This window comes from Muscardinus avellanarius (assembly GCF_963383645.1).
Source record: "Muscardinus avellanarius genome assembly, chromosome: 5".
Lineage (NCBI taxonomy): Eukaryota > Metazoa > Chordata > Mammalia > Rodentia > Gliridae > Muscardinus > Muscardinus avellanarius.
Window position 1 is genome coordinate 76,421,623 of NC_137790.1, and position 68,586 is coordinate 76,490,208.

At 43.2% G+C, this 68,586-nt stretch overlaps 3 protein-coding genes across 3 annotated transcripts; all 3 read right to left on the reverse strand.

The window, feature by feature from the left end:
- Positions 1-7,147: 7,147 nt before the first annotated feature.
- On the reverse strand, positions 7,148-26,250 carry RNF168 (ring finger protein 168; the record flags this gene model as incomplete). Its single annotated transcript, XM_080695910.1, has 6 exons — positions 7,148-8,113; positions 12,577-12,655; positions 14,733-14,851; positions 22,274-22,453; positions 23,696-23,772; positions 25,950-26,250. 6 exons carry the CDS (start codon positions 26,248-26,250, stop codon positions 7,148-7,150), a joined length of 1,722 nt encoding a protein of 573 aa, XP_080552036.1.
- A 14,090-nt stretch (positions 26,251-40,340) lies between these two features.
- SMCO1 (single-pass membrane protein with coiled-coil domains 1) lies at positions 40,341-44,893 on the reverse strand (the record flags this gene model as incomplete). The annotated part of the gene is made up of 3 exons (XM_080696295.1): positions 44,835-44,893; positions 42,143-42,292; positions 40,341-40,785 (listed from the first exon to the last, which is right to left on the reverse strand). Exons 1-3 carry the CDS (start codon positions 44,882-44,884, stop codon positions 40,341-40,343), a joined length of 645 nt encoding a protein of 214 aa, XP_080552421.1. The 5' UTR covers positions 44,885-44,893.
- Positions 44,894-56,596: 11,703 nt separating this feature from the next.
- WDR53 (WD repeat domain 53) lies at positions 56,597-62,834 on the reverse strand. Its single transcript, XM_080695527.1, has 2 exons — positions 62,346-62,834; positions 56,597-57,257 (listed from the first exon to the last, which is right to left on the reverse strand). Exons 1-2 carry the CDS (start codon positions 62,823-62,825, stop codon positions 56,655-56,657), a joined length of 1,083 nt encoding a protein of 360 aa, XP_080551653.1. The 5' UTR covers positions 62,826-62,834; the 3' UTR covers positions 56,597-56,654.
- Positions 62,835-68,586: the final 5,752 nt, after the last annotated feature.

The following is a 68,586-nucleotide window of genomic DNA, read 5'->3' on the forward strand; positions in this document are numbered from 1 at the left end:
CAACTTAGTGAGACCCTGTTTCAAAATAAAGAATAAAAGTGATAGAGGTGTAGCTCAGAGGTAGAATACCCCTGGGTCCAATCTCCAGTACCACAAAGTCCACAAAATAAATAAGTAAATACAAAATGATTCAGAATTTTTAGTGGTTTTATATGTCTGTGTATAAATATCTCGCTTCACAGAATAGCTTTGCAAAAGTTGCAGCTGCAAGCCGGGCATGGTGGCACATGATTGTAATCCCAGCATTTGGAAGGCTGAGACAGAAGAATCGTGGTTCCCGGACAGCCTCAGCTACTATTAGTGAGGCTCTTTGAAACTCAGTGAGACCCTGTTTCAAAATAAAGAATAAGATGGGCGTGGTGGCGCATGCTTGTAATCCCAGCATTCGGGAGGCTGAGACCGGAGGATCGCGGTTCGCGGACCGCCTCAGCTACTTAGTGAGGCCCTCTGCAACTCAGTGAGATCCCGTTTCAAAATAAAGAATAAAAAATAGGGCAGGGGCCGGGCGTGGTGGCGCACGCTTGTAATCCCCATGCTTGGGAGGCAGAGACAGGAGGATCGCACAGGTTCGAAGCCAGCCGCGCTGGCGTAAGAGACCCTGTTTCCAAATATAAAAGTATAAAATAGGTCTGGGAGTGTAGCCCTAAGGTAGAAGGGCTTCCAGGAACCCCAGTACCACCAAAAAAAAAAAAAAAAAAAAAAAAAAAAAAAATAGGGCAGGGGGTGTAGCTCAGAGGTCAAATGCTCCTGGGTTTCATCCCCAGACCCGCAAAAAAAAGGAATTAAAAAATAGGGCTGGAGGTGTAGGTCAGAGGTAAAAATGCCCCTGGGTTCAATCCTGAGTACTGAAGAAGAATTTAAAAAAGGAATAAGGAGCCAGGTGTGGTGGCACATGCCCGTAATCCCAGTACTTGGGAACTGAGGTAGGAGAATCACAGGTTTGAGGACAGTCTTAGCAAGTAAAAGACTCTCATCGACCTAGAAACTCTAAAATAAAATAAGGCTGGGGTTGTAGCTTAGAGACAGACTGCCCCTGGATTCAATCTCCAGTACACACACACACAAAAAATAATAATAAAAATAAAATGCTGCTGGGTTATAGCTTAGAGGTATAATATACCCCTGAGTTCAGCCCCCAGTCTCTGTCTCTGTCTCTGTCTCTCTCACACACACACAGCCTCAGCTACTTAGTGAGGCCTTCTCCATCTCAGTGAGACCCTGTTTCAAAATAACGAATAAAAAATTGGGCAGGGGGTGTAGCTCGAGGTCAAATGGTTCTGGGTTCCATCTCCAGATCCACAAAAATAAAATAAAATAATGAATAAAAAATAGGTCTGGGGGTGTAGCTTGGAGGTAGAATGCCCCTGGGTTCCATCCCCAGCACCGTACACACACACACACACACACAAGTTGCAGCTGCATTGTGGTGGTGAAGGTAAGATATAAATATATCATGGGTCCCAGGAATGGTAAGTTTCAAGAAGGAAAGAGAGGGGTGAAAAAGGAAAGGGGAAGAGATGGGGGAAAAGAAAATCAGGACATTATAGTAGATGGATATATTAGCTAAAGAAGAGGGAAAAGTGAAAAGAAACCTCAAGACTTCAGGCCTGGGAGAGGAAAACAAAAGTGATTTCCATTAAAAAGTCATGAAGAAGGGTGAGTTTTCTGGTGTTGGGGTGTAACTCAGTGGGAGAGTGCTTGCCAGCATGTATGAGGACTGGGGGTCAATGTCCAGCGCCACAAAGAAAAAAATAGCGCTGTGTGTGGTGGAACATGCCTGTAACCCCAGCACTTGAGAGGCTGGGATAGGATAGCAGGTTTGAGACCAGTCTCAGCAACACAGGGAGAACCTGTTCCAAATTTTTAAAAAAGGAGCCAAATTTGGTGGCCACACCTGTAATCCCAGTTTTGGAAAGGTTGAGACAGGAGGACTACAGGTTCAAGACCAGTCTCAGCTAAATTTAGTGACACTTTCTTCAATCCAGTGAGACCCTATTTCAAAAAACAAACAAAAAGCCGGGCGTGGTGGTGCACGCTTTTAATCCCCGCGCTTGGGAGGCTGAGACAGGAGGATCGCACAGGTTTGAAGCCAGCCTCAGTTACTTAGTGAGGCTCTCAGCAACTTAGTGAGACCCTGTTTCCAAATAAAATATAAAATAGGTCTGGAAGTATAGCCTGGAGGTAGAAAGCCTCTGGGTTCCACCCCCAGTACCACACACACACACACACACACAAAGCCGGGTGTGGTGGTACACACCTATAATCCCATTACTTGGGAGGCTGAGACAAGAGGATCACAGGTTTGAGACCAACTTCAGTAATTTAGTGAGACTGTTTCCAAATTAAAATTAAAATAGGGAAGCTGGGCGTGGTGGCGCACACTTGTAATCCCCGTGCTTGGGAGGCGGGGACAGGAGGATCGCACAGGTTCGAAGCCAGCTGCGCTGGCTTAAGAGACCCTGTTTCCAAATAAAAATATAAAAAATAGGTCTGGGAGTGTAGCCCAGAGGTAGAAGGGCTTCCAGGAACCCCAGTACCACCAAAAAAAAAAAAAAAAAAAAAAATAGGGAGTGCCAGTACCACAAAAAGGCGGCGGGGAGGCTGACTGTATGGTACAAATTTAGAATGCCCTGGGTTCAATCCCTAGTACAAAAAAAAAAAAAAAAATAAGAAAGAAACTAGTATTTGTAACCAGTAGTTGAGCCTGTTCTGAGACAACTAGGCTGCTGCTGCTGCTGAAGAGCTGAGCGAGCTCTTGTCCATCCCGAGGAGTAAGCTGGAGATTTATCTAAGGATCATCAACCACTCGGCTGACTTCCCCACCGATACCAAGATGACTGTAGAACTGTGAAACTGCTCAGCAAAAGCTGAACACTAGACTGAAAACTCTGAAAAGCAGAATAATCACCAGGTTCATAGCTGAGATAAAAGGTTAGAATTAGGACCTGCCTTTGAAAGTAACCTGGCTGAACACACCATGATCACAAGTCAAAGTCTTAGAGCCAGGCATGGTGGTGCATACTTGTAACCCCAGTACTTGGGAGGCTGAGAGGAGGATAACGGGTTCTTGGCCAGCCTCAGCAACTTAGTGTGAACCTGTTTCAAACAAAAAAAACAGGAGCCAGGTGTGGTGGTGCACACTTGTAATTCCAATGGGAGGCTGAGACAGGAGGATCACATGTTTATGTCCAGCCTCTGCAACTTAGTGAAACCCTGTTTCAAATAAAAAATAAAAAATAGGGCTGGGAGAGCTGGGTGTGGTGGCGCACGCTTGTAATCCCAGCATTTGGGAGGCTGAGACACTGGAGGATCGTGGTTCGCGGACAGCCTCAGGTACTTAGTGAGGCCCTTTGCAACTCAGTGAGACCCGGTTTCAAAATAAAGAAAAAATTGGGCAGGGGGTGTAGCTCAGTCAAATGCCTCTGGGTTCCATGCCCAGACCTAAAAAAAAAAAAAAAAAAAAAAAAAAGAAAGAAAAGGCTGGGCATGTAGCTCAGAGGTAGAATGCCCCTGGGTTGAATTCCCAGTACCACAAATACACACACACACACACATGTATATACATATGTATGTACATATATACACACATATATATTTCTTAAAATTTAACAGGCAGCCAGGTATGGTAGCACATGCCTATAAATCCAGTACTCAGGATAAGAAAGGAGGATTGCATGCCAGGTGTGGTGGCGCACTTTTGTAATCCCAGTAGTTGGGAGGCTGAGACAGGAGGATCACAGGTTTCCAGCCAGCTTCAGTTACTTAGTGAGGATCTATTTCAAAATAAAGTCTAAAAAATAGGGCTGGAGGTGGAGCTCAGAGGTAGAATGCCCCTGGGTTCAATCATCAGTACCAAAAAAAAAAAAAAAAGATTGCAGGTTTAAGGATAGCCTCAGTAAGTAGTGAGATTCTCATCAACCTAGCAAGACTGTTTCAAAATAAAAATAAAAAATAGGGAGCCAGGCATGGTGGTGCTTGTAATCCCAGTACTTGGGAAGCTGAGACAGGATTACAAGTTATCACCCAGCCGCTGCTTAGTGAGACCCTGTTTCAAAATAAAGAATAAAAAATGGGGATGGGGGTGTAGCTTGGAGGTAGAATGCACCTGGGTTCAATCCCCAGGACTGCAAAAGAAAACAAAAACAAAAACACAAGAAAACAGAAAAAAAGGACCCTCCATTTTTACTAATTTGAAGCATGGAAATCCTTACAAGTGATAGTATGCATGTCACGTGTTTAATAACCACATTTCTTAACAATATTGTAAAACAAGCTTTTCTAATTTTCTCCCTTGAGTTGTTGGTCTTGCTGTTCTTTTCGCTTTTTGTGTTGCTGGGGATCAAACCCAGGGCCTTATGAGTGTGAGGTGGGCATCCCGCCAGTGAGCTACACCTCCAGCCAGGTCTTTTTCTCAGTGAGTTGGCAGATACTATGAACAGAATTAGCGCTTTGCGATGAATAGCAACTATTTCTTCCTCCAGATTGCCATGTCTTCCAACTTTCCTACGTGGTAGTTTTGTTATAAAGAATTTTATATGGACAACTTCTACTTAAAGTATAACATATATATAATAGCCAAAATTTTATTTTAATAATTCTTTTAATTTTCAGATTCTCAACATCTGCACAGCTTTAGTGCTTTTGCTGCTGGTTTCTAACAAAAAGGCATACATAATAGTAGTAATAGATTAATGGAGAAATTAAAAATTACCTTGAAACAACTTTAGTCAGGAAGACTTCATTAGAGTAAGTGGTTAAATATATGTAACCTTAATATTATTACATGAGCTCAAAGGGACTCATTAAGTAACAGCTGAGGCTGTCTGCAAACCTGGGTCCTCCTGTCTCAGCCTCCCAAATGCTGGGATTACAAGCATGTGGCACCATGACTGGCTGAACTAAACTTTAAAATAGCAGCAGAAGGCTGGCCATGGTGACACATGGTGACACATGATCCTAGTACATGGGAGGCTGAGACAGGAGGCTCAGAGGTTTGAAGCCATCCCTGGCAATTTAGTGAGGCCCTCTGCAACTTAGTGAGACCCTGTTTCAAAATAAGAAATAAAATCTGAATGGGGGTTTAATTTGGAGGTAGAATGTTTCTGAATTCCATATCCAGTACCAAAAAAGAAAAGAAAAGAAAAAAGATAAAAGCAGGTGCTGTGGCACATGCTTGTAATCCCAATACTCAGGAGATGCAGGTTTGAGGTCAGCCTCAGCAAGAAGACTCTTATCAACCTAATGAGACCCTGTTTCAAAATAAAAATAAAAAATAAAATAAGACTGGGGGTGTAGCTTGGAGGTAGGAGGCCCCTGGGCTCAATCCTCAGTAACACACATACTCACATAGAATTAAGATCAAGAATCTCTTAAGTTAAATTTCACAAAATGAAACCACTGCCTGATTTAACTTTCAGGATAAGACTAGGAAAAATCCACATATCATATATTTTATTACTGTCCATAAACACAAGTAAAAGTCAGTATCAATACAACTTGATAGTATAAGGAAATAAACACATGATTATTTCAGTTTCTAAGATATGTTATTATATTAACTGTCCTACAGTAAATTCCCATAATTTATAAAATAGAGTAATTATAAATGTCAATTTCCAGCTGGTTTGTCATCTCAGTACTTGGGAAGCTGAGACAGGAGGATAGCAGGCTCATGGCCAGCCTCAGCTACTCTGTGGGGCCCTCCACAACTTACTGAGATCCTGTTTCAAAACAAACAATATACAACAGGGCTGGGGGTGTAGTTTGGAGGTAGAATGCCCGAGTTCAATCCCCAGTTTCACCAAAAAAAAAAAAAAAGTAATTAAAAAAAATAATTCAGATAATTTTGATTTTGACACCAGATACTATGGTGTGAGATGCTGTAAACCCCAAATATTTTATGTATCATTTGGCAAAGACAGGACAAGAGAGAATATTCTGCCAAAAGATACCTGGCACTCTATTCTGGACTGTTTTGATAACTCATTCAGATCCAATGATCCCCAAATTGCCAATTCACCCCACTCAGCCCAATTCCGACTTTTCTATTTATGCATAAAGAATCTTCCAATCAACTCAATTTTAATTTTCTAGAAAATTGATTTAGTGTTCATCCTAATCCATTTTATTTACTTATTTATTTTTGGTACTAGGAATTAAACCCAGAGAAATTCTCCCTCTGGACTACACCCCCATCCCTATTTTTATTCTTTACAGGTTCTCACTAAGTTGTGGAGGGCCTCACTACGTAGCTGAGGCTGGCTGAGAACCCGCAATTCTGTCTCAGCCTCCCAAGGGATTACAAGGATTACTGAGATTACAACTAAGTGCCACCACACTTGGTCTAATACATTTCAAATTAGAAGAAAAGCCAGGCATGGTGGCCCACGCCTTTAATCTCAGTAGTTGGGAGGCTGAGATAGGATTGCAGGTTCTCAGCCAGCCTCAGCTACTTAGTGAGGTACTCTGCAACTTAATAAGACCTTGTTTCAAAATAAAGAATAAAAATAGGGCTGAGGGTATAGCTTGGAGGCAGAATGCCTCAGGATTTCATCCCCAGCACCAAAAATAAATAAATAAATAAAGGAGCTACTTAGCCACTCTGTCTGTTTCAAAATAAAAATAAAATAGGTCTGGGGGTATAACTTGGAACCAGAATGCCTCTAGGTTCAATCCCCAGTGAGACACACACACACACCAAAAGAATAGAAACTAGTGTTGTGGAAGACACATTTGGAGTGTTCTGTTAAATTAAGTAGCAAAAAAATTCTAGACTTCAAATCTTACATGGCTTCTTTAGCTACTTGTATAGTATTATCTTGCTTTAATTACTACTTATGACAAAAAGGCCATAAAGCATGCAATTTTTGGAAAGAAAATGGCACTTGCAGAATTCTTGAGTTTGGTAGGGCATTTTTATATTCATTCAAAAGGACTGCTAAACTTTAGCACACCAGTTATTAACAATGGAAAGGACAGGGACCATGATTATCAGTGAGTTTTACAGAAACGCATTTGTATATTCTTCCCTTGTAATCTCAGTCGTTGAAGACAATGATACCTAGAGAGCAGAGATGAATGACAAAATTATAGACTGAGAGAAAGAGACAGTACAATCCAGCAAGACACTCCCTTTACCCAACACGCATTACTCTGTATACCTCTTAAACATCTGAAAAATACTTCTCTGTGAATTACTAGGCTGTAGGGAATGAGCATTTTTGGATACATTACAATGATTTCTAGTAGAGTTTGACATCTTTCTTCCATTAACCACATGCTTTAGTGGGATTTTAGAAGGTTGCGTGTTTTCATTCCTTGAGCCTTTCAGAGGCTTTGAACGCCCTGTATCAGCTTGCCTTTTGAAGTTCCTGTCTTTGGAATTCTGCCTCTGTCCGTTCAGGAAGCTGCCTGTAGGTGAGGATGTAGCTCGTAACTGGTACTCATCTGGGGATCCTTTCTGCCGGTTTGGCTTTGTGTATTCTCTATCTACCTCTTTCTGAAGTTGTAATGCTAATAATCTGTCCTGTTCCTCTTGTTTATGTCTCTCAAAAAGTAGCTGCTCCAAATCTATCAGTTTTTGCGTAAAATTTCTTTCTGTTTCCTCTTGATTGGAGGAAGATTTGGAAAGCGTTTTCCTCCTTTTTGCAGAAAAGCACGAATCCTTGACTGCTTCAAACAAAGATTCCTGGCTTTTTCTTTTGGAGGTATCTTTCTTGATCACTAGGCTAGACGCTTCATTTTCAGAATCAGTCGTGTTGTCTCCAGTTATCGACGTCATTCCTGATGTAGCACACCCGCTGTCTGTTCTGCCACAAGGCTTAACGGTCGCTTCATTCGTGTAAGGACCTTTGGTTGCAGGTCCCTCATGATTTTTGACATGTAATTCTTCATCATGATCACTTGATTTTGTTCTGGCTTTTCCCTCAGGGCACTGTTCTGCATCGTGGGCACGTAACCGTGGCATAGGTGACTCTACTGAAAACTCCACACCTTGTTCCTGAATTTCAAGGCGCATCTGAGGAGAAAGCGTTGGCATATCCTCTTCAGTTTGTGTTGGCACACCTTCTTTATCTTGCCATGTTGGAATCTGCTTATCACGACTGTGAACTTCCTGTAGAAAACAGAAAAACATTGAATGTATGAAGGGAAATATAAGTTTAATGATATATACCATATACATTATTAAGTTTTACTAATAAAGGTATACTAGTTCTCTCTTGTTTTGTGGTACTGCGGATGTAAACCAGGACCTTATGCATGCTAGACAAATTGCTCTGCCTCTGAGTTACATCACAGGCCCAATTCTTTTTCTTTCTCAACATTATTATCCTATGAGCCAGTTTAGATTAGGGCTTTCTTTTCTCTCCTTTCTCTCTTCCCTCTCCCCCCTCCCAGGGCCTCACTAAGTTGTGGAGGCTGTCCTCAAACTTGAGATCCTCCTGTTTCAGCCTCCCAAGTACTGGGATCACAGGCATGTGGCACCCACTTGTAATCCCCGCACTTGGGAGGCCGAGACAGGAGGATCGCGCAGGTTCAAAGCCAGCCCCCGCTGGCTTAAGAGACCCTGTTTCCAAATAAAATAAAAAATAGTTCTGGAAGTAGAGCCCAGAGGTAGAAGGTTCCTGGGTTCCATCCCCAGCACCACTAAAAAAAAAAAAAAAAAAAAAAAAAAAAAGACATCGATTCATTTTCACGTCCACAAAAATCTATACATTAAAATCCACAAATTGCCGAGCGTGGTGGCGCACGCTTGTAATCCCCGCCCTTGGGAGGCAGAGATAGGAGGATCGCGCAGGTTCTAAGCCAGCCGCGCACGTTGGCTTAGGAAACGCTGTTTCCAAATAAAAATGTAAAACAGGGTCTGGGAGTGTAGCCCGGAGATAGAAGGGCTTCCAGGAACCCCAGTACCACCACCACACACACAAAAAACCCCCCACAAATTACAAATTACATTTTATATATGGCCAATTTCTGACCTCTTTCACCTTATAAACTTCTAGTTCAGATTTTTTTTGGGGTACTAGGGATTGAGCCCAAGGGGCTTTCTACCTATGACCTACAACCACAGTCCAAATTTATTTTGGAATAGGTTCTCACTAAGTAGCAGGGGACCTTGCTAAGTTGCTGAGGCTGGCCACAAACCTATGATCTTCCTGTCTTGGCCTCCCAAGTACTACAAGCATATGCCATCATGCCTGGCTAGTTCAGGAACTTGTGTGTGTGTGTGTGTGGGGTACTGGACATGGAATCCAGGGGCATTCTATCTCTGAGCTATACCCCCAACCTGCGCGATCCTCCTGTCTCAGCAGCTTGATGAGTCTCACTACTTGCTGAAACTATCCTTGAACTTGTGATCCTGTCTAAGCCTCCCAAGTACTGGGATTACAGGCATGCCCCCACCCTAGTCCAGAAACTTTTAACCTTTTTTGTGATGTGGAGCTACATTCTGGCATTTTTCTGAAGCTTCCAGATAGATCTCTTCCGAAATAACATTTTTTTTTTGAAGGTCTGGGGATGGAACCTGAGGCATTCGACCTCTGAGCTACACCCCCTGCCCTATTTTTTATTTTTTATCTGGAAACAGGTTCTCACTGAGTGCAAAGGGTCTCACTAAGTAGCTGAGACTGTCCGTGAACCGTGATCCTCCAGGTCTCAGCCTCCCAAATGCTGGGATTACAAACGTGTGCCACCACGCCCGGCTTATAAGTCAATTATTAAAATATTTGAAGCAAATGTGCAAGCAAGCCGGGAAACAGGGTCTATTAAACCAGCATGGCTGGCTTTGAACCTGCGCGATCCTCCTGTCTCTGCCTCCCAAGCTCGGGGATTTCAAGCGTGCGCCACCACGCCCGGCTCCTCGTGGCTTTTTTTTTTTTTGGTGGTAATGGGGTTCCTGGAAACCCTTCTACCTCCCGGCTATACTCCCAGACCTATTTTATATTTTTATTTGGAAACAGGGTCTCTTAAGCCAGCATGGCTGGCTTTGAACCTGCGCGATTCTCCTGTCTCCACCTCCCAAGCGTGGGGATTACAAGTGTGCTCCACCACCCCTGGCTCCCAGTAGCATTTTTTTTTTTTTTTTGGTGGTACTGGGGGTGGGGAGACCCAGAGGCGTTCTACCTCTGGGCTACACTCCCAGACCTATTTTATATTTTATTTGGAAACAGGGTCTCACTAAGTTGCTAAGAACCTCACTAAGTAGCTGAGGCTGGCTTCGAACCTGTGCGATCTTCCTGTCTCTGCCTCCCAAGCGCGGGGATTACAAGCGTGCGCCACCACGCCCGGCTCCCAGTAGCATTTTTAATGAAGCAATGTAGGTGTGTGTGTGTGTGTGTGTGTGTGTGTGTGTTACTAAAAATTGAATTCAGGGGTATTCTACCTCTGAGCTATACCCCCAGCCCTATTTTATTTTTTTTGTTTTGAAACAGGGTCTCACTAGGTTGCTGAGGCTGGCTAGGAACTTGTGATCATTCTGACTCAGCCTCCCAAGTACTGGGATTACAAGTGTGCACCACCATGCCCAGCTAGCAACGTGGTTTGGATTGGCCAAATTCTAGATCGATTACCTAGTTTTGCTGTGAATATGATATTGGGGGAAAATGTCCCAGCTCTACAACGCTTCCCGACTAACCATCTATTCTAGTATGAGCTGCAATACCTGTATGTGAATCCACCCCTCTATTCATTTACTTCAAAGACTTTAAGCAACTGTCTTAAATACTTTATGCTCAGTTTTCTTTTTCTCTCTTTTCTGTCTTTCTGTACTGCATACTGAACTCTAAGACTCGTGCACGGCAGGCATAAATTCTACCACTGAGCTACATAGGTTTGTATTGCCTCTTATAGTTTATCCTTTGTATTTATATTATCTTATCATGAATTTTCTGAACTTGCAATCCTCCTGTATTATCCCAGTAGCAGTGATGATAGGTGTGTGCCACCATGCCTAGCCTCAGTTTTCTTAAAATGTTAAATAAGCACAAAGATGACTCCTTAGCTGGTAGTTGTATGAAGATTAAAGATTATACATAAACTTGGCACAGAGTAAATGTCCATGAGATGCTAGCTGGTATGAAACCACCTAGCAGAATAAAATATGTTAGGAATCTGTCAAGAACATAAAACTTCTCTGTAGTTTTTTTTTTTTTTTTTTTTTTTTTTTTTTTTTTTTTACTTTGGCACATGTTAACCTCTCCTAGTCTTATTTTCCTGGAAACCTGATAAAGGTGAAATGTCATATGTTATCAGGCTACACAGCTTATGGTAAAAATTCACCTCTGAATGGTGAATGGCATCCATGCTAAAACTGAGTGTTCTATGATTCTGAGGCTTCTCTAAGTGACTTACAACTCTCTTGACTGGGTATGTTCCTGACCAGGACTCCTGAAAGCTACACCCATGGGCTGTTACCAGAAATAATTGACTCTTAAAGGGCATGAAGTTTCAGTGGTTACCACACTGACTTCTGTGGTTTTATTACTATGCCATCACTTAGGAGCTGTGAGGATTCCTCCTGAACACAGTTAATACTGTACTACTAGCATGGTTTGTTTGCCATCTTATGATTATTTTTTTTAAGGGTATGCATAAAGAGTTTATTGGGTGAGTTCACCAAGAAGGTCACAGAGCTGTCTGGGTGGGTGGGGGTGGGGGTGGGGGTGGGGTGTGTGTGTGTGTGTGTGTGTGTGTGTGTGTGTGTGTGTGAGAGAGAGAGAGAGACTGGGAACTGAAACCACTGGGTTTCTTCCTCTGGAACCCAGGAGCCTTCTACCTCCGGGCTATAATCTCAGACCTATTTTATATTTTATTTGGAGACAGGGTCTCTTAAACCAGCTGAGGCTGGCTTCGAACCTGCACAATCCTCCTGTCTCAGCCTCCCAAGCATGGGGATTACAAGCGTGCAACACCACTCCTGGCTTTCTAGCCCTATTTTATATTTTTTTATTTTTGGAAACATGGTCTCACTAAGTTGCTGAAGGCATCACTAAACTGCTGAGGATGGGCATGAACCTGCAATCTTCCTAGGAGTCTCAGCCACCCAAGTACTGGAATTACAGGTGTGCACCACCACATCTGGGTGGCTATGGACACTTTTGACACTACAATGGCATGGCTGAAGAGCTGCGAGACTTTTTTTGGTGGGTGGGGGGGTTGGTACTGAGGATTAAGCCCAAGAGCATTCAACCTCTGAGCTATACCCCAGCCCTATTTTTATCTTGAAACAGGGTCTTACAAGGTTGATGAGAATCTCACTATTCTCTGTCCTCAAACTGAGGCTCTGCTGAGGCTGTCCTCAAACCAGCAATTCTCCTGTCTCAGCCTCCCAAGTACTGGGATTACAAGTGTGTGCCACTACACCCGGCTCACAGAGACTGTTTTGATAACAAAGACTAAAATAGCTCCAGTTGGCCCTTGAGAGAAAAGGCTTACTGATCCTTAGTTCAGGTGAGCACAGATGACTAAGAAAGGCTGTTCCATTATCTATAATCCCTAAAAAAATTAGGAAACCACAGGTATTAGTAGTTTTATACCTTTAGGAAATATGCCTTAAGAATATCTTTAGCATCAACATACCTTAATTATGGAGTTTTCCTTGACTTTTACAAGTTCAGACTGAGATGCTGATCCAAATAGACATTTAGGTGACAAATACCTTAAAAAAAAAATGAATCAGTTTGAATGTCTTGAGAGTCGGTAGATACCCAATATACTGAATCACAGCTATTTATGTCTAAGGTTGTCTGATTTACCGATTAGCTGATTTTCTAAAATCCATTTCATCTCCGGGTCTCAAATATTTTGTGCTTACTATTATAAGTGTGAGGTCCTGGCTTTGATCCCCTAACACAGTTAAAAAAAATAGTTGAGTAATATTTTCAAAGGAAAACAACAAAAAATACAAAAAGAAATAAAACTTGCTGTGTGTGGTGGTGCATGTCCATAATCCCATTAACCAGGTGACTGAGGCCGTCTGAGGACCACAGATTCCAGGCCAGCTCAGCAACTCGGTGAGACCTAAGTTGCTAAGGATCTTGCTGAGTTGCTGAAACTGGACCAAATCTGCAATCCTCCTGTCTCAGCTTCCCGAGTACTGGGACTATGGGCATGCGCTACTATACCCAGCTTAAATCTTTTTTTTTTCCTTCCCCCTGTACACTGGGGATTGAGCCTAGGGGCATTCTACCTCCAAACTACACCCCCAGCCTGATTTTTTATTCTTTTTTTTTGGCAGTACTGGGAATGGAACCCAGGGACATTCTACCTCTGAGCTACACCCCCTGCCCCATTTTTCAGTCTTTTTACTTTTTGAAACAGGGTCTCACTGAGTTGCAAAGGGACTAAGTAGCTGAGGCTTTCCGTGAATCGTGATCCTCTAGTTTCCGCCTCCCAAATGCTGAGATTACAAGTGTGCGCCACCATGCCTGGCTCCGATTTTTTATTCTTTATTTTGAAACAGAGTCTCACTAAGTTGTGGAGGGCACTGTAAAGCAGCTGAGGCTGGCCATGAACCCGGATCCTCCTGTCTCAGCCCCCCAAGTACTGGGATTACAAGCATGCACCACCATGCCCGGCTTTCCATCTTAGATATTTCTTAATTCTTGAAAAACTTAAAAGGCGGATAGCATCAAACTATCATGCCAGAAACTTTGGCTGTTTCCTTATTTATTTATTTATTTTTTGGTTCTAGATATTGAACCCAGGGCTTTGCACATTCTAAGCAGGTGTTCTGCCATAATCACATGCTCTCAGCCTCTGCTTACTACATTTTTACTCTATTGAGAAAGGCTTCATGATTAGATGTCTACAATTATGGAATAGATACTTAATATTATATACTTTTTATACCAACTATCTGCCTACACACAAACAGATACGTTAACATATCAACTTAATTGTTTATCTCTAAATTTCTAAGCCTATTTAATAGGCTATTTGCCCCAAAATATGTGAAGTTTGTAATAAAATGGACAATGTAGTAAAAGTAGGAATAAGAAGGCAGATTACACAATGGTAGGTTTGTGTGTGTGTGTGTGTGTGTGTGTGTGTGTGTGTGTGATTCTGGGGATTTAATTCATGGGCACTCTAACTCTGAGGAGATTAGGCCCCCTTTATAAGTTTTTTGAGACAGGGTCTTGCTAGTTCGGTTAGAGTCTACTACTTGCTGAGGCTGTTTCTGAACCTACAATCCTCCTGTCTCAGTCTCAACAGATGGGTAGGTATATTTTTTAAATTGTAAAATATCAGCTGGGCATAGTGGTACACACCTGTAATCCCAGTACTTGGGAGGGTGAGGCAGGAGGACCAGAGGTTTGAGGACAGCCTCGGCTATGTAGTGAGGTGCTCTGCAACTTAGTGAAACTAAGGAGCTATACCACCAGCCTTATTATTATTATTATTATTATTTTGAAACAGGGTCTTACTGAGTTGCAAAGGGCCTCACTAAGTAGTAGCTGAAGCTGTCTGGGAACTGTGATCCTCCTGTCTCAATTTCCAAATGCTGGGATTACAAGCGGGTGCCACCACGCCCAGCTATTCCATTCCAGATTTCTTTATCCTTGTGCTAGTCAGGAATAAAATGAGAGTAGCTCATTTCTTTTCACTTTACAATCTCACTGTCTTTAGAGTTACCCAAGAGAGTTCATGGAGAAAATATAAACAGTGGTCTAATAAGAATAAAAACATTGACGGAGTAGATGGCCAACAGATATTAATAGTCATATTTAACTTACTTCTGAATGTCCTCAGTGTTTCTTTGTCTGTTCTTATTTTTCTTTTGTGACATAATTGCAACTGGATCAGATTTTCTGGGATTCGAGGAAGGAAACATACTTCCCTCATGGAAATTGTTCTTCACCAACAAAAAAAGAAAGACATTATTAAAGAAAACTTTTGATTAAATAAGATAGTAATTGAATTAATTTAGGATCTACCAAACTTTTCAGGAATTATATTTAAATAATTTTGAGGGGGGAATACTACAGATTAAGCCCAGGCGGACATTCGACTTCTGAACTATACACCCTCAGCCCTTTATTTTGAAACAGGGTCGCACTATGTTGCTTAGGCTCTTGGTAGTTGCTGAAGCTGTCCTTGAACCTGTAATTCTGTCCTGGCCTCCTAAACATTGATACTACAGGCATGCACCACTACTCCCATTTTTTTTTTGGGGTGGGGGGCAGTACTGGGGATTGACCCCAAGGGCATTCTACCTCCGAGTTATACCCTATTTTTAATTTTAAAAAAATTTTATGGTACTGGGGATGGAACCTAGGAGATTTCTATCTCTGGGTTACATTCCCAGATCTAATTTATATTTTATTTGGAAATAGGGTCTAAGTTGTGGAGGGCCTAAATAAGTAGCTGGGGCCAGCCTTGAACCTTCGATCCGCCTCTCTTAGCCTCCTAAAGGCTGGGATTACAAGGATGCACCACCATACCTGGCTCTCCTAGCATATTTACATCCTTTTTTTTGTGTGTGTGGTGGTACTAAGGTTCCTGGAAGCCCTTCAACCTCCGGGCTACACTCCCAGACCTATTTTATACTTTTTTATATTTGGAAGCAGGGTCTCTTAAGCCAGTGCAGTGGCTTCAAACCTGCACGATCCTCCTGTCTCCGCCTCCCAAGAGGGGGGATTACAAGCGTGCGCCACCACGCCCGGCTTACATTCTTTATATATATAAAAGTATATATACACGTGTGTGTGTGTGTGTGTGTGTGTGTGTGTGTGTGTGTGTATGTGTGTTACTAGAGACTAAACTCAGGGACATTCTATCTCCAAGCTATACTTCCAGTCCTATTTTTGAAAGTCTTGTTTTTAAAACAGATCTCACTAGGTTAATGAGAGTCTCATTAATTGTTGAGGCAGTCCTCAAACCTGTGGGATTACATGCATACATCACCACACTCAGCTTCTTTATATTCTTTAAAAGAGATCATGCAAAAATCAGTAGTCAAGCCAGGCGTGGTGGTACATGTTTGTAATCCCAGGATTCGGGAGCCTATTTAGTGAGGCCCTTTGCAACTCTGTTAATGCCCTGTTTCAAAAATTAAAAGACTTAAAAACAAACAAACAAACAAACATCAAACATGGCTGGGAGTGTAGCTCAGAGGTACAATGCTCCTGGGTTCCATCCCCAGGACTGGAGAAAAAAAAAAAAAAAAAAAAGCCAGGCATGGTGGCGCACGCTTATAATCCCAGCATTTGGGAGGCTGAGACTGGAGGATTATGGTTCGCAGACAGCCTCAGCTACTTAGTGTGGCCCTCTGCAACTCAGTGAGACCCAGTTTCAAAATAAAGAATAAAAACAGGTCAAATGCCTCTGGGTTCCATCCCCAGACCTGCAAAAGAAAGAAAAGGAAAAAAAAAATCAGTAGTCAGCCCTTAATACCCATGGGTTCTGTATTCTGGGAGTCAACGAACCATTAATTGAAAATATCTGGGGCTGGTCCAGGTGGTGCTAGCATGTAATCCTAGCATTTGGGAGGCTGAGACAGGAGATTCACAGTTCAAGGACAGTCTCAGCTACTTAGTGAGACCCTTTGAAACTCAGTGAGACCCTGTTTTAATATTAAGAATAAAAGCTGGGCATGGTGGCTCACACTTGCAATGCCAGTAATTTTTGAGGCTGAGACAGGAGGATCGCGGTTTGCGGATAGCTTCAGCTACTACTTAGTGAGGCCTTTTGCAACTCAGTAAGATCCTGTTTCAAAATACAGAATAAACATAGGGCTGGGGGTGTAGCTCAGAGGTAGAATGCCTCTGGGTTCCATCTCCAATACCACAAAAAAAAAAAAAAAAAAAGAAAAGAAAAAATATTTGGGAGGAAAAAATTATTTGTACTGATAATGTACAGATTATTATTCCCTGAAAAAATATAACTGCTTATGTAGCATTTACATTGCATTAGATATCATAAGTAATCTATAGATAACTTCAAGTATACAGAAGTATATAGATTATATGCACAACCATCCTATTTTATTATTTTTGTGTGTATATGGTATTGGAGGTTGAATCCAGAGGCATTCTAACTCCAAGATACACCCTAGCCCTATCTTTCTTTTTTTTCTTTTTTGTGGTATTGTAGGTGGAACCAGGGGCATTCTACCTCCGAGCTACACCCCCAGCCTTACTTTTTATTCTTTATTTTGAAACAGGGTCTAAGTTGTGAAGGGCCTCACTAAGTAGCTGAGGCTGGCTGAGAACCTATAATCCTCCTGTCTCAGCCTCCCAAATGCTGGGATTACAAGCATGCACCACCACCCCTGGTTTATTTTTACTTTTTGAAACGGTCTCACTAGGTTGATGAGAGTCTCACTACTTGCTGAGGCTGAGGCTAGTCGTGACCTTCGATCCTCCTATCTCAACCTAAATACTGAAATTACAAGAGTGCGCCACCATGTCCAGGTCACAGCGATGCTATTTTATTTTATTTAAAACAAGGTCTCAGCCGGGCGTGGTGGCGCACGCTTGCAATCCCTGTGCTTGGGAGGCTGAGACAGGAGGATCACACGGGTTCGAAGCCAGCCTTGACTACTTAGTGAGGCTCTCAGCAACTTAAGTGAGACCCTGTTTCCAAATAAAATATAAAATGGGTCTGGGAGTATAGCCCAGAGTTAGAAAGCCTCTGGCTTCCACCTCCAGTACCACACAAAAAAAAAAAAAAAAAAAAAAAAAGAGAGAGAGAGAGAGAGAGAAAAGAAAACAAGGTCTCACTAAGTTGCAGAGGGACTTCACTAAATAGCTGAGGCTGGCCACGAACCTGTGATCCTGTCTCAGCCTCACAAGTACTGGGATTACAAGTATGGGCCACCATGCCTGGCAGCTACACTATTTTATATAAGAGACTTGAGGATTCTTGGGTTTTTGTATCCATGGAAGGTTGAAGCCACCAGGAAAAGACTATATAAAAATTAAGTCAACCGGGCGTGGTGGCACATGCTTATAATCCCAGCATTCAGGAGGCTAAGACTGGAGGACTGCGGTTCACGGACAGTCTCAACTACTTAGGAGGCCCTCCACAACTTAGTGAGACCCTGTTTCAAAATAAAGAATAAAAAATAGGGCAGAGGGTGTAGCTTGGAGGTCGAATGCCCCTGGGTTACACACACACACACACACACACACTCCACCCAAGTTTTTTTTTTTTTTTTTTATGTGTGTGTGTGTGTGTGTGGTACTGGGGGTGGAACCCAGAGGCTTTCTACCTCCGGGCTATACTCCCAGACCTATTTTATATTTTATTTGGAAACAGGGTCTCACTAAGTTACTGAGAGCCTCACTAAGTAGCTGAAGCTGGCTTCAAAACTGTGTGATCCTCCTGTCTCAGCCTCCCAAGCGTGGGGATTACAAGCGTGCACCACCACGCCCGGCAACCCAAGTTGGTTTAAATTATTTTCTGTGTACATTATGAAGCAAAACCCAAAAAGGCCTAATGATACCAATCTCATGTAATACCAGTTTCATGTCATTGTAACTATCTTATCCATGAGGTAAATTTTAAAGAAATGAAGACATACCTGAAGTAAAAGTTTCATAGAAACAATTCTAGGTTTTAACAACATATCAGTAAGTATCACAAATTGGGCATGGTGGTGCAGATTTGTACTCACAATACTCAAAGGCTGAGACAGGAAGATGACAGGTTTTAGGCCAGTATCAACAACTCTGCAAGACTCTTTCAAAATAAAGAATAAGCCGGGTGTGGTGGCGCACGCGTGTAATCCCCGCGCTTGAGAGGCTGAGACAGGAGGATTGCGCTGGTTCAAAGCCAGCCTCAGCTACTTAGTGAGGCTCTCATTAGTGAGACCCTGTTTCCAAATAAAATAGAAAAATAGGTCTGAGAGTATAGCCTGGAGGTAGAAAGCCCCTGGATTCCATACCCCAGTGCCACCAAAAAATAAGAAAGAAAATAAAAACAAGTAAACAAAATAAAAAATAAGGCTGGGGGTATAGCTCAGCGAGTAGAATGCTCCTAGGCTCAATCTCCAAAACCAGAAACAAGGAAAAAATTCCCAATTCTAGGTTTGCCTCATTTGGTAAATATATTATTATTGTATTTTATTCTTTTGGTACTGGAGTTGAACCTGAGGGAATTCAACCTCCAAGTTATACCCTCAGCCCTTTATTTTTTTGCGGGTCTAGGGATGGATCCCATGGTATTTAACTTCTGCACTACACTTTCTGCCTTATTTTTTTTTCATTTTTTATTTTGAAAAAGGGTCTCACTGAGTTGTGAAGGGCCTAGCTAAGTAGCTGAGGATGTCCGCGAACTGCGATTCTCCTGTCTCCACCTCCAAAATGTTGGGATTACAAGCTTGTGCCACCATGCCAAGCACCTAAATGCATTTTTTTTTTTTTGCGGGTCTGGGGATGGAACCCAGGGGCATGCGACCTCTGAGCTACACCCTCTGCCCTATTTTTTATTCTTTATTTTGAAACAGGGTCTCACTAAGTTGCATCTCACGCAGATCTTGAGAAAGCTCGATCAGGGGATCCGCAACGGCGTAGATCCCTCATGAAGTATGTCTAGCATTCCTTTCTTCAAAAGACTATTTTAGGATTATTTGGATTAATATGTATAATTAGAATTTTATGTATAAACATTATAACTAAAATTGATGGGCAACGGCTTGTGAGAGACTCAGGCAGCAAAGATTTTTCCCAAGAATAAAGTTTGGGCCAAACATTAAGTTCAAACTGACCTTAGCTTGGGCCAATGTATAAGATTAAGTTGGAGTCAGCCTTGTGAAGTGAGACAAAGCACACTATGATTATTTAAATGTCTGGCACCCCACCCTGAAGTCTGTAAATAATAATGTTTTCTGTCCTTGGAGTTCCTGCTTGCATGGCTATGCCCTTTTCTGCCAAAAAAAGAAAGGATAAAAATAACAAATCTTGAATAAAATGGAGAAGCTTGAATCTGATCTCATGTGACAGTTCTCTCATCGACCTCAGCTTTCTCTCACCAACACATGAACCTCGACTCTTGCTAGGGCTGGACCCTGGCAGGGCCTCACTAAGTAGCTGAGGCTGCCAGTGAACTGCGATCCTCTGGTCTCAGCCTCCCGAATGCTGGGATTACAAGTGGATTACAAGTGTGTGCCACCATGCCTGGCTAGCCCTTTTTATTTTTGATACTGGTGATTGAAAACAGTTGCATTCTCCCTCCAAGTTACACTCTTTTACTATTCTATTTTTTTTTTTTTTTTTTTTTTTAGGTACTGGGGATAGAACCCAGGGGGCTTTTATGTTTTATTTTGAAACTCACTACATAGCTGTGGTTGTCCGCGAACCGTGATTTTCTTGCCTCAGCCTCCCAAATTCTGGGGTTACAAGTGGGTGCCACCACTCCTGCCTCCCTTTTACTTTTATTTTGAAATAGGATCTTGCTAAGTTCCTGACGCTGGCCTCAAAGCTGCAATCCTCCTGTCTCAACTCCCAAGTACTGGGATAATAGGCATGTGCCACCTGGTTATGCTCTGCTTCAAAATATATATATATATATATATATATATATATATATATTTTTTTTTTTTTTTTTTTGCAGTACTGGGGATTGAACCCACGGACATTCTACTTCTGAACTCTACCCCCAGGCCTATTTTTTTTATTATTATTTTTTGTCTTGTTTTTGTTGTGTTTTTTTTTTTTTTTGTGGTACTGGGGATAGAACCCTGGGGCATTTTATTTTGAACCAGGGTAAAACTAAATTGCAGAAAGCTGGCTAGGAACCTGTAATTCTCCCATTTCAGCCTCCTAAATACTGGGATTACTAACGTGCCACCACGCCCAGCTTGCTTTCATTTAAAAAAGTGATTAGCCAAGCACTGTAGAGCATACCTGTAATCCTAGTACTTGTGAGGCCGAGACAGGAGCACCACAGATTCAAAGCCAGCCTCAGCAACTTAGTGAGATGCTGATGCTGTTTCAAAATAAAAAAAAATAAAACAGGGTTGGGAATATATCTAAGGGGTAGAATGACCCTGGGTTAAATCTCTAGGAATAAAAAGGGAGGGGGACATGGGGGATGTAGTTCAGAGGAAAAATGCCCTTGGGTTCATTCTCTAGTATCAAAAAAAAAAAAAAAAAAAAAAAGACAGCAAAAAGTAACTGGCTACTGAGGCCCTTTCCAACTCAGTGAGACCCTGTTTCAAAATAAAATAAAAAATAGGTCTGGGGGTATAGCTTGGAGGTAGAATGTCCCTGAGTTCCATTCCCAGTACCGAAAAATAAATAAATAAATAAATAAATAAATAAAAATAAAATAGGGCAGGAAGTGTAGCTCGGAGGTTGAATGCCACTGGGTTCCATCCTCAGTACCACAAAAAAACGAAAACACAAACAAACAAACAACCACAATAGGACTGGGGGTATAGCTTGGAGGTAGAATGCCCCTGAATTTCTTCCCCAGTAGCACAAAAATAAAATAAAGGCATGATGGTGGTGCATACCTGTAATCCTAGTACTTTACTTGGGAATCTGTGACAGGAAGACTGCAAGTTTGAGGACAGCCTCAGCAAGTAGTGAGATTTCCATCAACCTAGAGATACCTTGTTTCAAAATAAAAATAAAGGCTGGGCATGGTGGCACAGGCTTGCCTAGGCTTGTAATCCCAGTACTTGGGAGGCTGAGACAGGAAGATCATGTGGGTTCGAAGCCAGCCTTAGCTATTTAGTGAGGCTCTCAGCACCTTAGTGAAACCGTTTCCAAATAAAAATATAAAATAGGTCTAAGAGTATAGCCCAGAGGTAGAAGGGCCCTGGGTTCCATCCCTAGTACCAAAAAAAAATAAAATAAATTATAAATAAATAAAAATAAAAGAGAGCTGGGGGAAATAGCTCGGAGGTAGAATGTTCCTGAGTTTAATCCTCTGTACCACACTTGGAAGGGAGGAAAGGAGAAACGAATGAAAAGGAAAAAGCAAGGTAAGACCGGGCGTGGTGCTGCATGCTTGTAATTCCAGCGTTCAGGAGGCTGAGACCGGAGGAATGCAGTTCACAGACAGCCTCAGCTACTTAGTGAGGCCCTCTGCAACTCAGTGAGACCCTGTTTCAAAATAAAGAATAAAAAAATAGGGCAGGGGGTGTAGCTCAGAGGTCAAATGCCCCTGGGTTCTATCCCCAAACCCGTAAAAAAAAAAAAAAAAAAAAAAAAAAAAAAAAAAATAGAAAAAAAAAAAAAAGGAAAAAGGTAAGGTAAGGCAGGTAGAATGACATAAGACAGGTGATCAGAATGTTAATACTTCAAAGTTCCCTCCTAAAACTTACAATATCATTGTTTAACTTTCTTGCCAGTTCTTCATCACTTTTCAGTTGTTCTTCCATCTCGAGTCGCCTTTTTTCTGCCTGTCTCTTTTCCTCTTCTTCCTCCTCTGCCAATAATCTCTGTATATATTCTTGACTGGCTCTGTTTTCTTCTTCCTCACTGGCTCGTCGCTCTGCCTCCACCTTAAAAATTAGTTTAGGATCATCTTCTGTACTTTTTAACTTACAATATTTTATAAGAAGAGTAAAGCAAAAGTCCCAAAAGAATAAATCGGCAAGATCTAAATATCTCAAATGAAGTACCATCTTGGGGAGGCACATACCTGCAGAATAGTTCAAGAAGGCTCTCCCAGAAAGCTTTCCCCAGTCAGCCCAAGGTTGGATCCCAGGGGCATTTTACCTCCAAGCTACACCCTTATCCCTATTTTTTTTTTTTTTTTTTTTAGTCTTTTTATTTTTAAAACAGGGTCTTACTGAGTTGCAAAGGGCCTCGCTAATAAATAGCGAGGCTGTCCATGAACTGCGATCCTCAAGTCTCCATCTCCAGAATGCTGGGATTACAGCGTGCGCCACCATGCCCAGCCCCAGTTCTATTTTTTATTCTTTATTTTGAAACAGGGTCTCACTGAGTTGCAAAGGGCCTCACTAAGTAGTTGAGGCTGCCTGCGAACTGTGATCATCTGTCTCAGCCTCCCAAATGCTGGATTACAAGCATGTGTCACCAAGCTAGGCTAGTCCACTGGAAATTTAATCAAAGTCCCACACCTGTCTCTTCAATCCTTATCAGTTTCTATTACACTGCCACACTTTTAGGGAAGTTCTTCTTGGCAATACTTTCCTCAGTTAATGGAATTCCATGTACTGAGACAGACCTAATATCCTAAACCAAAACCTAGCAAAAGGAGTGATATAGTAAAAACTGACTTGCACTAACACGGCCTATTTTAAAACTGAGTTCAATCCCAAACAATGGGCAGGTGTGGAACTGAGACCAAAGAAGGAACCATTACATCATCAATAGGGGCAGAAACACAAGTAACTTTCTGCTACTAGTTAGTAGAACATTGAAACCCCAACTGAGAGTCTAGACTGAGCACACTACTTACACTACAGCTGACTTGGTGGTGCATACCTGTACTCTCAGTACTTGGGAGGATGAGACAGAAGAACCACAGATTCAAGGACAGCCTCAGCAAGTAGTGAGACTCTCAGCAACCAAGCAAGACCCTGTTCCAAAATAAAAATAGGATTGGGGATGCAGCTCAGAGGTAGAATGCCTCAGGTTCAATCCCTAGTGCCATAAAAACAGAAGCATGTATAAAGCACATTAAAATTACATACATTTCAATACTAATTGTGAGCACATACAACTATAAATAAAACCTGAAACTGAATTTTCTTAAAAAAAAAAATAATAACACCTACCTTACTTATCTCCTCTTCATATTCTCTTCTCAATTCCCCAGGTTTGCTTAATAGATGAACTGGCTGATAGTCATCAACTATTTCACATAAAAAAGAAAAGAACATTATAAGCAACACAAACCATAATCTTTGGCCTTTAGTTAAAACTGTAACAACATAGTGGGACATAGTGGCACATGCCTGTAATCTCAATACTTAGAAGGCTGAGAAAAGAGGACCATGGTTCAAAGACATCCTTAGTAATTCAGTGAGGCCCTGTTTCAAAATTAAATATATATATATGGGGCTGGGGGTGTAGCTCAGAGGTAGAATGCTCCTGGGTTCAATCCCCAGTGACATCACACACACACACACACACACATGGCTGGGGGGTGTAGCACAGAGGTTGAATAGACCAGGGTTTAAGTTCTAGTAACCTGTCCCTTGTCCTAAGAAACAACCCAGGCCAGGTGTGGTGGCACACACTTGTAATCCCAGTACTTGGGAGGCTGAGAAAGGAGGATTGCAGGTTTGCAGGCAACCTCAGCTACTTAGTGAGGCCCTCTGCAACTTAGTGAGACTTGTTTCAAACTAAAGAATAAAAAATAGGGCTGGGGGTGTAGCTCAAAGGTAGAATGTTCCTGGGTTCCATCCCCAGTACTGCGTAAAAAAAAAAAAGGCTGGAGGTGTAGCTCAGAAGTAGAATGCCCTTGGGTGCCACCCACAGTACCCCCCACACACACCAAAAAAAAGAAATCCAGAACTGAGGAACATGTCTGTAATTCCAGCTATTCAGGAGACTGAGGCAGAAGGTGAGTAAGTTCCAGGCCATCCTTGACAATTTAGGGAGATATGTCTCAAAATAAAAAGGGCTAGAAAACATGGCATGGTGGTGCATGCCAGTAACCTCAAGTACCTGGAAGTCTGAGACAGGAGGATGGAAAGTTTGAGGTCAACTTCTGCAACTTACTAAGACCTTATTTCAAAAAACATAAAATAAAAAGGGCTGTGGTATGGCTGGGAGGTAGAATACCCCTGGGTTTGATCCCCACTATAAAAAAAAAATAGGACTGAAGGTATAGCTCAGAAGTAGAACTGCCCCTGGGTTTCATCTCTAGTACCACAGAAAAATAAAATAAAATAAGCCGGGGCGTGGTGGTGCACGCTTGTAATCCCTGTGCTTTAGAGGCGGAGACAGGAGGATCGCGCAAATTTGAAGCCAGCACAGCTGCCTTAGGAGACCCTGTTTCCAAATTTAAAAAATATAAAAAATAGGTGTCTGGGAGTCTAGCCTGGAGGTAGAAGGGTTTCCAGGAACCCCAGTACCACCCCTCCTCCCCCAAAATAATAATAAATAAATACAATAAAATGAATAAATACAAAAAGGCTGCAGATGTAGCTCAGTTGTAGTCTTGGGTTCAATCCCCAGAAACACACACACACACACACACAGTCAAGTGTTCAGTTTCAGGCTCAAGTCCACCTGCTGGAAGGCTTGGACTAAAGACTGAACTAAAGCCCAGCATGGTGGCCCACACTTGTAATCCCAGCATTTGGGAGGCTGAGACTGGAGGATCACCTCAGCTACTTAGTGAGGCCCTGTGCAACTTAGTGAGACCCTGTTTCCAAATAAAGAATAAAAAATAGGACAGGGGGTGTGGCTCGGAGGTAGAATGCCCCTGGGTTCCATCCCCATACCCACCAAAAAATAAATAAATAAATAAATAAATAAATAAATAAATAAATAAAATGAGATTCACGTCTTAAAAGATTTGGTTGTTTTTTTGTGTGTGTGTGTGTGGCACTGGGCTTCCAGGAAGCCCTTTCTACCTCCAGGCTACACTCCCAGACCTATTTTTATATTTTTATTTGGAAACAGGGTCTCTTAAGCCAGCGTGGCTGGCTTCGAACCTGCGTGACCCTCCTGTCTCCGCCTCCCAAGCGCAGGGATTATAAGCATGTGCCACCATGCCCCGGCTAGGATTTGGCCACGCCCGGCTAGGATTTGGGGTTTTTTTTTTTTTTTTTGGTGGTACTGGGGGTGGAACCCAGAGGCTTTCTACCTCCAGGATATACTCCCAGACCTTTTTTTTCTATTTTATTTGGAAAGAGGATCTCACTAAGTTGCTGAAAGCCTCACTAAGTAGCTGAGGCTGGCTTCGAACCTGTGCAATCCTGTTTCAGCCTCCCAAGCGCGGGGATTACAAGCGTGCACCACCACGCCTGGCTAGGAGTTGGGGTTTTTAATCCAATATACACCCTGAGTTTTACTCACCGATTTCCTTTGATTCTTGCCCAGAGACCCTAAGCTTGCATTCCTTTGGATAATGTTTTTGAATCATCTCCCACAGTTTGATATTGATAAGAGAATTTTTTCGAGTATGGTATCTAGTCCATGAAGAGAACCGGCGGCGACAGAAAGGACAGCATAAATTTGCCTTTTCGACAGTTGACTGGAAGCATGGGTTACAGAGTGTGTGTTTACAAGGGAGGGTTACAGGCTGGATAAGGATTTCCATACAAATGGGGCACTGGCATTCCAACAAGGAAGGGATGGCTTCTTTGGGTGCAGTCATTTTAATGTGCTAATAAGGCCTATTCAACTCCAACACCTAGAATAAAAAAAAATCATATTTTCAGCTAAGCACATAGGAAGCAAATCAACACAGTTTTGTGTTTATTATTCCCATAGCCAGGCGTGGTGGCACACACTTGTAATCCCAGCATGGGAGGCTGAGACAGGAGGACAGTGGTTTCTGGACAGTCTCAGCTACTACTTCGTGAGGGCCTTTGCAACTCAGTGAGACTGTTTCAAAATAATAAAAAATAGGGCTGGGGGTGTAGTTCGGAGGTAGAATGCCCCTGCGTTCTGTTCCCACTTCCACAAAATAAATGAATGAATAAATAAATAATAAATAAGTATTATCCCCAACAACATACCAGAATTAAGACATTAGGGCCAGGCATAGTTGTGCATGCCTTTAATCTCAGTGCTTGGGAGAGTCGTAGGTTCCAGGCCAGCCTTAGCAATTTTGCAAGACCCTGTTTCAAAATTAAAAAAAAAAAAAAGAAAAAGAAAAAAAAGAAACAAACAAAAAAACGGGCCTGGTGGCACAAGCTTGTAATCCCAGTCCTTGGGAGGCTGCCACAAGGGTTCAAGCTTCAGCTACTTGGTGAGGCCCTCTGCAACTTAGTGAGACCCTGTTTCAAAATAAAGAATGAAAAGTAGGGCTGAGGATGTAGCTCAAAGGTAGAATGCCCTTTGGTTCAGTCCCCAGTCCCTAAAAAAAAAAAAAGAAAGAAAGAAAAGAAAAAGGAAAAAGCACAACGGTAATCCCAATACTTGGGAGGATGAGGCAGGAGAATTGCAGGTCCCAGGACAGCCTATGCAATTTGGTGAGATTGTAAGCAACTTGGTGAAATACTGGTTCTCAATAAAAATAGAGCTGAGCATTGTAAACAATCTTATTTATATGTTTATAAAATAAACTGACTTAATTGTTCTGGAAAAAGAATAGGGCTGCTCAGGATGTAGCCCGGAGGCAGAAGTCCCCAGGGTTTTACTCCCAGTACCATAAAAAACAAAAATAAAAATAAAAGAGAAGCCGGGCGTGGTGGCGCACGTTTGTAATCCTAGCATTTGGAAGGCTGAAACCGGAGGATCGCGGTTCGCGGACAGCCTCAGCTACTTAGGCCCTTCCCAACTCAGTGAAAGCCTGTTTCAAAATAAATAAAATATTGGCTAGGGGGTGTAGCTCGGAGATCAAATGCCTCTGGGTTCCAGACCCGCAAAAAAAAAAAGTTATTAAAAAATAAAATAATAAAACAGAACTGGGGATGTAGCTCAGAAGTAGAATGCCTCTGGGTTCAATTCTCAGTACCACAAACTAACAATAATAATAAAAGAAAACAAACATTAGGAGCTACAAACAGGGCTTGAGGCAAAAAGGCGATGTCAGGGTCAAGGAAACATAAGTATGCTGCAAGGCGGCGTCTCGGTCCCTTTCTAAGCCAAAGGCCAGGCAAAAAAATAAAGCGACTTTTTTTTTCCCAGGAGAGCGAGGCGCTCCGAGGCCGGAACACCACCGCTCTGGAGGGAGACAGGCTCGGCCCGCACTGCGGCAATCGTCAGCCAGTTCCGCCGCTCGTCTTACCCGTGAGGGTGCTCCCCTCGCTCCGGGGCGCCGCGTCCCCGGCGCCGGGCTGAGGCCGGGGCAGGGCTCTCGTTTCACGGTCGCTGTGCGGGCATCCCGCGCGTCCCGGCGTCCCAGCGCCAGGGCGTCCCACGCAGTCTCCTCGGGCCCGACAGCCGGGTCCGTCCAGGTTTTCAGGTCAGCAAGAAACCCCGCCAGCTGTGGCGCGCCGGAGCCTGCAGACGACTAGTGACGTCAGAGCTGCCCGCCAAAATAGCACTTCCTCCCCTGACGCTCTCCGGAGCGCCCAGGCGTCTAAGCTTCCGCTGGGCGGGACTTCCGGGACTGCGCGCGCCCCGCCGGCCCCGCCCCGCCCCGCCCCGCCCCGCCTCGCTGTTCGGGCTCCTTCCGATTCTGTCTGCCCGCTCCTGGACCTTCTGCTGAGACTTCTGCCTTCAGAGACTGTAGAAGTCGGGGTGGTGGTGCGCGCTTGCAATCCCAGCATTCCTGAGGATCGCGGTTCGCGAACAGCCTCCTCTGCAACTTAGTGAGACCCTGTTTCAAAATAAAGAATAAGTCGGGCATGGTGGCGCACGCTTGTAATCCCAGCATACGGGAGGCTGAAACCTGGAGGATCGCGGTTCGCGGACAGCCTCAGCTACTCAGTGAGGCCCTCTGCAACTCAGTGAGACCCAGTTTCAAAATAAAGACTAAAAACTAGGGCAGGGGGTGTAGCTCGGAGGTCGAATGCCTCTGGGTTCCATCCCCAGACCCGCAAAAAAATAAAAAATAAAAATATAGGGCAGGCCGGGCGTGGGGGCGCATGCTTGTAATCCCCGCGCTTGGGAGGCTGAGACAGGAGGATTGCACGGGTTCGAAGCCGCCTCAGCTGCTTAGTGAGGCTCTCAGCAACTTAGTGAGACCCTGTCTCCAAATAAAATATAAAAAAGGTCTGGAAGTATAGCCCGGAGGTAGAAAGCCTCTGGGTTCCACCCCCAGTACCACAAAAATAAACATATATATATATATATATATATATATATATATATATATATATGATCTTTTCTTTTTTGCATGTCTAAGAATGGAACCCAAGGGCATTCGACCTCTGAGCTACACACACTGCCCTGTTTTGGTTTTTTTTGGTGGTAGTAGGGGTGGAACCCAGAGGCTTTCTACCTCCAGGCTACACTCCCAGACCTTTTTTATATTTTATTTGGAAACAGGGTCTCACTAAGTTGCTGAAAGCCTCACTAAGTAGCTGAGGCTGGCTTTGAACCCGTGCGATCCTCCTGTCTCAGCCTCCCAAGTGTGGGGATTACAAGAAGTGCGCCACCACGCCCGGCCTATTTTTTTTTTTTTTTCCCCTTTATTTTTAAACAGGGTCTCACTAAGTTGCAAAGGGCCTCACTAAGTAGCTGAGGCTGTCCGCGAACCACGATCCTCTTGTCTCAGTCTCCCAAATACTGGGATTAAAAGTGTGCACCAGCAACTTCAGCTGACACCCTATTTCAAAATAGAAAATAAGGGCTACTCTCAGGGACCCTTCCCCCACCCCAGGATGGAGGGGATCTGTTTTTGTCTTTTGTCTTTGCTTGACTTAAACTTTCACATAAAAAAAAATAGAAAATAAAGAGCAGGTGTGGTGGCACTGTAATCTTAGTACTTGGAAGGCTGAGACAGGAGGATTGCAGTTTGCAGCCAGTCTCAACTACTTAGTGAGGCCTTCCACAGCTCAGCGAGACCCTGTTTCAAAATAAAGACTAGCCGGGCGTGTTGGCCCACACTTTTAATCTCTGTGCTTGGGAGGCTGAGACAGGAGGATTGTGCAGGTTCGAACCCAGCCTCAGCTACTAAGTGAGGCTCTCAGCAACTTAGTGAGACCCTGTTTCCAAATAAAATGTAAAAAAAATAGGGTTAGGAGTATATCCCGGAGGTAGAAAGCCTCTGGGTTCCACCCCAAGTACCACCAAAAAAATTAAATAAAAATAAAGACCAAAAAATAGGGCTGGGGTTGTATCTCAAAGGTAGAATGCCCCTGGGTTCCATCCCCAGTACCGCTAAATAAATAAGTATAAAAATGGCTGAGCCAGGTGTGATGATGCATGCTTGTAATCCCAGTACTTGGGAGCCTGAGACAGGAGAATTGCAGGTTCAAAGCTAGCCTCCACAATGTAGTGAGGCTCAGGAACCTAGTGAGACCCTGTTTGCAAATAAAGAAATAAAATTGGGCTGACGGTGTAGCTTGGAGGTAGAATGCCTCTAGGTTCAATCCTCAGTAACAACAATAAAATGGCTGGGGTGTGACTCAGATGTAAAATGCTCCTTAGTTCAATCCTTGATACCAAAAAAAAAAAAAAAAAAAGGAACCAGTGTGACAGTGCACACTTATAATCCCAATACTTGGGAGGCTGAGACAGGAGGATTGGGCAAGTTTGAAAGCAGCCTCAGCTACTTAGTGAGGCTCTCAGCAACTTGGTGAGACCCTGGTTCCAAGTAAAATATAAAATAGGGAGTGTAGCCTGGAGGTAGAAAGCCCCTAGGTTCCATCCCCAGTACCACACACACACACAAAAAAAAAAAAAAAAAAAGAAAAGAAAAATGAAAGAAGGAAAATCAAAATTGCAAATTCAGTTTGGAGATTTTTTTTTTTTTTTTGCGTTACTGGGGGTAGAACCCAGGGTCTTTCTACCTCCAGGCTATACCCCCAGACCTATTTTATATTTTATTTAGAAACAGGGTCTCACTAAGTTGCTGAGAGCCTCACTAAGTAGCTGAGGCTGGCCTTGAACCTATGTAATCCTCCTGTCTCAGCCTCCTAAACGCTGGGATTACAAGCGTGCGCCACTACGCCTAACTTTTGAAGACATCTTAATTGGCCTTTTTTCTCCTCCTCCTTCTCCTCCTTCTTCTTCAACCTGGGAGCATTCATTCCACCTTGAGCTACACTCCCAGCACCCTTTTTTTTTTTTTTTCTTAAACAAGATCTCCCTAAGTTGTTGTTCGCTGGCTGGCCTGGAACCTGTGATCCTCCAGTCTTCGAATCTTAGCCTCAGATGTGCCCCACCATTTCTGCTTGCTTACTTTCTTCGTGTGTGTGTGTGTGTGTGTGTGTGTGTGTGTGTGTGTTGAAGAATGAACTCAGAGCCATTCTAACTCCAAGCTTCAACACCCGTCCTACTTTTTGTTTTTTATATTGAAACAGGATCTCAGAGCCAGGTGTGGTGGCACAGGCTTATAATTTCAGTACTTGGGAGGCTGAAACAGGAGGATTGCAGGTTTGTAGCCAGCCTCAGCTACTTAGTAATTCTCTTGTTTCAGCCTCTCAAATACTGGGATTACAGGTGTGTACCACTGTGCTGGGCTCAGATGCCTTTCTTTTCTCTTTCTCTCTCATCTCCCCCCCCCCCCCTTTTTGCGGTACCAGAGATGGAACCCAGGGCGTTCTACCTTTGGGCTACACCCCCCAGCCCTGTTTTTGATTCTTTATTTTGAAACGGGGTCTCACTGAGTTGCAGAGGGCATTACTAAGTAGCCGAGGCTGGCCGCAAACGGGAATCCACCTGTCTCAGCCTCCTAAATACTGGGATTACAAGCGTGTGCCACCACGCCCGGCTTAGTGGTGATTTTAGAATGGGCTCCAATGTGATCAGCAGAGATTGAATTTATAGACAGAAGAAGATTAAGGAAGAGAAATAAGAAAAAGCAGATTGGTGGTTGGTTTCCAAGTTTCTTTCCTTATGAAAGTTAAAGCAAGCCAGGCATAGTGGTGCACGCTTATAATCCCAGCACTTGGGAGGCTGAGACTGGAGGATTGCACAGGTTCAAAGCCAGCCTCAGCTACTTAGTGAGGCCCTCTGCAACTTAGTGAGACCCTGTTTCCAAATAAAATATAAAATAGGTCTGGGAGTATAGCCCGGAGGTAGAACGCCCCTGGGTTCCACTCACAGTACCTCCAAAATAAAAATAAAAATAAATAGGGCTGGGGGTGTAGCTCAGAGGTAGAATGCCCCTAGGTTCCATTCCCAGTACCACAAAAAAAGAGAAGAAAAAAAAAAAAAGAAAGTTAAAGGAGAGGAGAGTTTCTTATCATGCTGGCTAAAACTGCCCTCTTTGGGGATTCAGCTTTATATCAGATTTCCCCAAGACTGGTGATTGAGCTCATGGCCTTTTTTATGCCAGGCAAGTGCTCTAGCACTGAGCTACAGCCCCAATCCCTTTTCTCCTGATATTTTTTTTGGAAGATTAGTTTGGGCTGGGTGGCCTGAAGCTTTGGCATAAGTAATTCCATTTTGATTTAGTGTGTTAGTCATAGTACAAGAACTCAGTCCAAACCAATGGCCTATAGGTTTTATTTAACATTAGGAGATCATCTCTGAAAAGGTTGTTCACAAAGAAAATTGAAGGTGTGACCAGAGAAACCACAACTGGGACAACTGGACAGTCACTTATACTTCCTTCTACAGACCAAGCCCTTCAAGTCTGTAGCCTAGGTAGGGATAGACTGTTTTAGACTGCCTTCCATTCTCAAGGCTTGAGGCCTGTAGGTGTGGGCCACGGACTTCAAGGTTTCTCAGTTCTGGTGAGGCAGAAGCCCCTGCTGTCCTTGAAGAGAACTCCTGGGACAAAGAAGCCTAGGGACAAGGCCTTTTTTTTTTTTTTTTTTTTTTTTTTTTTTTTGGTGATGCTGGTGATTGAACCCAGGGATTGTACCTCCAAGCTACACTCCCAGCCCGATTTTTTTATTCTTTATTTGGAAATAGGGCCTCACTAAGTTGCGGAGGGTCTAAGTAGCTGAGGCTGATTATGAGCCCAGGTCCTCCTTTCTCAGCCTCCCAGATGCTAGGATTACAAGCATGTGCCACCATGCCTGGCTCAAATAAAGCCTTCTTTACAGGCCTCCTGGGAAGTGAGCAAAGCGGGGCCTCGCTGGGCAGCCTGTGAGGTCAGGCACAGAACTTCCAGAGAAAAGAGAAACAATGCAGACTGCTGTTCTGCTTCTGCAGCCTGCTTCTGCTAGGCAAAACAAACCTCACACTCACTCCTCCCTTCTGAGAATCAAGTTAGCAAATGTATAAAAGAACTGGCATGTTCAGAGCTTGGGCTCATCCTGAATAAAGCCAGCTGTTTTCTCCGCTCCAGTCTCCATGGCTTGTTCTCTGTGGAGCTAGCCTTCAGCAACAGAAGCACCTCTGCCACCAGCTCCTGCTGCACAGAAGACCTGTGAGGCCAGCAGGGGAGTCCAGCAGAGGAGGCTACGAGCAGATGGAGCAGTTGCACTCTGAAACTGGCCCTGCCCCATATTGTAGGAACACCCCTCCCCACCGTGGGGATAGGTGGGGGAGTGTGGGGTGGCTCCTGACCCCCAGGAATTGTTCTCTAAACATTTTTGTATCCTCGCCCCCATTCTGCATCTCCCAGCTGCTCTCTCCCTGCATCCTAACCACAATCCCTGACTGTCCTTATCCTGTGACCTTGCTCATTAAGACACTGGATTCTTTCTTTCTCTCTTTCTTTTTCTTTTCTTTCTTTCGTAATAGGAATGGAACCCAGGGGTATTCTACCTCCAAGTTACACCCCAGCCCTATTTTTTTTATTATTTATTTATGTACTTATTTATTTGCGGGTCTGGGGATGGAACCCAGGGGCATTTGACCTCTGAGCTACACCCCCTGCCCTATTTGTGTGTGTGTGTGTGTGTGTGTGTGTGTGTGTGTGTGTGTGTGATACTGGGGTTCCTGGAAACCCTTCTCCCTCCGGGTTACACTCCCAGGCCCATTTTATATTTTTTTATGGAAACAGGGTCTCTTAAGCCAGCAAGGCTGGCTTCAAACCAGCACAGGGATTACAAGCCTGCGCCACCAGCCCCGGCCCCTGCCTTACTTTTTATTCTTTATTTGGGAACCTGGTCTCACTGAGTTGCAGAGGGCTTCACTAAGGAGCTGAGGCTGTCCACGAACCGTGATTCTCTGTCTCAGCCTCACGAATGCTGGGATTACAAGCGTGTACCACCATGCCAGCTTCCCTGCCCTGTTTTATTTTTTTTAATTTTTTATTGGTGCATTACATTCATGCATCATATTGGGGTAAAAAACTTGTGTGTACATACATGTACACATCACTGATTTAACCCCTACCCAATTCCCACCCATTTCCCTCCCCATCTCTCCCTCCCTTGCTTGGCTTAGTAGTTGACTTTGATATGTTTAACTACTTTGTGTGTTTTAGAGATTTTCCTTCTTCCCCCCTCCTTTCTCCTCCTTTAGGTTGTCTTTGCTCCTCTATAAGATTTCCATTTTCATCTAGAGTACTGATAAGTAAAATAAAAAATTAATGCGAGTAAAATAAAAATAATGTGAGTACGGTGGAGTGTGAAAAACACGAGAGAGGTCCGGTACATGTAGCATGTAAAGTTTTAATGGCACGGCTCTCCCGGGGATCAGGGCGAGGCACCGTGGGGCCCGCGCGCCTGTCCGAAGCTTGAGGACGCGGGCTCTCCTTTTAAAGGCATGCATCTCGCGAGATGGGGGTTTACTCGCGGGAACGCCCAATTCTCGCGGGGGTTTCAGCCCCTCCCTTGCTCTGCAGAGGTCATGTGACACAAAGTCACATGAGTGCAGGACCCAACTTATCATCCCGGCCTTTTGATGGTAGGGATAACAGATGACGATTGGACCCTCTAGCTTCTTCCTGCTGTCAAGGGGCGTCGTCAGGGGCCCCAGGCCAGGAGGAGTCGGGAGTCCAGTCCCTCAGAAGGGGGTGCAGGTGGGTGCATAGCTGCAGTGCGAATTGGAGGTTACCCTGGACAGCTTAGTGATGTGCGCTTGAGGAGGCTTGAACAGGCAAGGGCTATTAAAGAAAAAAAAACAAATCATGAGATTGAGCAGGCGACCAAAAAGGAGATTGGCTTACTCAGTACCTGGAGAGCTACCCTAAGCTGGCAAAGAGGATGGAGGTTGAGGGATCCAGGAGCCGTCAGTCTTCAGCCAGGCTGAGTAGGGCCAGTGGCAGGGCCTGGTCTGGAAAGGTGCTCCCCCTGTGTTGAGGTACCTGGGGCTCATCCTTTTCCAAGGGCACTGTTCCAATGGCCCTCCTGGCCACACACTCCTGGCACAGTCTGATTGGTGGGCGTGGCTTCGCCCCACTTCAGGCAGGCTCCTGGAGGTAGTCGTCATTGCAGTCCTCCACACCTAGGTGGCGCTCCAGAGGGCTCAGCCGCCACCGTCAGCCGAAGGGCAGCTACCAGGGATCCGCTTTTTGGCAAAGTCGGAGTGTACGCTCCATCTCTGCCTGTTTCTCTCTGGAATTAAAACTTTAGATGCCATGTTAAGGTCCTGTCAGCTGCGACGGACCTACACTCACACACAAAGAGCGCATCCCAGGGCGGGCGTCCAGCAAGAATGGCAACGCGGACTCCCCAAGGGCAAACAGAGGGTGTTGCCCCAACCCTGGCCTGGCCCTGGCATTTCCTGCAGCACCTAGGTGCCAAGACTTTGCTGCCCACTCCATCTCGGCATCTACATGTGTGAGAATCCATGTAGTCATCGGCGATTAGCCCCGAGAGAGGGCATCATCATCTCTGGCCAAAAAACTCCTCCACTCTTAAATATTCTTTCATAACTATTATTCTTTTAGTAATGATTCTTTTAACTTTCCACATGAAATTGCTCCGGTGGAAAAAAGATCAGGACTGTGAGTGAAAATTGAATCCATGTCCTTCCAGTAAACTTTCAGCCTTGCTCAAATGGTAATTAGATGAGCCTTGTTCAAATGGTAATTAGAAGCAGCATTCCAGTCCACCTTCGACCTTCAATACAGCGACACCACCTGGTTAAAAATAGCTATGTCAAAACAAAGTACAGATAAAATAGATGTGTAAAGATGAAAGAAAGAAAATATGGTGAGAATAAGAAAGTATTTTGTATGAAGAAGAGCTTATCCTGAGATTGGCCCGAATGGGAAAGAGAGAATTAGGGTAATCAGAAAAGAAAAGAAAGTTGCAGAAGGTTAGTGATAGGAATATGGATTATTAAAAGAAGGAAAATGCTCAGCTGCTAGAGAAATATATCTGACAACTAAATCTAAAGACCTCATGTTATTTTTTGGTGTTTACCTGCTAAACTGTGTCATGAGTTTGTTTAAGTTTTCAGACAGCGGATAGTATTGCAGACAAAATCCAGCAGACATTCATCGAAATTCCTTAAATCATCATAAAGGAACACGGATTTTCCTTACGATAACTATATGAAAGCTGGAATCTCGGACTTCGTCCCCCATTATATATAAAGGAGGACATTGGACTAAGCCCTAGGAATGAGAGCTCTGAAAGGGTTAAAGAAAACTCTTAAAAACTGGATTCTTCGAGTGATCTTAAAAACTAAATTCTTCAAGTGATTTTGGGTGTGACTTTTAGCCAAATAGAAGCCTCTGCAGCTGCAAGGCCAAAGGGGGCTGGGCTCTGGAGCACAAGGCCCACCTGAGATAATAGGACTGATTTCAATCACAAAGACCTGGGATATCCCAGGTCTTACTTTTGTCTTGTTCAGGGTTGGTAATCTGCATGTGTATCTCTCTTTTGTACCTTGGGTGTTTTGCACTTCTTTTTACTAGAAATTCACTGGGAGAGGGGAATATATAAAAAATCTTGTGTCCAAAATAAAGTGTTTGATTGCACAAGAAGCATCGATCCATGTCAGGTTCTTTTTAAAGCGCCGATCATAGGATTATTTTCCTAGGAAAGAACCGCTACAGATAAGAATCTGTGGTAGAATCACTCTATCCTTCCCCACCTTTACTGAGACCATCGACCGCGAGCAAACTCGCGCCCCATTGGACTAGCTGGCCTGTGACACCTAGGGCATGCCCAAGCGGGCCGGAAAGGGAGCCAGAAGCCAAACGCATTTAGGACCGTGCGAAGCGGCCGGGCAGCCGCCCAACAAAATTGCAGTCTGGCGCGGGCCAAGATGGCGACTGTGACATCACCAGGCAGCAACTACGCGCCATCACAAAATGGCAGCTGGCGGGAAAATAAATGGAAGCTGATGGGGGAGAGCATTTGGAGGGATACCAGACCGCTTATAAAAGTTCCTAACTATTCCTGGGCCACCGCAACCCATTTCCCAACTCGTATCATGGCAGACAGGCTCTCAGGGCATCTGCTAGTATAAAGGTTCGACTCCCCATAATTGGTTCACGGGTGGAAACGAAGAACAGGAAATGGGTGTCCCTGATTTCCCTGCTCAATCGTTCGGAAACGGAGGTTAAGAGATAGGGAAGAACGTCTTCATTCCTTCTCAAAACCAGAGGATGACCTGGTCATCTGCAGGGTGGTCCCAGTGGACCAGGGGACAATGGGTCACCAAGCACTTGGATTTTGGGGTCCCAGTGGACCGGAAGACCCAAGTCCAGAACCCGCTAACCAAGGGAAGGAGGCAGTTTACCGGAGTATAGTGTTGTCGGCCAGCGCTGGCTGTGACAGAAGCGCTGAGAAGCTGCTGGGGGCGCGGGTGGGGCAAACTGGCCAGAGGTCCCGGCGGTGACCGGAGTGCCAAGCTGGAACGGTGTTTTAGGAGGTCCAAGCGGCAGGCAGAGGTCCTGGCCTGCGCAGGCGGTTGGCAGGCAGAGCAAGTGCCAAGCTGCCTGGCTCGGGCCGGAAAGATGGCCGCCGACTCCTAGGATTGGTAAGGAGTGGAAAGTGGGAGGGATTAAAGATTGCGAGGCCTCCAGTGAGGCCATGAGGTGGGAGGGGTTAAGGATGGCGAGGCCTCCAGTGAGGCCATGAGGTGGGAGGGGTTAAGGATGGCGAGGCCTCCAGTGAGGCCATGAGGTGGAAGGGGTTAAAGATGGTGGGGCCAAGATGACGGCCCCCCAGTGATTCCATGTGTCCAAGATGGCGGGCCAAAGCTGGCGCCCCCCCCCCCCAGTAATTCCATGTGGCTGCTTACCGGAATGGCCAGGCCCAGGCAGCAGGGGTGGGCAGGCACAGGGTGAAGGGCGCCAGGGCGCGAGTCCGAGTGGAGGAACCAGCTGGAGCGCGGGCTGGACTTGGCAGGCCGGGGGCTGTTTAGCAGAGTGGCGGCCGCCTAGATGGAGGAGGCAGGCGGCCCCGGCAGGCAGGTCTAAGCAACGCCAGGCGCGGAGAAGACATAGGCGCGCGGCGTGGCGCAGTCCGGGGGCAGCGCGGTCCCATCCCAGCGGCGGGCGGCGTAGGCAGGCGGGAACGGCGGTTTTAGGAGGTCCAAGCGGCAGGCAGAGGTCCTGGCCCGTGCAGGCAGTCGGCGTGGTGGTGCACGCTTGTAATCCCCGCGCTTGGGAGGGTGAGACAGGAGGATCACACAGGTTTGAAGCTAGCCTCAGCTACTTAGTGAGGCTCTCAGTAACTTAGTGAGACCCTGTTGCCAAATAACGTATAGAATAGGTCTGGGAGTGTAGCCCAGAGGTGATGCACACTGCAGTAAGGGCATGTATATGCGGGGGTAGATCATTTCCATGGAGCAATTGTGGACAATGGAAAACAATTTTGATTGAGTAAAACAAATTCCCTTTCCTTCTTCTTTCAAAGTCATATTTTTTCTTTTCTTTTTCTTTTTTTTTTTTTCGGGGGGGTACTGGGGATGGAACTCAGGAACATTCTACCTCTGAGCTACACCCCCAACCATATATTTTTTTTTTGCAGGTCTGGGGATGGGACCCAGGGGCATTCTACCTCCAGGCTACACCTCCTGCTCTATTTTTTATTCTTTATTTTGAAGCAGGGTCTCACTGAGTTGCAGAGGGCCTCGCTAAGTAGCTGAGGCTATCTGTGAACCGTGATCCTCCTGTCTCAGCCTCCCGAATGCTGGGATTACAAGCATGCACCACCACACCTGGCTTATTTTTTAAATTTGAAACAGGATCTCACAAAGTTGCAGAGGAGGAACCCGTGATACTCTGCGACGGACCAGCTCAGTCGGAGCACTTAGGGACTTTGCCAGGGTGTCGGGACCCTTTGGGACTGATTTCTCGAAAGGTGGGCAAAGGCTTTGGTTGTAGTTCTGCAGAGGCCTCTCTAAAGCGATTTCCCTCTCTGGCCAAGTAAAACTCCATGTCCTTGTTCGGCGCTAAATGTGGGGATTTTTCCCAGGACTTGGGAGAGAGAAATCTGACACGGACAATTGCCTCCTTCTTGTGCAACTGACGGAGTTTTATTTTTCATAACCAATATTTATATCCTTATCCCCAGTGGCAAAGTATAAACACCAAAGAACAATAGTGAGGCATAGAGTGAAGGACATGTAAATCACCAACCATAAACAAGACAAAAGTAAGGCCTGCAAGGGCACAGGTCTTTTGTGATTGAGATTAGCCCCCTGACCCTGCAGGTGGGTCCTAGGGGGCAGAGTCACACCCAAAAAATCTTTTTGGAGAATTCAGCCTTTTAGGATCCCCTTTAACCCTTTTGGAGCCTTTTGTTCCTAGGGCTTGGTCCAATGTCCTCCTCTATCTAGCAAGGTTCGAGCCGTGTGTGTTTATGATGATCCAAAGGGCTGCAGTGGAAATCTGTCCGGTCCTGTCTGCTCCGCCATCTCCTATGAGGCAATACTTATAGTACAGTTAGTAGACAGGGCCAAAAAACATTACGACACAGGCGATTTGATTTCTATAACTGTTTTTTAATAAATAACCTTGAAGCCAGTTTTTATTGCAGACTTTGGGATTTTACAATTTGTTAGAAGTACTTTTTTACTATCCTGCTGCTGAGTCACAAACAGTAGGCTTTTGTTAAGCCAAGGCTAGGAAAAGGCTTATTTGCATCTCTAAAAGAGAAGCAGATGGCCCAGATTCCAGGGAGACAATTTCACACCTCTTTGGGGGATGAAGCAAAAGGTAGGAGCCTGTGTATGGAGGCAGGACAATTTGCAGCCTCCCCTGCTGGCAGAGACAGTGCTGAGATAGGGAGCTAATCTGTAGATCAAAGGACCTGCCTGTGGAAAAGGCCGAAAGGAACTTTGCAGCCCCTCTCCAGCCCTGCAGAGAAAGGCTGAGGGCTCAGACATATTACTAGAAAATTTATCTTCCATGGACTCAGTTTCTCCCACAGTCCTAATCTTGGGACCCCGTTTTACATCATAGGAGCCATTAGTATAGAATAATTAACAAAAGAATAATAGCTTATATCTAAGAGCAAGGAGTACTTTGGCCCGAGACAACGCTCCCTCAGGGCTTCTCCTTGAGTTATGCCACGTCATGCATGGCGGCACGCAGACACCAAGGAAAGCGGGCCGTGGCAATACTCCTGTCTCAGCCTAGGATTACAAACGTATTGGGATTACAAGTGTGCACTGTGGTGATAACTTCATATCTTTATATAAAGAGCTTCTTCATTCTTTTATATGGTTACACAGAAAATATTCATTGTATTAATGTCATAATTTCTTTAATAATCCCCTCACTTTTGCTATAAAAATAAGCCTGTAGTAAATAAATTGCACAATTTTTTTCATTTAGCAAGATAAATTTCTGGAAGTGGAATCATTGGGTGACAGGGCAACAGGTTAGTTTTTAACTGAGGGAATCAACTCTTTCAGGTTTGGTTTCTGTTCTTTGGGGTTCTGCACTGCTTTCCCCTCCTCGACGACCTGAACAGCCCTGAGCAAGCCATCCCGCAGAGCCTGGTTCTTCACCATATTAGTGATCATGAACGTGATATCCCTGATGTACATGTGTCTCACTTTAGCAGAATAGTGATCTGCCTTGTCACCATGCGCAATAAAGAAGGTACAAAGTGCTGAGACGTCTCCTTCTTGCAGCCCGCACTCCTCCAGGACAGACTCCCACACAACTCTGATGCGCTTGTTCTTGACTTTTCGTCTAAGGACAGAGGTTAAGGTAGGAAGACCTCTCACCAGGTCTGGGAGCTTCTCAAGCACATGAGTGTGCAAGTAGATAAGTACTTCTATGACATAGCTGTATACAATATTCAGTTCCATCGGTGTGAACCTAAGAGAAGTGTGGGGAGCTTCTTAATACAAATATAAAATGTATTTGATTAAGATAATGCATTACAGCCGGGCGTGGTGGTGCATGCTTGTAATCCCCACGCTTGGGAGGCTGAGACAGGAGGATGGCACAGGTTCGAAGCCAGCCTCAGCTACTATGTAGTGAGGCTCTCAGCAACTTAGTGAGACCCTGTTTCCAAATAAAATATAAAATAGGTCCGGGAGTATAGCCTGGAGGTAGAAACTCTCTGGGTCCCACCCCCAGTACCACACACACACACAAAAGATAATACATTACAAACCCACTAGTAAAAATAGCCATTTTCTTTGCTTGATTTTGTTTTTTGTTTTTTGTGGTACTGGGTGTGGAACGCAGAGGCTTTCTACCTCTGGGCTATACTCCCAGCCCTATTTTATATTTTATTTGGAAACAGGGTCTCACTAAGTTGCTGAGAGCCTAAGTAGCTGAGGCTAGCTTTGAACCTGCACAACACAATCCTACTGTCTCAGGCTCCCAAGCACAGGGATTATAAGCATGTGCCACCATGCCCAGCTAGCCATGTGGTTTTTGTTTTTAGTTTTTGGTTTTTGTTCTTTTGATATAAGGGATTGAATCCAAGGCTATTCTACCCCCACAAGCCCCCTTATTTATCTTTTGTTTTAAAACAGGGTCTTGATAGGTTGCTGAGAGTGTCACTACATTGCTGAGGTGGTTCTTGAACCCACGGTCCTCCTATCCCTATCAAGTACTGGGATTACAGGAGTATACTACCATGCCCAATTTAGCTGTTCTGTTTTAGAAAATACTTACTTTAGGATTTAGAATTAGAGCCTGCACTAACCTGGATAGTTGAATTCTCAGGCCACCCATACTATAAGTTTCTCAACAGCAAGGGAGTCTTATTATTCAACCTTGAGTTAGCAAGACTTGGGCAAGTGAGACTCTGATAAGATGTGTACTGCAGCGCCTGGCATATAAAGAGATGCTCAAATTAACTTTTTAAAAAATAAATGGACACAAGAAAATATAATTTACTTACAGTCCACTGTTGGAACCATATAAAATTCAATTTTGCAATGACCACTAAAAGCTCTTAAAAAACCACAAAATTCTACTGATTTAAATCAATATGCTGGGCATGGTAGCGCAGGCTTGTAATCCCAGTACTTGGGAGACTGAGACAGGAGGATTACAGGTTTGCAGTCAGCCTCAGCTACTTAGTGAGGCCCTCAGTAACTTAGTGAGACCCTGTTTTAAAATAACGAATAAAAAAAAGGGCTGAGGGTATAGCTTGTAGGTAAAATGCTCCTGGGTTCAATCCCCAGTACCATAAATGAATAAATAAATAAATACTCACTTGAGTGACAACACAGCTCTCCACATCTCATCTTGGGCTGCTTGACTTGCCAAAGTCTTGTTGTGATGTTCAAAATTCTGTGTTAAGTTATCTTTGGTAAGTTCCAGGTCTTTGAACTGTGCTTCTAAAGCTTGGAGTTTATGGTCTACCCTAAAGGATAAAAGAATAAAGTTTTTTTGTTTTTTTGTTTTTTTTAGCTCAGAGGAGAAAAGTAAGGTTTTATCTTAACTGAAAGCTCTAATGCCTTATTTACAACTACAATAAAATTTGTGTGTGTGGGCGCACGCGTGTGTGTTGCTGAGTGTCAAACACAGAGCCTTGTGCATTCTAGATAATTGCTGAACCACTGAGCTATACCCCCTTCCAGGGGAAATAATTAAATTTAAAATTATGAGCAGAGCCAGGCATGGTGGTACATACCTGTAATCTCAGTACTTGGGAGGCTGAGACAGGAGGATTGCAGCTTCAAGAACAGCCTCAGCAAGAAGTGAGACTCTCATCAATGTAGCAAGGCCTTGTTTCAAAATAAAAATAAAATAGGGCTGGGAGTATAGCTCAGAGGTAGAATGCCCCTGAGTTCAATCCTCAGCACTACACACAAAAATATTGTAAGCAAATATTTCCATTAGCCATTCCCTCTGTCTGTCCTTTTTTTTTTTTTTTTTAATTTTAGTACTGGGGATTGAACCTGGGGGCATTCTACCATTTTACCTCCCAGCTACATCTGCAGACCTTTTTATTTTGAAACAAGTTCTTGCTAAGTTATTGAGGATCTTGCTCAGTTGCTAAGTCAGTCCTCGAACCTGTGATCCTTCTGTCTCAGCCTACCAAGTCTTGGGATTACAAGTGTGCACCTGGTTTTCACCTTGGTTCTTTCATTCCTTATATTGTCAGACTTTTGAATGACCTAACTACTTAAATCATCTGTCATGTCTTGTCTTTGTATTATATTTTATAACTTAAAATATTTTATTTTATTTTATTTTGGTGGTACTGGGGGTGGAACCCAGAGGCTATACTCCCAGACCTTTTTTTTTTTTTAATATATTTTATTTGGAAACAGTCTCACTAAGTTGCTGAAAGCCTCACTAAGTAGCTGAGGCTGGCTTCGAACCTGTGCGATACTCCTGTCTCAGCCTCCCAAGTGTGGGGATTATAAGCATGCGCCACCACACCCGGCTTACCTTAAAATATTTTAAAATCCAGGTATGGTGGTGCACACTTGTAATCCCAGTACATGGGAGGCTGAGACAGGAGGATCCAGGTTCATGGCCAGCCTCAGCTACTTAGTGAGACTCTGTTTTAAAATAAAGAATAAAAAATAGGACTAGAGGTGTAGCTTGGAGATAAAATACCCCTGGGTTTAATCTCCAGTACCAAAAAAAAAGTATTTTAAGCCAGTCTTAAAATCATTATCAGATTATCTGCCATTTCTTATCTTTGTATTGTATTTTGTACCTTAAAAGTATTACACTTGTAATCCCAGTACTTGAAATGATGAGACAGGAGGATCATGGGTTCAAACACAGTCTCAGTAACATAGTGAGAGATTCTCACCCTCCCAAGTACTGGGATTACAGATATACCACCATGCCTGGCTTTATTTTTTATTCTAAACCAAGCTGGGCATGGTGGCACAAACTTGTAATCCCAGTTCTGGGAGGCTGAAACAAGACGAGCACAGGTTCCAATCAGACTCAGCAATTTAGCAAGGCTCTCAGCAACCTAGTGAGACCCTGTTTACAAATAAGAAATAAAATCAGGCTGGATGTATAACTTGGAGGTAGAATGCCTCTGGGTTCAATCCCTAATACCCCAAAATATAATAATAATAATAATAATAATAATAATTATTATTATTATTATTATTATTATTATTATTATTATTATTTTGGTAGTGGGGATTGAACCCAGGGACATTTTACCTCCAAGCCACACCCCAGCCCTATATTTTCTTTATTTTGAAATAGGGCCTACGTTGTGGAGGGCCTCACTAAGTATCTGAGGCTGGCTGTGAACCTGCTATCCTTTCATCTCAGCCTCCTAAGTACTGGGATTACAAGCGTGCCTCACCATGCCTGGCTAAATTAAATTTAAAAATATAAAATAAACAGGGTTCAGCTGGGTTTGTAATCCCAGTACTTGAAAGGCTGAGACAGGAGGATCATCAAGTTTAAGGACAACCTCAGCAAGTAGTGAGATTCTCATCAACCTACAAAACTATTTCAAAATAAAAATAAAATAGGGCTGAGGGTGTAGCTTTGACCCTTGGGTTTAATCTCCAGTACCAAACAAACAAACAAACAGGGTCTCACCAGGTTCCTGAGGGGTTCGCTAAATTGCTGAGGGCCTCACTAAGTTGTCCTCAAACCTGCAATCCTCTTGTCTCAGCCTCTCAAGTACTGAATTATAGGCACCATGCCCAGCTTCCTCAGCCATTTTATTTTATTTTTTTTTAAGACAGAATCTTGCTAAATTGCCGAAGCTAGTCTTGAGCTTTCAATACTCCAGTCTCAGCCTCCAAAGTTATACAATTATAGGCATGCACCGTCATGCTTGGCACCTTAAACCACTTTAACAGAGAGTTGTAATTAGAATGTCTGTAGTCTTATTTCTATTCTTCATTCTTGTCTTCCCCATCTTCCAAGAAAAGCGGTCCCATGCTTATTCCCTCCCGGTAGCCCTTAGCCACCTTTTCATTGCCTCCTTCAAGGATATTAAGGTTGTGGCTTCAATGTTCATCTTCTTAAAGCAAAATAAAAGAAGACAAGGTATAAAGCAGAACCCAACAGGTGGTCAAATGCAGGGTTTTCTGTTCTCAGCTCAGCAACAGGCAGCAGCAGTGCGAGCATTCAATCTTGAGTTCTGCCTAAAGGTCACTTGGTACAAAAAGCTTTTAATAGCTTGTACATCCAAATATAGTTTCAAAGAACTGATCTTGTGAACACAGGTGTCCTGGAATACACTATAATTATTGCCTTTGAAAACTGATACATGGTACATCAACATAGAGCAACAATTCATACACAGTTATAACTGTGTTTTCTAGTAAGTATATCTACATATATAAATAAATGCATAGTCTAGTATAAATTATTGTTTTTGTTGTATTGAGGGTTGAATTGAGGGGCAGTATACCTCTGAACTATACCCCTAGCCCTACTTTATTATTTATTTATTTATTTATTTATTTATTTATTTATTTATTTATTTGTGGTACTGGGGTTCCTGGAAGCCCTTCTACCTCTGAGCTACACTCCCAGACCTATTTTTTATATATATATTTTTATTTGGAAACAAAGATCTCTTAAGCCAGCATGGCTGGCTTCAAACCTGCACGATCCTCCTGTCTCTGCCTCCCAAGTGTGGGGATTACAAGCGTGTGCCACCACGCCCGGCTTTTATTATTTATTTTGAAACAGGGTCTTGCTAAATTGCTGAAGCTGGCTAGAAACCTGCAATCCTCCTATCTCACCCATGCACTGGGATTACAGATGTGCACCACCATACCGGCTCTAGTATTAAATTTGATAAAAATTGATATATACTGCGACAGACTGGCTCAATTGGAAATAATAAATCCAGCACTGAATATGGCCACTGAGCCCATTCGGGACCGATTTATCTCAGAAAGGTGGACAAAGGTTTGGTTGTAGTTCTGTAGCCACTTATCTGCAGCGATTTTTTCCCTTTTATGAAATAAATTCCTTTAAGTTCCTGTTCACGGTGCTTAATGTAGAGATTCCTCTCTGGGGAAAAAAAAATCTGAATTGATTGACACGGACAAAAGCCTCTTGTGAAATTGACCACTTTATTCTAGACACAAGATTTTTTTATATTTCCCTATTTCCCCGTGATTCCCTAGTAGAAAAGTGCAAACACCCAAAATACAATAGTGAGATATACATGTAAATCACCAACCCTGAACAAGACAAAAGGCCTGTGACATCACAGGTCTTTGTGATTGAAATCAGTTCCATGACCCTGCAGGTGGGTCTTGTGCTTTAAGTCAGCCCCTTTGCCCTTGCCTTGACCTTGCAGCTGCAGAGGCTTTTAGTGGGCAAATTCCAGAGGAACAAAAGTCACACCCAAAATCACTTGAAGAATTCAGTTTTTAAGAGTTTTCTTTAACCCTTTTGGAACTTTTATTCCTAGGGCTTAGTCCAATGTCCTTCTCTATCTAGCAACCTCCTTTGAGTTGAATAGGGACGAAGTCGGAGGTTCCAGCTTTCATACATGTAGTTGGCGTAGGGAAATCTGTGTACATTTGTGATGATTTAGAGGATTTTGATGAATGTCTGCTGGATTTTGTCTGCAATACCATCTGCTGTCTGAATGCTTCACCTTATTAAACACTTAAAATATATTTTAGTAGACAGGGCCCAAAAAACAACATGAAGCTTTTATTATATGTCTTTTGTTCTGTCATAACTATTTTAACCAGGTGGTGTTGCCCTGTCTCCAGGCAGTGCTATCACTAGGTGTAAAGGTCAAGATTCCTCCTAGCCCTTGGCTCTATTGTAATGATTAGAATGAAGGTCAAAAATAGGAAGGAATTCTGCATTTGTAATTGCTGTAGCAGGACTGCCTCCACAGTATCTGAATTCTGACTAGATTTACATCTTTGAGCAAAGCCGAGGGCGTTTAGAGGCTTAGACAAATTACTAGAATATTTATTTTCCACGGACTCAGTTTCTCCCACAGTCCTGATCTTACATCACCGGAGCAATTCGTGTGGAAAGTTAAAAGAATCATTACCAAAAGAATAATAGTTATGAAAGAATATCTAAGAGTGGGGGAGTACTTTGGCCAGAGGCAACGCTCCCTCGGGGCTTCTCCTTGAGATGCCGAGGCAGTCATGCGTCATGCGTGGGGGCACACGCAGACATTAAGGAAAGCGGGTGGTGGCAATATACATATATATGTTTATAGTGTGTGTGTGTGTGTATGCATGTGTGTGAGAGTACAGTACTGGGGATTAAATCCAGGGGCATTCTACCTCTAAATATACCTCCATCCCTATTTTTATTATTTATTTATTTTTGCAATACTAGGGATGGAACCTAAGGGCATTCTGCCTCCAAGTTACACCCCCAGCCCCATTTTTTATTCTTTACTTTGAATCAGGATCTCACTCAGTTGCAAAGGGCCTAAGTAGTTGAGGCTGTCCACGAACCACAATTCTCCTGTCTTAGCCTCCCAAATGCTGGGATTACAAGCATGTACCACCACGCCCAAGTATGTATGTATGTATGTATGTATGTATGTATGTATGTATTTATTTTTGTGGTACTGGGGATGGACCCCAGGGACCTTCTATCTCCAGGCTACACCCCTAGTCCTTTTTTTTTTTTTTTTTGGTGGTACTGGGGATGGAACCCAGGGGCATTCTACCTCTGAGCAACACCCCCAGCCCTATTTTTTATTCTTTATTTTGAAACAGGGTCTCACTAAGTTGCTGAGAGCCTAAGTAGCGGAGGTTGGCCATGAATCTGCGATCATCCTGTCTCAGTCTCCTAAATACTGGAATTACAAGAGTGTACCACCATGCCTGGCTTACTCTCACATTTTAATAGTTTCATTATTCACTTACAACCTAAGTAAAATTTAAAGAGTATCCTAGATCTTTTATGATGGTGATTTTTTTTGTTGTTGTTCTTTTGGATATTGAACCCAAGGGCACTCTACCGCTGAGCTACACCCCAAGCCCTATTTTACTTTTTATTTTGGAACAGGGTCTCACTAAGTTGAGAAGGGCCTTACTAAATTATTGAGGCTGGCTTCAAACCTGTGATCCTCCTCCCTCAGCCTTCCAAGTACTGGGATTACAAACATGTGCCACCATGCCCAGCTAACTGTGGGGAGCCATTAAGATTTTCCCCTAAAAGAATATTTCTGACTCAGCTGACTGTCCTTCACCCAGAGTCAACAAGGTTTGGGGTCATAGAAGGTTCAAAGTAAAAGGTCTGAGAGAAGATCAGGTGGTGATGGCACAAGGGTATTGATTGACCTACCTGTAATGTATGTGCTTTGGATTGGTCTTTTATTGTATTCTGGTGGTGATAGCACGAGGATATTGATTGACCTGTAACTGTATAAATACCTCAAGAGAAATAAACCCATTGTCGGCCAGGAGGAAATATTGACCCAGGAGCAGGGGTCGGCCAGTAGAAATATTGACCAAGGAGCAGGGGTCGGCCAGTAGAGATATCGACTCAGGAGTAGGCTGGTGCGCCCACCCCCCCATATTAGAATTAAAAAATTCTTGGAATCAATTTCTTAAGAGTTAAATTCTTTCATCCTCACTCCTCTCTTCGGAACCCGTACTTTTGCCGGCTGGCTCCGGAGGCTAACAAAGATTTTTTTTTTTTTTTTTTTTTTGCGGTACTGGGGATTGAACCCTTGAACCCAGGGGCACTCTACCTCCAAGATACACCCCCAGCCCTATTTTATTCTTCATTATGAAACAGGGTCTCACTAAGTTGCCGAGAGCCTCACAAATTGCTGAGGCTTGCCATGAACCTGCAATCCTCCTGTCTCAAGTACTAGGATTATAAGCATGCTCCACCATGCCCTAAGCAAGGATTTTTAATGGGAAAATTATGCACATTCATACTGGAGAGACTTGTCATCACATATAGAGGTGGGCAGATGGGCGTGGTGGCGCAGGCTTGTAATCCCAGTACTTGGGAGGCTGACACAGGATGATTGTGGGTTCCTAGATAGCCTCAGCTACTTAGTGAGGCCCTCTGCAACTTAATGAGGCCCTGTTTCAAAATAAAGAATAATTTTCTTAAAAAAGGGTTGGGAGTATAGTAGCTAGAAGGTAGAATGCCCCTGGGTTCAATCCCCAGTACCGCAAAAGAAAAAGAAAAAAGACACCAAAAGCCAGGTATGGTGGCACATACTTGATTCCAGTACTTCAGTACTTGGAAGGCTGGGACAGGAAGATCACAGATTCATGGCTAGCCTCAGCAACCTAGTGAGGTTCTTTCCAACTTAATGAGACTCTGTTTCAAAATAAAAGAATAAAATAGGGCTGGGGGTATAGCCTGGAGATAGAGGGCCCCTGGGTTCCATCCCCAGTACCATACACACAACAACAACAACAACAAGCAAGCAAGCAAAAAATATTGCTGGGGGTATAGCTCAGAGTTAGAAAGCCACTAGTTGTGCTTTTTTTTTTTTTTTTTTTTTTTTTTTGGTACTGGAATGGAACCCTTCTACCTCCAGGCTACACTCCCAGACCTATTTTACATTTTTTATTTGGAAAAAGGGTCTCTTAAGGCAGTGAGACTGGCTTCAAATCTGCGCAATCCTCCTGTCTCTACCTCTCAAGCACGGGGATTTCAAGCATGCGCCACCATGCCAGGCCTCTAGGATGGATGGATAGATAGACAGACAGACAGATAGATAGTAGGTATGGGAGTGTTTTTTGGAGACAGAATACCCCTGGGTTCAATTCTCAGCATCCAAAAAGGAGAAAAAAAAAAAAACACAAAATTGGATGTGGTGGCACATGCCTATAATCCCAGCAACTGGGGAAGCTGTGGCAGAAGGATTGGAAGTTTGAGGCAAGCCTGGGAAACTTGTGAAACCCTGTCTCATAGAATAAAAAGGGCTGTATGTGTAACTCAGTGGTAGAGCACCCCTGGTTTTAATCCTCAGTACTGAAAAGATAACGATTTTTTTTTTTCAGTACTGGGGATGGAACCCAGAGGCATTGCACCTCCAAGCTACACCCCCAGCCTGATTTTTTATTCTTTATGTTTGAAACAGGATCTCACTGAGTTGTGAAGGGCCCTGCTAATTAGCTGAGGCTGCCCGCGAGGTCTCTGCCTCCCAAATGCTGGGATTACAAGCATGAGCCACCACGCCCGGCAGATTTTTCTTATGTTTTGCTGTAAAGAAAAGGATACTAAGTTTATCATGGTATTCTAAAAGTCCCTATCAGAACCAGACTTTTCAGTTCGTACATAGTATATTCTCAGAGTACTGAGTCCTTACCAGGATTGGACTGTTATTCTGTCTCATACTGCCATCTACCAGTAGTCAGACAGCACTGCGACCAGGAAGCAGCGGATTTGGAATGAACAACACTGGCTCATTCTTTCTGCAAATTAGCCATTGCTTGAGCACCCTAGCCTCCGATAACCAGATGTATTTCTGTTTCTAGACATTCATGGAAACCAAATTATATTTTCAGGGTCCTCAAGAACAAGCCAGGTGTGGTGGCACATGCCTGTAATCCCAGCAATTTGGGAGGCTGAGGAAGGAAATTGATTGTAAACTTAAGCCTGCCTAGGTAATTTATCATGACCCTGTCTCAAATTAAAAGGGGGGGTGGAGATTGGGGATATAGCTCAGTGGTATAGCATCCCTTGGTTCAATCCTAAGTACAGGAGAGAAAAAAAGGCTATTAGTATTGGAAAACTCTTGTTTTCAAACTAATTCTTGGGGATGGGGGAAATACTGGGGATTGAACCCAGGGCGTTTTACCTCTGAGCTATACTCCCAGTCCTTTTTATTTCTGGAAAGAGCATCATTAAATTGTTGAGTTGGGCCTCGAACTTGCAATCTTCTTGTCTCAGCCTCCTAAGTACTGAGATTACAGAAGTGTGCCACTACAGCTGACTCTGACAAAACTAATTCTAAATAATTCTAAATAAGAGATAGAAGGGGTAAGAATTATAACTTAGTGGAGAGGGTGTGCTTAGCATCCCCCAGGTTCAGTCCTTAGTACTGCTACAAATAAAAACAGGGAGAAGCCAGGCGAGGTGGTGTTCACCTGTAATCCCAGTATTTGGGAGGCTGAGACAGGAGGATCACAGGTTCATGGATAGAAGCAGTAATTTAGTGATACGCTCAGCAAGCTAGGAAGACCCTATTTCAAAACAAAAAAATAAGAAAAGTCTGGGGGTGTAAATTGGATGATGCCTCTGGTTCAATCCTCAAAACCCACCTCCCAACACACTTCAGAAAGAGCAGTGACATCAATTAGAAAATTAGAGAACTCTTTTTAAAAAGGAGTAAGTCACAGTGGGCATGGTGGTGCACGCTTGTAATCCCCGCGCTTGGGAGGCGGAGACAGGAGGATTGCGCAGGTTCGAAGCCAGCCTCTCTGGCTTAAGGGACCCTAATTCCAGATAAAAAATATAAAAATAGGTCTGGGAGTGTAGCTCGGAGGTAGGAGGGTTTCCAGGAACCCCAGTAACACACACACACACACACACACACACACACACACACACACACACAAAAGAGTAAGGTTCAAGGCTAGCCTCAACAACTTTTAGTGAGATCCTATTTCAAGATAAAAATAAGTCAAGTGCAGTGGTACACACTTGTAATCCCAGTACTTTGGGAGGCTGAGACAGGAGGATTGTAGGTTTGAAGACAGCCTCAGCAAGTAGCAAGACTCTCAGCAATCTAGCAAGACTGTGTGTGTATGTGTGTGTGTGTGTGTGTGTGTGTGTGTGTGTGCGCATGCGCGCACGCATGTGTGTTTTGCTATACTGGGAATGGATCACAGGGGCATTCTATCTCTGAGCTATACTCCCCCCCTATTTTTTTATCCTTTTTAAATTTTTATTCTTCTTATTATTTTTGCGGGTCTAGGGATGGAATCTAAGGCATTTGATCTCCGAGCTACATCCCTTGCCCTGTTTTTTTTTTTTTTTTTTTTTTGTGGTACTGGGGATGGAACCCTTCTACCTCCAGGCTATACTCCCAGACCTATTTTTTATATTTGATTTGGAAACAGGGTCTCTTAAAACCAGTGAGGCTGGCTTCGAACCTGTGCGATCCTCCTGTCTCCACCTCCCAAGCTCAGGGATTTCAAGAGTGCACCACCACGCCCGGCTCCCCTGCCCTGTTTTTTATTCTTTATTTTGAAACAGGGTCTCACTAAGTTGCAGAGGGCCTAAGTAGCTGAGGCTGTCTGCGAACCATAATCCTCTGGTCTCAGCCTCCCAAATGCTGGGATTACAAGCGTGCACTACCACGCACAACTCTTTATCCTTTATTTTGAAACAGGGTCTCACTGAATTGTGGAGGGCCTCAGTAAGTAGTAGCTGAGGCTGACCGCAAACTGCGATCTTCTTGTCTCAGCCTTCAGAATGCTGGGACTACAAGTGTATGCCACCACGTCCAGCTTGTTTTTTTTTTTAATGGGGTTAGGAATGTAGTTCAGAGAATACCCCTGGGTTCAATCTGCAGTACAGGGATGGGGGTGGGGAGGAATAAGTTTCAGAGTAAGCGATTTAAGGGAGACATGGAGAAAAAAAACTTAAGCGTTGCCAGGCATGGTGGCGCACGCTTGTAATCCCCGCTCTTGGGAGGCTGAGACAGGAGGATCGCACGGGTTCGAAGCCAGCCTCAGCTACTTAGTGAGGCTCTCAGCAACTTAGTGAGACCCTGTTTCCAAATAAAATAGAAAAAGGTCTGGGAGTATAGCCCGGAGATAGGAAGCCCCTGGGTTCCACCCCCACTGCCACCAAAAAAAACCAAAAAACAAAAAACAAAAAAAAACCTTAAGTGTCTGCCCAGTCTCCCTAATGTTCTACTGGCAATAAACTCCAGGCCACCCCTGCAATCCAGAAACTATGTGCCACTTTGGAGAGGTGGTAATGATACCAGAATGGCTAGTTGGGGCCAGTCAGGGCAGATTAGGTGGGTCTAAGTAGTCAAACCTGCTCACCCTCCGAGTCCCTACCTGGATTTATGGTACCTGGCTCCACCCAGTCACTGAGGCCAGAAAACTGGGCTTTATTCTAAACTCCAATATCTCCTACTGATAGAATGTGAATAGTGTTCCTGGCTACTTTAGAATTTACACTAGAAGTCCTCTAAGCAAGCCAGTTTGAGTATTGACAGTGAGGTTCTAATTCTAGTACTGTGTGGGCAAGTCTCTTGGCTATTTTTAGCCTTGGTTTGCTTACTTGAAAGCTTAGGGGCTTCATCTTGTCCTTTGGTGGGGTTTCTCTGCAATTCTATCCCTCTATCTGTAAGCAGGATGTAGTAGGCCGTGCTCCGACCATACCAGGAGCTGAAGGCACACTAAGAGCTGTAGGAATAAGCACATGTGCTGGAACTGAATCATAAAACAGAGTTGATGGCAAATTTCTTCCTTCTTGAAAGTATCATGATTCCTTTTATAGGTCTTCTTTGGAAAGAGGAATTACACTGGGTGTGGGGGCATACTTTTGTAATCCCAGTACTTGGGGGGCTAAGACAGGAGAATGCAGGTTTGAAGCCAGCCTCAGCTACTTAGTGAGGCTCTCAGCAATTTAGCAAGACCCTGTTTACAAATAAAAAGTAAAATAGGTCTGGGGGTATAATCTGAAAGTAGAAGGCCCCTGGGTTCCATCCCCAGTCCAAATTTTTTTTTTTTTTTTTTTTTTTTGCGGGTCTGGGGATGGAACCTAGAGGCATTCTACTTCTGAGCTACAGCCCCTGCCCTATTTTTTATTCTTTATTTTGAAACCAGGTCTCACTGAGTTGCAGAGGGCCTCACTAAGTAGTAGCTGAGGCTATCCGCGAACTGCGATCCTCCAGTCTCAGCCTCCTGAATGCTGGGATTACAAGCGTGCGCCACCACGCCTGGCTCAAAAAAAATTTTTTTAACAAATATTTTTTTTGGTTCTGGGGTCCAAACCAAGGGAGTTATACCTCTGAGCTACACTCCCTTTTACTGTTTTTGGAAACAGCATCTCTCTAGGATTAGAACTTTGTTGTCAATATTCACTTAATTGGTAAGGACTCGTTTAGTTGCAAGGTAAAAATACAGCTCAAGCCGGGGGCGCACACTTGTAATCCCAGCATTTGGGAGGCTGAGGCCAGAGGATCGCGGTTCGCGGACAGCCTCAGCTACTTAGTAAAGCCCTCTGCAACTCAGTGAGACCCTGTTTCAAAATAAAGAATAAAAAATTGAGCCGGGTGTGGTGGCACACGCTTGTAATCCCCGCGCTTGGGAGGCAGAGACAGGAGGATCGCGCTGGTTCGGAGCCAGCCTTGCTGGCTTAAGAGACCCTGTTTCCACATAAAGTTAAAAAATGGGTCTGGGAGTGTAGCCCGGAGGTAGAAGGGCTTCCTGGAACCCCAGTACCATCCAAAAAAAAAAAAAAGAATCAAAAATTGGCCAAGGGTGTAGCTCGGAGGTCAAATGCCTTTGGGTTCCACCCCAAAACCCCCTCCCCCAAAAAATCCAGCTCAAACTAGTTTATCAAAAAGACCAAAAGGCTCCAGGAAATGAAAGTCTGGAAATGGCTGCTTTCCATCTCAAAATTGCTGAGGCTTTTCTTGCCGCCTCCAGGAAAGACTGCACAAGGCAGGGCACTTGCAAACTCACATCCTATCAGCTTAGGTATCCCAGCAGTGCAAACCTCACTGTTCTCGGGATCTTGATTATGGGTTTTAATAAACTGCTTTTAAAAAATTCCCTTAAAGACAACTTTATTTACTTATTTACTTAATTTATGGTGCTGGGATGGAACCCAGAGCCGCATGCATGTTAGGAAAGCACTCTACCACTGAACTAGACCCCTCAGCTTCATGAAGACAATTTTAACTTGGTTTCTAACACATGTAATAAGAATCCTAAAATTGAGCTTATTAAAAAAAGGTTTCCACAAATAAATAGAATGGTGACAGTTATTCTCTTTAAAACTTTTAAGTGTAGGCAGGCAGTAGGAGCAAAAGCTAAATCTAAAAAGATAGTAATCCAGGTCATGATAAAAAGGAAGTTATTTTTGACCTACTATGTTGGCTTCTCTTTTTTACCTTACATCTTGTGCTTAGTCAAAAATTCTTATTTATAGCTTCAATTTATTCTTTCCTTTGGTTCTGGGAATTGAACCCAGGGGCAGCCTACCTCTGAGCTACATCACAGTTCTATTTTCATTTAGAAACAAGGTCTTGCTATGTTGCTGACAGCCTCATTAAGTTGCTTAGGCTGGCCTTGAACCTGTGATCCTTCTGTCTCAGTCTTCCAAATACTGGGATTATAGAAGTGTACCACCATGCCTGGCTCAATTTATTCTTGTTCCCACCAGCATCCTGGCCCAAACTGCTGCACAATATTCTAGAGTGAGTTGACCCTGTTACTCTTTTCTTAGAAACATAGCAACAGGTTGGTAGAGCCTCTAGGCCTTACCAAGAAAAAGGGAGAACAGATTTCCTCTTAAAACTTGGTGAGGAGCCTGGAGTGGTGGTACACACCTGTAATCTCAGTACTTGGGAGGCTTAGACAGGAGGACCACAGGTTTGAGATCAGCCTTAGCAACATATAGCAAAGCCCTCAGCAACTTATAAGACCCTGTTTCAAAAATAAAAAAGAAAGTCAGGTGTGGTGGCACACACCTATAACCTCAGTATTTGGGAGGCTGAGCTAGGAGGATCACAGGTTCAAGGACAGCCTCAGCAAGTAGTAAGACTCTCATCAACCTAGCAAGACTCTGTTTCCAAATAAGAAATAATAAAATTGGGCTGGGAGTGTAGTTTGAAGGTAGAATGCCTCAGGGTTCAATTCCCGGGACCACAAACAAATAAATAAATAAATTAATTAATTAATAAATAAATTAATTTTAAAAATAGGGCTGTGATATAGTTAGGAGGTTGAATGTCTGTAGGTTCAATCCCCAGTACCAAAAAGAGAGAGAGCTGGGCATGGTGGTACACACTTGTAATCTCAGCATTTGGGAGGCGGAGACAGAAGGATCACAGTTTGTGGACAGCCTCAGCTACTTAGTGAGGCCCTTTGCAACTCAGTGAGACCATTTCAAAATAGAGAATAAAGAATGCCTTTGGGCTCCATCCCCAGTACTGAAGAAAAAAAAAAACACACAAAAAACAAACAAAAAAAAAACACCTGGGCATGGTGGCGCATGTTTGTAATCCCAGTATTTGGGAGGCTGAAACAGGAGGATCCAGGGTCGTGGCCAGCCTCATCTATCTAGTGAGGCACTCTGCAACTTAGTGAGACCCTGTTTCAAAATAAAGATTAAAAAAAAAAAAAAGGGATATAGTTTGGAAGGTAGAATGCCCCTGGGTTCAATCTCCAGTACCACAAACACACAATAAATCTGATAACTAATGTGGTAACCACATTTGGATCAGGATATGGACTTCTCTAAGGCAGAAGGCTTGACAAGTCAACCAAGGTTCTTTCCAGGTAACTGATTATGCCTGAAAATCTCCTGGGTTTTCAAGTTACTTAACATCTCCGAGTCTTGATTCCTATACCAATACAATGGGGGGAAGGGGAATCACCTACTTCACTGATCTGGAATATGAAATATATGTAGAATGGCCAGTACATAGTTAATATTCAATATTAGTTCTCTTTCTCCAAATTTTAGTATATCATTAATCATATAAAGTTTTATTCAACCATCTTTTTCTGTTCACATGTCTTAAAATTTATACAGTGAAATGGTATGATTCTTTATATGATAGTTTAAATGCAGCAGAATTTTTTTTAATCTGAAGTCTTGCTACAGTTCTTCAAATGTTTTTATTGGATTTGAAATTCATTTAAGGGGTATACAGATATACAACTAGTTTGGTCAGCTACCAATATATTTTGGTGTCCCTTTATTTTTGTACTCAAAAGCCAGTTCACTTTTTCTCCATGTTCAATATTTAGCTTGGGTGAAATTTTTCCATTTTCTTCCTCCTCTGTTCCTGAGGCATTAGTGTTGCTCCTCTGCTTGTAAGTTGCTCTGTTAGCCTTCTTTCTGTGGGTATGTTTTGTGGGACTCTTCTGTTTCTTCTCAATTTCACTGTTCACATCCCACACCATTATCTTCCCATCATTCCCTCCAGTAAGCAGGAAATAAGATTCTGGCAGAAAGGAGACATGGGATACCCCCAAACTGTGGCCCTTAAATCCTAGTTCTTGCTCACACTTGACTCCTGTCACCCTAAAAACTCGAACCTTCCCATCTTCTGCACCACAACTAAAAATATTGCCACACGATGCCACAGAAACAGAGTGGGCTAGAGCAGGGTTTAAGAGCTGACCAGGAGAGTGTGGGCCTTCCATTTCTTCTATGTCATCCTCCTGTAAATTTGTAATCCAAAGTGGCCGGGCCTTCTGAAGATTCCACAGCATCACCTTTAAGTAGGATGAAATTACAGTCATACAGAGTTCTAGCCATTTTGCTCAACAGTGCTTATTCAGTTTCTAAGAAAATTATCAAAGTAGTCTGAGAACGATCAGTTGGATACATTCTCAGCAGTATTTTAAAAACAAAGCTGTGTGCGATGGCAAACACTTGTAATCCCAGTGCTTGTGAGGCTGAGACAGGAGGATCGCAGGTTCGAAGTCAGCCTCAGCAACTTAGTGAGGCTCTCAGCAACTTAGAGAGATCCTGTTTCCAAATAAAAAATAAAATAGGGCTGGGGGTATAGCCTGGAGGTAGACTGCCCCTGGGCTGAAGCCTCAGTACTGCAAAAACAAAAAACAAAAACAAAAAAACAGACCCCACTACAATCTACTAGTGGAGTGCTACCTAAAACTGGATTAAAACTAGAACACAAATGGGAAGGTAGAGTTTATAAAACAAGATCCTAAATAAATGATGATGAAAAGATCCCATTAAAGTATAATTTTTTTTTTTTTGGGTGGTACTGGGGTTCCTGGAAGCCCTTCTACCTCCGGGCTACACTCCCAGACCTATTTTATATAGTTTTTTATTTGCGCGATCCTCCTGTCTCCACCTCCCAAGCGCGGAGATTACAAGTGTGCACCACCACACCCGGCCCTGTTTTTTTTACATTTATTCTTATTAATTAATTAGTTAATAAATAAATAAATAAATAAATTTATTTATTTATTTATGGTGGTACTGGGGTTCCTGGAAACCCTTCTACCTCCAGGCTACACTCCCAGACCTATTTTATACTTTTTTATTTGGAAACAGGGTCTCTAAAACCAGCACAGCTGGATTCAAACCTGCGCGATCCTCCTGTCTCCCCCTCTCAAGCACGGGGATTACAAGTGTGTGCCACCACGCCCGGCTAATTTATTCTTTATTTTGAAACAGGGTCTCACTAAGTTGCAGAGGGCTTTACTAAATAGCTGAGGCTATCTGCGAACTGTGATCCTCTGGTCTCAGCCTCCCAAATGCTGGGATTACAAGAGTGCGCCACCATGCCTGGCATAAAGTATAATTGTTAAGCAAGCAGCTTCCAGTCACGCAGAACATGGTGATAGGGATCTGTAGTCCCAGTTCCTCAGGAAGCTGAGGCAGGAGGATCACCAGAACATAGGAGTTGAAGGCCAGCCTGGGAAACATAGTGAGACCCTGTTTCAAAACAAACAAAACATCAAACAACAACAAAACCCCAACTAAAAATATAAAATCTATTAATTTTAATCTACATAGGTTACAAGTAGAAAGGCCTACCAACTAAGTAAACTAAATCTGGAATATCATAGAAATAATTTCTGACTGGAATGGCTCTTTTTTTCCTTTCACATTGCCCAAATTACTCACCCTTATGGCTTAAGCTCAAGTCCTTGTCCCTTCAAGGTGGCCTTCCTAACTATCCCAGCCTACTTCTCTACATCATACACAGTTCCTAATCTTTGTTTTTATGGTACTGGAGATTGAATCTAGGGCCTTGCACATGTTAGGCAAGCTCTCTAACACTAAGCTATACCACTGAGCTCTTTTTATTTTGAGACATGGTCTAAGTTGCCCAGGCTGGCCTCAAACTTGTGATCTTCATGTCTCCCAAGTAGCTAGAATTACTATTAGTAATTACTATTAGTATTACTAATTACTATTAGTAATGGTATAGAATTACTATTACTATACCATGCATGGCATTCCTAATCTATCAATTGACATATACTGCTGGCTGGGCAGATAAACCTGAGATTTAATTCATCTTTGCTAATGTCTAGCCTGGAAAAGAGCAGAAATCCCTAAAGTATTTTCTGATTAATCTAACATCTTGATGTTAAATTTGGCTTAATATTATTATTCCCTATCATGATTTTGGATCTACTAGTTGATTTAAATGAAATAGTAATTAAAACTTGCTTAAAACAAAATAAGCTTTATTAATGGATTTTATACTATAATATACTGATTCATTCTTTTTCCATGCCAAAAGAACCGGTAAGAAAAACATCAGGACTTTCAAAAACAAGAGATAACTTTTTGAGTGTTGGGATATTAGGGGTTGAACCCAGGGGCATTCTATCTCTGTGATACATCCCAGCCCTATTTTATTTTGAAACAGGGTCACAGTTGCTGACAGCCTTGATAAGTTGCTCAGCCTCCCAGGTACTGAGATTAGTGCCACCACTTCCAGCCAGATAGCTTTTTATAACGCACCTTTTTTAATGGATATCAGGATAAGCTTGAACTTGATTAGATAGCAAAATGCACAGATACCAACTGACAAGATTATCCCCACTGTTGCTATTAAAAAATCTGAACACAAGGAAAACTGACATTACAGAATCTGTTAGCTTAACTGTACTGGCAGGTACCCCAGTTCTTTCTCATACAGCTCCTTGAATGCCAGGATTATATTTTCTGTCCTCCTATGGCAGTAAAACAAACTGCACCCAACATGTCTTTAGCAGCTGAAACATTTTTGTATTTGACTTAAATTATCTAAATGTGTTGAGTCATCCCAGATTCTACCAATTTGAGAGTTACTTCCAAGTATCAAGGATTCCAGATTGCTCCTGTGTGGATATCGCCCCTTTATGCGGCTGCTGTTTTTTTCTCTTTCTCAGTGCTGGGGATCAAACCCAAGGCCTTGCACATGCTAGGCAAGCACTATTACCACCACTTTTTATGTTTCTTTATTGTTCCTAACTGCCAAAGCCTCCAAGGTGTTTCACACTAAATTTCTCAATCAGCTCAATCAGTAGCTGACATACTATGTAGGAGAGCTAGAAGTTGAGGAAAAGAATAAAAGGGTTTGAGGCTTGTGTGTTCTGAAAAAGAAAGAAAGAAAGAAAGAAAGAAAGAAAGAAAGAAAGAAAGAAAGAAAGAAAGAAAGAAAAGTCAAAGGGAGAGAAAGCAGACACTAGCAAATGTTCAGAAATGACTGCAAAGTCGGGCATGGTGGCGCACGCTTGCAATTCCAGTACTTGGGAGGCTGAGACAGGAGGATTGCAGGTTTGCAGACAGCCTCAGCAATTTGTGAGGCCCTCCGCAACTTAGTTGTGAGACCCTGTTTCAAAATAAAGGAGCCGGGCATGGTGGCGCATGCTTGTTATCCCAACATTTAAGAGGCTGAGATAGGAGGATTGTGGTTCATAGCCAGCCTCAGCTACTTAATGAGGCCCTTTGCAACTCAGTGAGACCCAGTTTCAAAATAAAGAATAAAAAATAGGGCTGGGGGTGTAGCTCAGAGGTAGAATGCTCCTGGGTTCAACCCCCAGTTCTGAAAAAAAAAAAAAAAAAAGTGAACGCGAACATCAAAATAGCCCTGCTCAGGCTGGACATGGTGTCAAACACCTGTAATTCTATCTTGAGAGGGTGAGACAGGAGGACCACAGGTTCGAGGCTAGACTCAGCAACTCAGTGAAATCCTATTAAAAAAAAAAAAAAATCCCGGCATAGCAGTGTATGCCTGTAACTCCAGTTTCTGGGAAGCTGAGACAGGAGGATACCAGATTTTTTTCCCCCCTCAATACTAGGGATTGAACCCAGGGGAATTCTACCTCTAAGCTACACCCCCAGCCCTATTTTTATTCTTTTATTTTGAACAGGTTCTCACCAAGTTGCAGAGGGCAACTTAAGTAGCTGAGGCTGTCCACAAACCCATGATCCTCTTGTCTCAGCTTCCCAAGTGCTGGGATTACAAGTATGCACTGCCATCCCTGATTTGAAAACTCTACCTCTGGGCTATACCCCCAGCTCTGTTTTATTTATTATTTGGAAACAGGGTTTCACTAAATCAATGAGAGCCTCACTAAGCTGTTGAGGCTGTCCTCGAACCTGTGATTCTCCTGTCTCAGCCTCCAAGTACTAAAATTACAGACATGTGCCACCATGCTTGACCCTAACTTCTGCTATTTATTTTTATCTTTTTGTGGTACTGGGGATTGAATCCAGGGTCATTCTACCTCCAAACTTGGCAGTAGGAGACATTCTATACTCCCCACCCTATTTTTTTATTTTGAAATAGGGTCTCACTAGGTTGATCACTTGCTGAGGCTGTCCTCAAACCTGCGATCCTCCAGTCTCAGCCTCCCAAGTACTGAAATTACAGGTGTGCACCACCATGTACAGCTTTAACTTCTGTTATTTAAACCAGCACATTTCATTTTATCCCTCAAGAAAAGTATTAAATATCTCTAGCTCCCCCATAATTATGGAGTTTCTAAATATGTCTACTTATTCTGGTGGTCTTCCTTTGAATTCAAATCAAATTCTGGATTCAAATTAAAATTTGTGACGTTGCTCTCAAAACCCAGCATTGTATGCGACACTCTGATCCTGGCCAACACACATTATTCCAATTAATGTACTCCAGAATTTTAAAGTAAAAACAGAGCCAAGCTGTCCAACTTTCCTTTTAAGTTACACAGAGTTTGCAGAGAGTAAGTGGATCAACTCTGCTCTCAGCATTCCCCTTTGTTTAGACAGGTTTAGAATCAAATAATTATTTATTTACTTATTTATTAATTTCCGTGTGTGTGGTACTGAGGATTGAACTCAGGCATTTTACCTCCGAGATACAACCCCAGTCCTATTATTGTGTTTTATTTTGAAACAGGGTCTCACTAAGTTGTGGAGGGCCTCAGGAGGTTGCTGAAGCTGGCCGAGAACCTGAGACCCTCCTGCTTCTGCCTTTCAAGTACTGGGATTATAAGTGTACACCAGCACACCTGGCTTACCAGAAGTGTGATAAAAGGTAGGGAAATGAAGACTACAGGATTAATGATTACTCTGTAAATAAAACCTACTAGGTTTTGTCAGGGAGTATTCAATGTAGAAGTTTATGGTTTATAAAAGGATAAGACATGTCAGTAGAGGATAGAATGCAATACTGATCAATAACTTGATTCTGAGGGCTGGTGATATAGCTCATTGGTAGTGTATATGCTTAGCATGTACAAGGCCCTGGGTTCACTTCCCAGCACTGCCACCCCAAAAGAAACCTCCAATTGATTCTGTTAGAAAATCCCATTCAGAAATTACCCAAGAACTCTTTGCAAAAGCATCACCTGCATATCCAGGCCACATGACACTAGGCTCTGAGGCCTCTGAGGTCGAAAAGCTACAGAGGAACAGATATTGGAATGTCTCTTCAGGGATCTGCTAACTTTCTTATTTTCCAAGTCTAGGATTTTGATTGCTCCGGAGTCATCAGCAGAAGCCAGTAGGTTTTCAGTTTCATTCAATGAGAGACAATTGATTTCTTCTTCATTCACATGAAAATGGTCCAGGCAACCTTTGAGGGACCTGACATCCAGTATGCTAATAGTTTCTCCATGTGAGGCATAGAGCTTGGTGGGGCAGGAGTGAGAAAATACGACACTGCTAACATCATCAGACCCCTGGAACCGAGTGCCTCCTAATGGAGTCCCATCTTCGCCCCAAGCCATGAGATCTCCACCCTCTGCTCCAGAAGCCACTAGCCCATCTTTACTTGCATTCAGGCAGAGAACAGGAGAAGAATGTCCACCAGTCCATTTCATTGTCATGATGGCCCATGAGACTCTGTGAAAGGGGGAAAAACTGTATCATGTTTTATACAAGAACTTGACAGTAGGAGACAAATGTAATAAGCAATACTTCATTTAAATTATTTTAAAAAGACATCTTAAACTCAATCACTCCAAAATAAAAAATTCACTAAGAGCCTAACTGAACACAGGGCTGTGATATACTAGCTAGCACATGCCTAAGAGGGTTTCCCTTGCCATCAGGGACCTGGGTAAGCTTGGTCCTCTAGTCTTTGACATGAGATTTGTGTAAGAATAAACACTAAACCTAGGATTTTTTTTTTTAAAGAGAAGACAGTACAATCATCAGATTACACCTTTCATGTGGATAATGTTCGAGAGTGCGAGCGCTGCAGCTAGATTCCCCAGGTTTGTACTAGCAGGCTGGCTGTGCAAGGCACTCGTTTTCCTTCTCCATAGAATGAATAAAATAACAACACCCATTTCATAGGATCGAGAGGATCAAATGATAATATCTGTAAAACACATATAATGGCACCTGGTACATAATGAGTGCCCAACAAATACTCTTAATATTACTTTTGTGTGTGTGTGTGGTGCTGGAGATGGAACCCAGGGCATTCTACCTCCAAGATACAACCCCAGCCCTATTTTTACTCTTTATTTTGAAACAGGGTCTCACTGAATTGTAAAGGGCTTCACTAAGTAACGGAGGCTGTCCATGAACCCCAATCCTCCTGTCTCAGCCTCCCAAATGCTGGGATTACAAGAGTGTACCACCATGCTCAGCTTTAATATTACTTTTTATTTTATTTATTATTATTATTATTATTATTATTATTATTATTATTACTATTATTAGGTGGTACTGGGGGTGGAACCCAGGGACTTTCTACCTCCGGGCTATGCTCCCAGACCTATTTTATATTTTATTTGGAAACAGGGTCTCACTAAGTTGCTTGAGAGCCTCACTCAGTAGCTGAGGCTGGCTTCGAACCTGTGTGATCCTCCTATCTCAGCCTCCCAAGCGCGGGGATTACAAGCGTGCGCCACCACACCTGGCTTAATACTACTTTTTAAATTAAGTAATTTTGTGGTACTGGGGATGAACCCAGGGGCATTCTACCTCTAAACTACACCCCCAGTTCTTATTTTATTTTTACTTTGAAACAGGCTCTTGCTAGGTTGATGAGAGTCTCACTACTTGCTGAGGCTGCAATCCTTCTGTCTCAACCTCCCAAGAACTAGAGATTACAGGTGTGCGCCACAATACCCAGGTCTACTGTTTAAAAATGTATACCATGAGCCGAGCATGGTGGCGCAGGCTTGTAATCCCCGCGCTTGGGAGGCGGAGACAGGAGGATCATGCTGGTTTGAAGCCAGCCTTGATGGCTTAAGAGACCCTGTTTCTAAATAAAAATATAAAATATGTCTGGGAATGAAGCCCGAAGGTAGAAGGGTTTCCAGGAACCCCAGTACCACCAAAAAAAAAAAAAAAAAAAAAAAAAAAAAAAGTATACCATGGGATATTACCACCAGAAACTGAGTCTCAGGGATGAGGTATAGCTCCCTGATAGAATGCTTACCTAACACATGCAAAGGCTTGGTGTGTGTGTGTGTGTGTGTGTGTGTGTGTGTGTGTGTGTGTGCGCGCGCGTGCGAGAGAGAGAGAGAGAGAGAGAGAGAGAGAGAGACAGACAGACAGACAGACAGACAGACAGACAGACAGTGGGAATTGAATTTAGGGGCATTCTACCTTCAAGCTGCATCTCCGTCCCTGTTTTGTTTTTTGACTGGAAACAGGGTCTCACTAGGTTATTGAAAGCTTCACTAATTTGCTAAGGCTGGTTTCAAACTCAATCCTTCTGTTTTAATCTCCCAAGTACTGGGATTACAGGCATTTGCCACCACACCCAGTTAATCCTAGGTTTAATCCCTAGAACAAAAAAAAAAAACCAAAAAACAAAGAAACAACTGGAATCAAGAGGCCGGGCATGGTGGCACACGCTTGTAATCCCCACGCTTGGGAGGCTGAGACAGGAGGATCGCACAGGTTCGAAGCCAGCCTCAGTTACTTAGTGAGGCTCTCAGCAACTTAGTGAGACCCTGTTTCCAAATAAAATATAAAAAATATGTCTGGGAGTAGAGCCCGGAGGTAGAAAGCCTCTGGGTTCCACCCCCAGTACCACACACACACAAAAAAAAGCCATCTTAGGGTGTATTCATTTCCAGTCACCTTCCATGCCAGTCTGGTATGGAGCTGTATTTCTATTTTCTGTATTTCTATCTTTCTAATAAACTTCTTTAAATCTTCAAAAAAAAAAAAAAAAGCTGGTATCAGAATGTTAAATAATCCATTCAAGGTTACTTGGCTCAGGATTTGCACAAGGATCTAATAAGGAATCTCAAATGTTTAAATAATGAAGATTTTTTTTCTCACAATTCCATTTTTTTTAACAGTACTGGGGATAGAACCCAGGGGCATTCTACCTCTAAGCTACACCCCCAGCCCTATTTTGTATTCTTTATTTTGAAATAGGGTCTCATTGAGTTGCAAGGGACCTCACTAAGTAGCCAAGGCTCTCCCTGAACCATGATCCTCCTGTCTCAGCCTCCTGAATGCTGGGATTACAAGCGTGCACCACCACGCCCAGTTTCACAATTCCATTTGACAATAATTTTGTTAGCATGCTTTGAAAGTACAGAAAATAAGCAAATGCTCTTAATAATTAATTACTGCTTTTAAATGTGCTCACATATTTTTAATCAGTATCTGTACTTTCCTAGTAGCATGAATGTGCAAAACTTAGATTCCTGCTCCTCTAAGAATCCCAGATATTTTGTCTATATATCCCAGATATATACACAAAATACTTCCCTATTTCACCTGCCTGTTGGTCAGGGCTCAAAAGGAAATCAGGGCAATTTATACAACTCTCATAGTCAGATAAAAGAAAACAAATCTGGACAAATTTAGTTTTTCATTTCACAAGCCAAGAGAGAATTTACCAAAAAAAAAAAAAAATCTCCGAGTTACTTTACTATTTTCAGATAAGATACTTGAATTTAGTCCAATGGTACAAAAATAAATTTTCTAATACTGTTTTGAAAAACCATGTAAAACAATCTGGCAATATGCCTCAAGTTTGCATTCTCAGTACAAAACTGCTTTTTCCCTCCCACTTTTACCTTCTCTCTGCTACAAAATCACTAATTAGATGGCAAAAAATTGCTGATCTATTAGTAATAAACAGAAACATGGTCATAGAATCAGATATAGCAATTTGCATAAAGATGACAAAATAGGGGAAAAGACAAAAGCATTTTTCAGCAGAAGGACTCAATCAGTATACAGAAGAAACTAATGAAATAGAGACTGGAGCAAATAACATTTAAAGGAGAGGTTTGGAGAGGAAACGACTCATAGAGAGGTAAAGACAGGGAACTCTGGTGGTTTGCTTTTGCTGACAAGCATTAAAATGGTAGTTAAATAATCTTCTGCCATAACAGAGATTCTTGCCAAAGGTTCCATAGAAGCCAAGAAAAAGGTACATATGATTTTGTTAATTTGGTGCTGGAGATTGAACCCAGGGCCCCATGAAGCTAAGGATACACTCTACCACTGAGCTTTATTCTTAGTTCCTAAATTATTTTAAACAAAGGTACTGATGTTTTTAGGCTTAGACACTGTCAGACTGACATATCTTATGGTAAAGGTATTATCCAACCAGGCATGGTGGTGGTAATCCCCAATACCAAATGTGTGTGTGTGTGTGTGTGTGTGTGTGTGTGTGCATGTAATTCTACCATAAAATATAATATTAACTATTAGCTGAGGCTGGCTGTGAACCTTTGCTTCTCCTATCTCATCCTCCCAAGTACTGGGATTACAAGCATGGCCCACCATGTCTGGCTTAAAATGAACTATTAAAAAAGGAATTTTAAAACAGGGTGTGATGGTGCATACTTGTAATCCCAGCATTCAGGAGGCTGAGACAGGAGGATTGTGGTTTGTGGACAGCCTCAGCTACTTAGTGAGGACGATTGCAACTCACTGAGACCCTGTTTTAAAATAAAGAATTAAAAAATAGGGCTGGGGTGTAGCTTGGAGGTAGAATGTCCCTGGGTTCCATCACCAGTATCAAAAAAAAAAAAAAAAAAAAGGAATTTAAGCTATAAATAATTTTGCTTAACCATTAACTTAGGGTTATTTATTAATTTATTTATTTAGCGGGTCTGGGGATGGAACCCAGGGGAATTCTACTTCCGAGCTACACCCCCTGCCCTATTTTTTATTCCTTATTTCAAAACAGAGTCTCACTCAGTTGCAGAGGGCCTCACTAAGTAGCTGAGGCTGTCCACAAACCACAATCCTCTGGTCTCAGCCTCTTGATTACAAGTGTGCGCCACCACGCCTGGCTGTAATTTAGGGTTTTAACTTTGCTGTGATGAATCAACTTTATAGTCAATAAGTCTGTTCTTTACAGCTTTAAGATTTGCTTTTTTTGCCGGGCGTGGTGGCGCACGCTTGTAATCCCCGCGCTTGGGAGGCAGAGACAGGAGGATCGCGCAGGTTCGAAGCCAGGGGTGCGCGCTGGCTTAGGAGACCCTGTTTCCAAATATAAAATGTAAAAAGAGGTCTGGGAGTGTAGCCCGGAGGTAGAAGGGCTTCCAGGAACCCCAGTACCACCAAAAAAAAAAAAAAAAAAAATTTGCTTTTTTGCGCTGGGCACAGTGGCACATGTCTGTAATTCTAGTACTTGAATTGAAATTTTGAGGCCAGCCCCGGCAATTTAGCAAGACCCTGTTTCAAAATAAAATGGTCAACCCGGGCATGGTGGTGCATGTTTGTAATCCCAGCCTTTGGGAGGCTGAGACAAGAGGATCGCACAGGTTCAAAGCCAGCCTCAGCTACTTAGTGAGACTCTCAGAAACTTAGTGAGACCCTGTTTCCAAATAAAGTATAAAATAGGTCTGGGAGTATAGCCCGGAGGTAGAAAAACCCCTGGGTTCCACCCCAAGTACAACAAACAAACAAATAAAAAGATCTAGAGAGGTATGTCAGTGGTAGAATACCACTGACTGGGTTCAATCCCTAGTGCCACCACCAAAATAAAATAAAATAAATATCTATTCCTTAAATCATATGGATAATAGTTACTGACGAACTACCTAGTCAGAAAAACAAAAATAAAGATCTGAGATGGACTTGGTGGTGAACACCTCTAATCTCAGTACCTGGGAGGCAGAGACAGGAGGATCCCAGGTTGGAGGACAGCTGCAGCAAGTAGTGAAGCTCTCATTAACCTGGTGAGCTTCTGCTTTAAAATAAAAATAAGGCTGAGTAAAGTGGTACACGCCTATAATCCCTGTACTTGAGAGGCTGAGACAGGAAGATAACAGTATTCAAGAAAAGCCTCAGCAAGTAATGAGATTCTCATTAACCTAGCAAGGTCCTATTTCCAAAATAAGAAATAAAATCAGCTGTAAGTTAGAATGTCTCTGAGTTCAATCCCAGTACGAATAAATAAATAAATAAATGTAAAATAAAAAATAGGGCTGGAGGGATAGCTCAGAGGTAGAATGCCTCTGGGTTCCAATCCTAGTACCACAAACACACATACACATAAAAGTAAAGACCTATTATGAGGAATGTAAAAAACAAACAAACAAAAGAAAGCTGGGCGTGGCACATGCTTGTAATCCCAGCATTTGGGAGGCTGAGACCTGAGGATCACGGTTCGCGGACAGCCTCAGCTACTTAGTGAGGCCCTCCACA

Coding starts and splice junctions, on each gene's coding strand:
- WDR53 (XM_080695527.1), bottom strand. CDS start 62,825: ATGACAATGAAATGGACTGGTGGACATTCTTCTCCTGTTCTCTGCCTG. Junction 57,258..62,345: donor CATGTGGCCTGGATATGCAG/GTGATGCTTTTG, acceptor TCCTACTTAAAG/GTGATGCTGTGGAATCTTCA.